Raw genomic sequence first — 60948 nt, 5'->3', positions numbered from 1 at the left:
TGTGAGAGAGGATTTGATGGATGGTGGAAGGTGGAAGGTGGCAGGGGAAGGACAAAGGTATGATGTTTAATGATTGGGAGGTGAATAGATTGTTCATTATAAATCGCCCTTAAATCTGTAAGATGATGCGAGATCGCATGCACCAAATAAAAATCTGGAAGCATGATATCAGATCGAAGATAGCAAGCAGAAGTAGACAGCCATCGCTGTCAAACAGCTATCCAGATTCCAACTTCTTCCATGGACACCAATAATGTTCTTCTGTTCTTCAACATGTAGTGGGAAAATGGTGAATTAATTCTCGTCAATCAATTTGGTTCCTGACAGAGATTGATGGGCCAGACGCGAGTGAATAATTCTTGAGAGAGAATGTTGACATCCACTGATGTTTCTTGAGAGAGATTGTTATCCTGGTTTATCTTTTGTGTGCAAGACACTGGCCCCGAAACCATTTCTCATGAAGAAAAAGGTCATTGAAGTTTCTTCCCTTCATATTCTCATTGAAGTTTTCTTATGCTGTGATGGATTCCTGCGTTTAACAGAAAAATGCAGTGTAATCTCCAGTAGCCATCAGCTTGTACATGAGTTAAGCAGATCAAGCAAGGAAGACTGGCTAACATCACTTTGATAACACAAGCTTGAGTCTTTTCCTTTCAAAGGTGATTAAACTCTCCAGTTTTAGTCGTTGCAAAAAAACAGACACATCATTTGTAGTTTGGCCATCAAATTTTATTTAGTGTATTTTTGGTACGACAAAAATGCTCTAAGTTGTCGAGCAAGAAATTTTGTGACAAGTCGACCAAAGCAACATTAAAGTGAAGAGAAACCAAAGCAACATTATCTATTCTATCCACACCAGATGAACAATCCAGAAATGAAATCTAATGTTTTTATTGAACTTGCCAATAAACATGAAATCAAGGGAAAACAAAAAACAGCATGTCCTTATTTATACTCTAATTTATGTAAAATATTTGTGGGTATCATCTCGTCGAACTCTGGAGGTAACAGCCTACCTAAATACCTAGTTACCTATGGAGAAATAATTCAGCAAGATAGTGAAAGCAAGAACAAGGGAAGAGACTATAAACTGGGTAGTTTTGCAAGGGAGTTGGATGTCAAGTTCTCATCTGACCAGTTGGGATCACCCCAATGCCACAACATGCTCTGCCAGTAACAAAAATCTTCGAAACACTTTTTCAGACGAGGGTCAGTTATTTTTCTTCTCCAATGGCCGTCGGAATAATTTGCCTTCTTCGCCTGCCTCCGATCCCACTCCAAGGCAGCTTTTTGCTTTGTTCTCAGAAGACAGAAGCTCTGCAAGTGTTTCGGCATCACATCGTGCACTTTCCACCATGTTGTGTGTGCCACATCACTTGCGAATTCCTGCATTATGTCCACATTCCAATTGCAATCATAGTCCCGGAAACACAGCCATGGCTTTAGACCCAAATAGTGGAGAACATAAAGAACTGGCGGATCAGCACCAAACAAATGAGTCTTCATCTCTTTAATCTCCTTCTCATCACCAATCCAATAATGCTTCAAGAAGTTCATGCGCCTTGGTATACGGTGCCACCATGTAAAGACTTCATTCAAGTAACCCTGATCCCCACCATTGTAGGACTCTATCTCATTGATATGATCCATTAACAACTGAAATGTGCAGTTTGAAGGCTCAATAACCATTACACCAGAGTTGAAAAATGTTACATTGTTCCCTGTTGCAGTGATTTCAGGCATAGTGAACAAGAAATCGATGTTTCTTAGGACAAGAAGGTCAGCATCGATAAATATGACCTTGTCATACTCTGTGAGCTGCCAGAGCCTGAATTTGCTGTAATTCCACTCATTGTAAGCATCATGCTCGGCCTTAGGATTTCGGATCCTGGTGATTGTTTTTATCTTCCATCCTGCAGCTTCAAGACCGCTTCTGTGGTGATCACTGACTGTTTCATCAACAAGTATAACTAGGTCTCTCTTTGATCCTGCTAAACGGATACTTTGGGCTGCAGCAATAGCACCACATACATAAACATTGGCAGAGTGGAGAATGGTGGCATATGCTTCTCGGTGAGGAGTATAGGAAAACGGCCGTTCTGTTATTGCAAAGAGTCAAAGGTGAATATATCTAAAAAAACCTAAGTTAGGATAGATGTTAAAGAATTTTATAAGTAGCAGATGCCAATGGTTCAGTTTACATGTAACAGATGCCTAATCTTCTATGCTGATCCTTCTTAGATATTCAATTTTTTATTGTTGCTGAGAATAGCTTCCAGCGTGAACAGTTAGAAAATGATTCTAGTTTTCTAGTTTGGAGAAAACAAATGCTAAGAAAACTGACAAAGAATTAGTTCTTATACTCGAGCAAAGAATATTGAAAGCGCATGAGCACATTCAAATGAGTTTCTTTTTCAAATTAGACAACTTGATTCAGTAAAAATGAGTCTTATTAATGAGCCTTTCAAGTTAAAGTCCTAAAATTTCAATTTCTTACCAAAGAGCAATCCAAAGAAAAGAAATAAAATACTGACCTTTTGCTTCAAGTGGGAGTGCGAGCTCACATGATCCAACAGGAAGCTGTAACTTCTCCTTTAACAGTTGCAGGTCTGGTTTGTATAACCACATATCTCCCTCTCGCATGACGAGGTTCTTGCATGTAAATAGGTTTGGGATTGGAAAACAGCTGGTCACAAAAAGCACATGCACAGGGTACTGATCTCCTGAAGAAACTGCAGCAACCTTAGCAGCTGTAAGCTGCAAATGCAACCGAGCAACATCTCTTGACCAGCTGGCTGAGCTACTGCAAGGAAGCTTGACGGCGATGAGGTCAAAACGGAAACCTTTAGAGAACTTCGGTTCAGGAAGTTTTGGACAAGAGGGGACCTCGGATTCTTCTTCCTCGTCAATCCATTCAGGATACAGTACATCCCAAGTAATATTACTATCTGCATAATCAAGTTGTATGACAGAAAATCCTGCGTTTGGTAAGAGCTGGTGCCAATGGTTGATCTCAGAAATGTTAAAATTCAGTAAGCCAATCTTCATATTTCCTTTACTGGAGTCCATCGCTTCCGCACATTTTGAAATTTGAGCCCAATCAACATTTGAATTCGACAAATATCGCGAATCAGGTTTGGATTTGTCCCAAATCCGTCCAACATCCATAAACCTGGATCAGCAGTGGCAGATTTGACAGGAATATGTTAGATTCCAGCAAATCATACTTAAAGCAAATGGACCATGTTCATCAGTTCTTAAAAATAAGCATCAGGCATGTCTAATGATTAAAATCCAGCAAGAAAAGGAAGAGTGGCAGAAGGCACTTACCTAGAACCAGCATGCAAGGAATGCTCATTATGATAAGCTGCTGGAGGGTGGAGAAGAGTTAAAAAGGTGCCACAGACAATGATTATCAAGACAAGTTTCAAAGAATATATCTTCCAGGCTGAACTCCTCTCTGTAAAAAGATTGTTGAATGGCCTGTCAGCTTGTTTGAAGTCACTGCTCTTGTGGGACCTTCTTTTGTTTCCGTAAACACTAAATCAGGATGGAAGACCACATGGATAAATCAGAACAATAAATCAGATACTAAATTAGGTAAGATTAAAAAAACTAATTGTTCAATATAGAATTAGAAGACATGAAATTAGAGAAGCTGGAGACACCAGCAAAGCATGTATGATACGATAAGAAGAAATGTTACTCAACTTTGTTAACAGAAGCTAAAATCTGGTACCGTCCATGTCAAATGTAGGTCTCCAATACCAATATCATGTCTGTTGATAAAGGGTGTAGTTTGTCATGATGACATAGCTTTCCTACTCTGCAAGTTCCCATCATTGTTCATAGTTTCAGCCACTAGGGAGACTTACTGATTACTCTTTTCTAACTGCAATGATAATATTGTCCCACTTTCAGAAGTTCATTGCAAGAGGTACGCTCAATCAAAGCCACAGACACAAGGTCAACATCAACTTTATGTAAGATGCTGCTTTCTAAAACTTAATTGCTTTTAAATCATCCAAAATATGGAGAGTACCTTTCCAAATGGAACTGCTGAGACTAAGAAAGAAGTTTCAGAAAGCACTAAATTTGCTGTTTAGTAAATGACTTGATGAGGAGGAGGCAATAGACCAAAGAGATCAACACTTGCAACGCTAAGGTGATAGTTTTCAGACTCGTAAGTACAATGCTGTGTTCTGTCATGCAAACATCTAAATATGATCAGTTTGAGGATGAGTAATATATTTTTACGACTTGATATTCTATAACATCTTATTAGTTCCACATCTTATCCACATATATGTTCCTCCCATCCAGGTCTTGAGCCAAATTATCCCAGAAATGATGATAACAAAATTAGATCTGATGTGAAAAAAATTTAGGAGGCAACAACATTAGGCTGAAAGATATAAGTCAGCACCTTTTCTATTTTTCTTTTGAGAAGATACTAAGTGTGCCCTCAGTTGTCTAGGACTATAAAATTAAACTCAGTTTTGCCTATCAGCAAACATTATGTAGATTCCTTATCATAAAGAGACTCATAGGATTTCAAAAGTGTGCTCTCAACTTGGATTGTGGAGGGCTAGCTTCAACCATTAACTAGGTTGGATGCAGTTACAGCCAGATTATTATAAGTTTGATGAAGATGAATCTTTTTAGTTGATTTGATGTTCTAGTAGGGACTTTCAACTTTTAGGCAGTTCATTCCTGCTATCTAAAGTCTCTCTTGAAATTATTCCAGAATTGGAAACAGAAAAAAATCAATCTATGTCAGAAAAGTATAGGAGGCAAGAAACAGTAAGCCAAAGATGCATTAATAGTTGCTATTTTAGTTGATCTATTTGGAACCCTCTTAGTTAATAAGACTATATAATTCACTCCAGATTGCCTAATCAGAAAAACATTAGCAAGATTCCCATCGATAACACGACTCGATCGGCCTCCAAAAGTCTGCTATTAACTTGAACTATAGGGTTGTCTTCAGCAGCTAAGAAAGGGAATCTAGATCCGGTAATAGGCAATGATGCTAGGAAACTAGAAAACATGTGAGGCTAGAGATCTGCAAGACCCACATCAAAAAGATAATGACTTAGCAACTAGAAAAGCAGCCTAAGAACAGGTTTCAAACACCATATGGTATTAATTTATGGAAGATATGATTGAGACATAGATAAGACTTCTTGCTTCAGAACCTTCGGCTCCAACCTTTGTTCTGATTAATTGGACAAATCCGAGAGCTCTGGATAGGAGCTGTGAAGTTTCTACCAAGGAACTATGACAAACAAAGATTCATAAATACCGTGCATTCATCGTCATGGTCACTTTTAGTTCTTGAATGGTATTTGAGCTCCAATTTCTATCCTATAACAGAAAAGCCGTCAGAATGGTATCCTGGACACTTTTTTTTTTTGAGACATCAATACATCTTTAGCTAATCATCACTAGAAAAATGGAAGAAGAGGGAAGAACAGATGAACAGCTGGACACGGAATTCATGTGAGATAATTGTAAGAAGTTTCAAGAACAGAGACACTCACGGACTCCCGACGGATCGATGCCTGGCCTCGACGTGGCCGCCACCGGCAGCGCCCACAACCCCTCGCATCTCTATCCGGCAACCGCAAGCAATGGCATCATCTGCTCTCGACCAACCCAAGAATCCAATCCTATCTGGGAGCACACACAAGAGCGAAATAAAAAAATCAAATCTTTACGGCCGCCATCGACGCTTCCACTCCCCCCGAAATCGAAAATCCAAATCTTGGCGAAAAAGAACCAATCCAACAAAGTGGAATTACCCACTGCCAAGAAAGGCGGCCGTCAAAAGACGATGCGTCCTTTAAAGCAAGATCACCCTACGAAAAGAGCAGGCGTGAGCAGAACAATGCTTGAAGAAATGGCCAAGAGCGAGGCAGAAAGGAAAGGATAACAACGAAGGAAGGAGGCCACCAACCAATTGACGGACAGAGATGGCAAACACGACAAAGCAACTGGGAGCGAAACCAGGAGGCTGTAAACACAGGAGGGCAGGGAAGAGAATCCAAGTAGTGGCACCTCAAGCCGGGCAGAGGCAAAGAACAACGGAGGGATGGATGGACTTGGCACAAAAGGAAGGATTTTTACCAGGGAAAAGAGGATTAAACACCGGAATAACGCATGGAAAATGATCAAAAGTTGATTCCCACTGTTATCCAGGTGGCAGGAAGGATGTAGCATCGAACACCTGAAGCCAAGGCCAAGAACAAGGGAGGGAGAGATTATCCAAAAGGAACGATTTTTATAATGGGAAAGAGGATTAATTACTGGAATAAAGCACGGAATGATGACCAATGTTGCTTCGCATTGCAAGACGGCGACCCAAAGCATTTAAAATGTCCCAAAAATTTCATCTTTTTTTTTTGCTTTCTTTTTCTTTTTCTTTTTCTTTAGCAAAAGAGGAGGAGACACTGGACATGGAGGACGAAGTAAGCAATTGAGATGATGTTGATGTGAGAAAAGCGTGACAGGTTGGTGTGTCGTCGAGAAGGATGGGTGTGTCTGTGTGTGTTGGGGAGTGGGTGAAGGGGGTGTGGGAAGTCTCAGACAAAGCTTGTGCTCGAGGAAGGGTTGTGATGGGATGTTGTGTTGGGTAAAATGCTAATGTCCTCTTTTAGGGGGGAGGGTGGGGGAATTTTACCCCTTTTTTATTTTTTTTTTATTTTCCGAATTATACTATTTTTTAAACAAAATTTAAAACAATCATTCCCTATTTTAGTATTTTTAAAAATATATCTTTTTTTTGCCTAAATTTATTTTTTTAATAAACTATTTATAGTATTTTGTGGATTAATTTTTATCCGTAAAAGACTGTATAGTATTTTTTTAAGTATTATAAAATATTTTATTTTAAAAACACTATATAGTATTTTTGATGTCATATTATTTTTGAAATAAAAACTATATAATATTTAAAAATACTATACAGTGTTTTATGAATAAAAATGATGTTATCATCCAAGGAAAAACTTAAAAAGAGGATATATTTTCGAACAATCATCCTTTTTAGTATACAATTATAAATAATAAAATATCATCCTTTGTTGGAAGAATTTTTTTTTTTTGTAAATCACAGAAAGACCTTTTTTGGTATTCTATCAAAATCACACTTTTTGAAGTGCCAATTCTCACCTTTTTTTTATTGGTTTTCCATCAATTCTCACTTTTTTTTTTAACTAGAATTAGCATTTAGGAAAAGAAATGTCTCTTTTCTCTACTACAAAACTAAAAAGAAAAAAAGGTGCTTTATGATCAACAGTGAAAAAAATCACCAAGTAAAACTTGAGTATTGATGTTAACAAAATTGATAGTTTAAACTTTTCAAGTTAATGATTATATAATATGAATTCTTCATCTTGATGTCAAAACATGCTGTGAGTTCAAAGTCATGTATCTATCTCTTTCTATTTCATCTAATTTCTAACTAGTATTTGTATAATATTTTTTTTTCCAAATTGACATGTATTTATTATATACTTAAATTGTCTATTTTGATTGCATCATGCATTTGGAATCAAGTTTGTATCATAATTGTGAGAGGAAACATTAAAGTTTGATACAAATAAAGTCCTTTCTAATAGTTTAATCTTTATTAGCTTCACATGTCATATGATCATATGGGCAGGTGTTTGTGGAAGGAGAAAGTATGATGGGTCTTATGTGTCTCTCTATCAATGGAGAGTGATCATATGGGTAGGTTTTGGAGGAAGGAGAGAGTATGATGGGTCTTATATGTCTCTCTGTCAATGGTGAGTGATCATATGGGTAGGTTTTGGAGGAAGGAGAGAGTATGATGGGTCTTATATGTCTCTCTGTCAATGGTGAGTGATCATATGGGTAGGTTTTGGAGGAAGGAGAAAGTATGATGGGTCTAATATGTCTCTCTGTCGATGGTGAGTGATCATATGGGTAGGTTTCGGAGGAAGGAGAGAGTATGATGGGTCTTATATGTCTCTCTGTCAATGGTGAGTGATCATATGGGTAGGTTTTGGAGGAAGGAGAAAGTATGATGGGTCTTATATGTCTCTCTGTCAATGGTTAGTGATCATATGGGTAGGTTTGGAGGAAGGAAAAAGTATGATGGGTCTTACATGTCTCTCTGTCAATGAAGAGGCAGATCTTCATGTACTGGTCCAGCAAATGACTCCATGGCTGCAGCATCTGCAGATGCAGACAGGCCAAAAAATTGCCCTAACTATAGTGGCAAATCCTCTTGTTTACTGAGGTCAGTGTACCACTGGCATGCATGGGTGTGATCCTCACATGACCTCACCTCTTTGGACCATTAGGTGGAGTTTGCTGGCACTGCCTCGCATGACAAGCCCTGCAAAGTTTCAGTCAAAGATCAGGTTGAAGTCCCACATCAAAGACCTGCTTGCTTGCAGTCCAACCTGTATTCACTGTTGTCACCCACTGTTACATCTCCAATCTTTTTTCCTTCATGGAGATGACCATTGATGAAGGTTCAGATGGAGCACAACAACCACATAAATGAAGCTGGAATCATGTCACTTACTAATGTCTGACCAATTTCTTGAATAAATGCAAATAAATGGGTGTTAAAGGTGTGGGATCATCATCATCATCATCATCTCATCTCCTCTGTGGTCCCTTTTGGTGTGGAATAAAGATAATAGGACAGAGAAGATGGATCTGAAAGAGTTAGGAGTAATATACCATGTGGACCATTAGCAATGGCTAAGAAACTTGTTTTGAGTTAGAAATTAAATTTAGTTAGGTAAATATGTTCTTTTTTAGCTTTGTTTTTAAGTCATGCCTCATTTTTCTTTTTTTTTATTTCTAAGGTACTGTTGATTGTTTATTGTGGTACTATTTGGATATGAGTGGTTGGGTTTTCAAAAGTGGGTATCATCTAGAATAGTGTGATTAAAATATATTATTATTATTATTATTATTATTATTATTATTTACTTATGTACTTTGGTCTCTTTGTCATAATAATCTGTTTAAGCTTATAAGTTCTTTAGTTTTTATTTGTTTAGGTAATATAACAGATCATAAAACTTTAATTATTAAAGTTGAGATCATAAATCTTTTATAGTCATTGAGATGTCTATTTGCATGATCTCAAATTCAAATATCTTCATAGAATGATAATAATAATGATAATTTACTCATACCTTTATAGATGTTATAAAATCATACCAGGTTTGAATTCTTGCTAACAAATGTAGCTTAAAATCACTATATATATGTAAGTTTTAACTAAATAAATATATAGTATGAATGTGTTGTAGATAGTTAAATGATTGAAAATATAGATCATATGTGTCATATCATAAAATAATTCTTATTGTAAAATTTCATGTAACTTGAAAAGTTGTAAAGATGCATTTAATGTACAGTGATGGATTTAACTCAACCAAGGGTAAAAAAAAAAGAGAGAGAGAGAGTAGTTTGAAGTGGATGCAATAAATGTCCCATCATGACAGGAATGAATTGGATCCCCCAAAGAGTTAAAGGCACATCATATTGACAGCCAAGTAAGATCTAAGATTGTCTACCACTTTTAACAATGGCATCAAAACTTAGGGTTCTTGGATTCACCATTATTTATCATATTAATGATGTTCCAATTTGAGGTAATAAAAAATTGAATGGGGGGTGACCAACAATCCTAAGAATTTAAACCCAATACATATTTAGTTGATATAAATCCAACTGCAAATATTTTTAATTAAACACTGAAATGAATAAAAAAAAAACATATTTCAAACTCATGACATGATAAATATTGGGAATCAGTGACCAGTAATCTTAAAGGTTTAAGACTTAGTATATATTAATTAGGTTCTAACAAGAGTTATGGGCTTCAAGATTTATAATATATTATCAGGAATAATTATGTGACTCTAACATACATGCATTAAAAAGAAAAGAAAATAAATTCCATCATCCATCACAAGTATTTTTCAAACTCAACCACTGAAACTTCTATTAAAGATATTTTAGGTCTGAAAATAATTCTGAGAATTGGTCTGAAAATAATTGTTCCACATTTCAGTGAAAGATATATTACACAAACATAGCTTCAATTTTACACTCCTTTTATCTTTAGAGAAGTTGATTAGTATATTTTTTAGGAATGCCATTGTGTGATTTTTTGAGATATATTCCACTTTTTTTTATTAAAACTTCTATACCTGTTTGATGTAAGATTGTTAACTTTCTTAATGCAAAACCTTGTTTTGATTTAAACCATTTACATAAATACATTAAAAAAAATAATACACAAAAATATGTTAGCTACACTTGTAGAACCTACTTTTGTCAATCAAAATGTAGCTACATAAAGAGTTGAAGCTGATGACAAGACATTGCAGACTCTCCACATGACTTCACCAACCTTTCACCCACCCACACAACCTAACCCAACTGAGTCACTGGGAGAAAAGCTTCTTCCCTAACTCAGATTAGTTTTATAGGTTCTGTAGAACTTGGATGGATCAACTGACCTCACAGAGCAGGTGGTACCAAAAACATCTACTTTGGCTTTAGGTTAGCTGCAACTTCACTTCTCTCTCAATGATTAGAGACCAATCATGCACTTGAGGTTGTGTTTAGTAGAGTGGAAAATGATGTTGGTTAGTGACACAAAGTAGCATGAGATGACACCATCTCTCTCCTAACCTTGAGTTAAAGACTAAGACACAGTAGCTAATGCATTGTTAGCTAGTTAAAAAACATGTTGTCCTTGTCTTCTTCCCATCTATGCTCAGTGCAGCTGCTTTGCCTGTGAACTATCAAGGCCAGCTAATAAAGCTAGAAAGCAGCTTCACGTTTGATTCTTTCATATGTTGCTTTTGAATTGGCAACCTCAAGCATAAGTTGCTTAAGAACACTGCACGAGAATCAAACGATCGCATTTGAGTGTGTCTGTCTGTCTATATGCTTGAAAACGAAGGGAATAAATTGTTTTCTCCAACCTCGGAACCTTTTCACTTTGTCACGGGTGAAGAATGGACAAGTTTTCTCTGTGTTGATTTCAGAGACTTCAACAAAGCTCGCTCAAAAACATTATATTAGTAATTGGCACCTTTGCGGATCTCAATAGATGTTCTCATCATAAACATTATATATGTGTGTGCATTATGTTCATTAATAATAACAGTTGATAATGATTAAACTGAAGTTATTGAATGATGCTAAAAAGAGTGATACATACGGAGATTTAAATATCGGAAATGATATATAAGCAATAACCTCGGCATGCTGTCCAAATCCCTCACAGACATTATGTCTAACATGACGAGTGCAGAACATTGAATTTGACATTGTGGATCAGCGAGCACATATTCATACAGTAATATTACAAGAAAGTTGAATATTCTGCGACATTCTTTTTTGGTAATAAACTTGCTGCAAAACCTTTGTAATGCATGAAAAGTCCAAAGAGGATGATATTATATTTCATTGTACATGTTCCAGGCTATAGATTGGATTTCATGATCTGAACTTGAGACTACCGGATCCAAGGAAGTGTGCCGGGATAAGGAACTGGACCGCAGTAGCCGAATAAGCTTTTCAATTCAGGGCAGCCATTAGGATAAGGGATAAACCGGTGAAATGGATCTCTCTTTAGTCTCTTCCTGTGAAGTGAACCTAAACATCCATAAGGGTCTTCTTGAAACTGGGCCCGGACAAAGGCCTCACCTTTCTCCGCTGCCTCCTTTGCGCCCGGAGCAGCAGGAGTACCGGTGTAGAAGAACCTCTCTTCCGGGAATCCTATTGCTAAACGGTGCAAATGAGCGAACCTTTCTTTCTTGAAGTCATAGCTTACAACCTGACACCAGCATTTAAAACAAATGGAGTTCATTAGTAATCCATGATGAACACAAAACAACACACCATGGTGTGAGCCGGACAAAAAAGCAAGGTAAACATTGGTAACTTGATCAAATAAGGTAGAATAGTACAATCGGACAAGGTTAAAAAGTTGCACCCGATTACAAAAGCTGTGCAATAAGACTCAAAAAGAGTTAGTAGGTGAGGGTCGGTGAATGCTCAAGACCATGGAAACAAGACTGGCGCAAGGAGACTAGTTTACAAGTTCAAGATTTCAGATAATGATATATCATATCAGCACCTAGATCCATGAACTTTGTTTGGTAAGACAAATGTTCACATTAGAAAGTACTAAACAAGCTTGACACTAATGGAAAATGAATAAAAACCATTTAGATCTCATAATTGGGCAGCTATGTAGCATATCTGGGATATCCATACAATACAATATGTCATCAATAGTCAATATGATAATAATATTTAATTCATTTGGTACATATTTATATGGACATATATATAACTACATCATCTTTTATAAAAAAAACTAAGAAGAAATTTCATTAAATGTCTTCTACAATGATCACACATGGACTCAAACTTGACACTATCACTTGTGCATCAATGCACTAACCATTGAAATGCTACTATAACTACATTTTCTAATAATAAGTAATACTAGGATCCTCACCTATTCCTCAGAAAGCCTATTCCTCAGAAAGAGATTCTAGCAGTAATGAAGTCATTCAAGAACACAAGTATCACAATGACTTATGGCAATGATAATTATTGTTTACGTTTATGAATCATAATTTGAAGTTTAACAACACAATATAAAAATATATATAAATATTTCCATATATCCATATCATCTAACTTAAAAATATTTCTTCATTCAAGAAATCAACTTCTCACAAAAAAAATCCACAATCCCAAAAGCATGAGATCATTTAGTGGCTACTTAACAGAGAAATATTTTGTTGAAGCATCTGAGATGTATCTAGAAAACTCAATATCCTAGAAAGAATCTGACATATATCCATAACATACATAGCGAGTACTTCGATGCATCCATGTTTCTTAGTTAGACTATTTACTCAATCAGGTACTTGCCATTTCAGAGTAATTTAGGCAAGAAAATATAACATTAAATGGCACCTGATGGAAACAAATGCTTTTACATAATCATTAATTTGCAAACCTTAAGCTTAGAATGAAGCACTCCAATGCATTAAGATAATCTTCTATATCATTTATACTTGTGACACATTGTTTTACGTCCATTTAAACCTTGATAATGAATCAACAAATTTCAGTGTCAAGCTTCTTTCCAAGCGAATCCTCTATTTGGCTTTCATTTCCTTTACTGTGTACCAGTTTAAAATATTGTAAATGCACGATAACTACAACTTCTTTTCTAAGAGCTAAGAAAGAGATCTAAATATTATAGAGCTACTCTAAGAATTGGGTGAAATTCAATTAAGTAAAACTAGTAAATGTGACCTAGAACTAACGAAAGAAACGACTAAAAGCTCAAGAGATGAACAGGAACTCATGTAATTGTTGAGCTGTAGACAAACCCTGAAGCAAGGATTGTTGTGTGAATTAGTTGAATCAAAATGTCCCATGCAAGAAAGGTATCAGCACATGTCATCACATCCCAAGTTAGAGGTGCTGCAGATATTTCATTTGCCCAATTGATGGCTTGTGCAAGTCGGCCTAGAAGCATGCCAACTGGTACTGCACATAATTGTGCCATGTCATAATAAGAGAAATGCATGCCCCTGTGACAACAAACATCCCTAGAGGACAACTATTATGTTCAGATTCTCCCTTTTAAAAGAATGTATAAAGATTAGTAGAAAGCAAAACGTGTTTAGTTAGCTGACACGCTTCCCAACCCAATCAAACCTGTGGAGAAGAAAAAGGAAACACAAAATATCCAAACTGTATGTGCATGACACACAAGCACACACAAAATGAACCTAATGATAATTGCAAAACAATAGAAGCTCACAGTAATATTTTGAGGATAACTGCCTGTAAGTTCGCGAAAACGACAAACACTAAAAAGAAGGTTCTCAAAGCTATCTCTTGCATGCTCCTCTGTGTGCGCTCTACTCCTGATATTATCTTGCTTTCCTGTTAAAACAAGAAATGATGCACCATCTCAGTAAAATAAAGTTCAAGATTTAACAATGCAGAATACAAGGGTGGATTCAGCAAGTGTCCAGACAGCATATGGTTTTTATGGCCTCTTTTATGGAGGTTATATACATGTTGAAATTATGTAATCAAACATCATAAGACCTCAGATATTAAAACGGGAAAACTTTGAGAACATTTGTGTTTATCTTTTTCCAACAGGATTCCAATGCCCAACTCTTGGAACTGAGTTTGAAGCTTCAATTTTATGGATGAAGCAGGAAAGTGAATGTAAAAAACACAAAAAACTATATAAAGCGTTGCTTCAGTTATGAAGAGAAAACAAAACAGACAATTTCCTTCACCATGAAAGGACAGTCTAATATGGAGCACAAGCTATATGATAGCTAAAAGAGGTATAAAACAAATACCAAAAAAATAAAATTATTTCCTGCTGAGTACAATAACTGGCAATATTCATCAACATACAGAAATATACAAAACTAAAACCACCACTAAGAATAGAATATAGAAAAGGAACAACATGAACAAAGCGGCAAATTGGAATGAATATGAAAAGGAACCACGATTCTCAGACATGAATTAAGCATTGGAAGTTTATCTAAATTTAACATCAAACTAGCTGGTTAATCAACAAACAAGTAAATTGAAGCTTTAATTACTTTAGTATGTTATCTCTTGTAATAATAAAGAAATATACATAGATGGCATGTAAAAGATGGGCTTTCGGAACAGTAAGAGACAAAATCCCAATACTATATCTTTGTGAGGACCTAGAGTATTATTACAACAGCATGTGGATTCACCCTTTTGCCTTAAATCTTAACCAGCAACTAATTTTCCCAAGCTAATCATACCGGCGTATACATCATGACAAAGATTACTAAATATATTCATTATACATTTTGGAATTGCATAACAATTTTCTGGACAAACTCAGTGAATAAGACTCATGCCAATAAGGGGTCAGAGGAAAATCAATGCGTACAACCTTACCTCGACAACTCTTATCTCAAGCTGCACACTAAAGATCCATTTTTCAACTTCGAAATCATGCATATGCATGAATGAGAGGATAAAATTGAACTACATTAACATTGTGAAAACAGTTTCAAGTCATTTAGCACACTGGTACTGGCAGATTTTTTGGCAGTTGAAATGTAAATGGTGTTAAGGTGACAGAACAAAGAAACACATAAATGAGTCTGCCCAAAATCGTTTTATACCCAATGAATATTACCCCAATTTATCAAGCACAGAAACTTGTCCATTTACAGATAGTAAGCAGAAGACACAACTGCACGACAACTGGTAGTATCAAAGACACAAGTGAGTAGTATACCAAACCATCCTTTGGATTCTGCAACAGCCCAATAGCTCTGTGCTTCACTGCGAGGGCCAGCATCCTTCCGAGTTTCCCCACCGCTGAACAAGAGCAGTGCTCCCTCATCCTTAGCTGCACTCTCCACTCCCTCCTGTATATGTGCCAAGAAAGTAGCTGCTTGCCCAGGGTTCTTCTGATACGGTTCCAGAAACCACGAATCCTCACTGTCAATCTTCCCACAGCTAGTGCTCGTATAGATTGAATGCCCAGCAACCATCACAAGATTACGGAGATTTGCCAATGGATAAGAACCCGAACTCAAGTCACCGTCCCTCCGGAAACCCATCATTCTAATTCGGCTTTCGTACATCGAAAGCACTATCAGAATGGCCACACCAAAGGCCAAGGAGGAAAGAAAGACTGCAACAGGATGAAGCTTGTAAAAATAATGAATGCGGTTGGCAATGGAATTCATCATCCTGATGGGACCAATTCGTGATGAGTTCTTAGGCTTTCGGAAGCTCTTGCGAAAGCTTCCGGATTCCAAATCGAAGTCACCCCTGGGGTAGCCATGATAGGATTTGGGGCTTCCTGACCCAAATGACTGGTTTTTCATGTTAGCATGAAACCCACCGATAGACCAAGCATCAAAAAACCTCTAAAGACAGCCAGAATCTAGACAATAGCCAATCCATCCAACATTCAATGATCATAAACGCAGATCTCCTACTAAAATTTCAGATTTAAGACAATTCCGAGAGAAATCAAGAGATTCACGATCTTTGACATAAAACCCGAGCAAATCAAATCGAAAGGGAAAAACACCAGAAAACTGAATTATCTTCTAGAGACATCGAAATGATAGAAGTGATTGTAAGAACAAACGCCGCCGAGATTGAGACGACTTCTATGACCGAAATCTCTGGAAATTCCACCCAAAGTGGGTGAATCAGCGCCCAAGTCGAAGAGGGATCAAAGAAAAACACCAAATTTCGATGGTTTAATGGTTGATCCGATGCAATTGAGACGGGAGAAGGTGAGGAAATCGGAATTGGGGTCACAGATTCCCCTCGCAACGAGCGAAGGGAGAATCCATTACCCAGTTTCTGTTGTCAGTAAACCACGAGCAAGATAGTCCGTATGCGTCACCGGGCCCCACTCATTAACGCATACCCTCGTGGTACCCGCATTAATACTGGGACACGTACGTCCGTTAGGTCTCATATGGAGGTGTGTATAGAAGTGGGTACCGATTGAGCAGGTATCAAAACACTTCTCTAACACATACCAAGCATTTTTTAGTATCAGAATTATTATTTTGTTCTACATCAAAAATAATAGTTATTTTTTATCTGATTTAAATACTAGTTAGAAAGCATCAAACATGTTTTTTTTTTCCTCTGTGCTTATTAAAGATTCTATATCACTTCTAAAGAAACTAATTATCTTATCAAAGAGAGCTTAATCCTATATATGTGTGTGTTTGAGACACTGCAGTGTGCTAAAAGATGAAGAAAGGAGGAATTAATTGATTGATGAACTACTCACATCAGCACACTCTTCTTTTAGTTTCATAGCTCATGCCATGCCTTGGAACACCTCAAGATCTTATCACTGACAATGAAGAACAAAAAAGAAGCTGAAGTTTTCTTTTCCACATAATTCTTTTCTTTTTAATCTTATTTTTCTCACTTTTTTCTTTCATCAAAATTTCCATCCATCATTTGTGGGGTCACTGACTACAAAGCCATGCCATCATTTTGTTGAGCATTTTTGCAGATTGTGATAGGAATTCTTCTGAAAGTTTATCAGATTTCACAGACCAAGTTTAAATGTTCATCAGAATCATGTTTCAAAAGATGGTGGCAGAGAACATGATTTGATGTGCTATGTCACCCTGTTGAGGAATGATTGAGATGAAAACAGGAGTCATACACAACTTGACAAAGTTCCATATCAGTAAACTAAAGTGTTTCCCAAGATCAAATGACATATATAGATGAAGAATTTGAAAGAACAGTGTCATGGAAGGCTTTCACCAAACTAAACCTGCCAAGAACTAATGATGAATCAGAAATATCAATGCTGATCCTCTGGTCATTGAAGTTCTATGATGCCTTTTCTACTGGAAGAAGATCATAATATTGAGTTTAAGAATAAGATGAACCAATTTCCAAAGTCAAACAACAGGTCACTAATCATTTGTGTTCTCCAAGGAAACACAGGTCAAACTACTAATGTTGTTTGAAGAAATTGATAGCAGAATTACATATGAACTGTATATGACTCTTTGTATAATGGTATGGATACAGGCAAAACAACCTAAATGCTGCAGCTGATGTACACAAGAAATAGACTGATAAAGAGCACCAAACTTACTTCTAGGCTGAATGATTTTTTTTGCACAAGTTCTCCAGCATTCCTAGTTTAAACCACTCCTTGTTAAGCTGACAGTAAAACAAAGAAATCCTACATGTTTGCAAAACAAAGAACATTCATTCATATGGAATCAAGACTTGCAAAGCAAGGAAAGAGTTGCAAGGTCCCAGGTGCAACAAATGCAGAACAGAAATGCCACATTCTCACCATTTGTTTGCTTCTGTGGCACCTGTAAATAATTCATGATTAAGAAGGACCCAAAAGTGATGCTAGTTGGTAGAACATGGCCACCTTGGGAACTTAACATTAATTTCCTATATAAAAGCTTTATTCTCTTCCCCTTTCTTTTCTGATTTGTAGATGTTGAGCACAAACATGGAATACAAAGATAGAGAAAGGATGCCACTGCAATCAGATGATGTCACCACTATTATCATAATTCTAGAGCATGTCACTTTCATGGTAGTATATGTTTCAAGATTGGCAAAAGGATTTAAAGGTACACCATTCATGATGAGATTTTTTTCTAGAAAAACTAGGTTTTTTTTTTCTTTTTCTTTTTTAATATCATTTCTTCTTAGTAGGTGATGTGGAATCATAGAGGAGTGGTCAAGGCCTCAATGAATGATTTGAACAGGTCTCTTTCTTTCTTTCATGTTTGAGTTGGCACCCATAAAACCTGGATCTCAGAATCAGTAAACACCCACTTTTTGTTGAACTAGTCTCCTTGGTAGGTATTACTCTATCCATGGAAGTCTCTTGGGTCCCATCATATCTACTATCTTAGATATTAACATCATACAAATCTTCATTTTTGGTTCCTAAACCTAATCATGACCATTGCACAATGTCCTTTTCTATGCCATCAAACCTCCAAAAGCTTTAAGAAAAGAAAACAGAGCACCTGTTTGTGTTCCATCAGAAGACTTTCTCTCTTTGGATTGAGTTGTTCAAGTGGAATCCAAAGCACTTTAGCATCCATACGTTGGCCATTTATGTCACTGAGAATGTGGAGATCACATCACAGGTGGATGCTGATCAGCTGATAGGCCCCTCATACTTTGATTACATGTCCCATGAAATCATATCTACATGATATCCTATTAGCATATTATTTGGTGAAAGCACTAGCGAGGAAAAAGGAGCATCCAGATGCATCACTGACCCCCATTTCTTTGTTTCATCTTGATGGTTGACATGTATCTTGTCCTGTATTTGCTGCATCACCTTTGCTGAAATAATGACATTAAGAATACTCAAACATTGCTTTTGGCTTCACTGGCTGATGGAGACTATTGGACCAGTTCTTTCTGTAGGTAAATTTTCTGCCCTCACACACTTTGAAGAACATTTCATTTATGGGTTAAAGATTGGACTTGAGGTTTTGCATGTGGAAGCACTGACAGGGAGACAGCAGATAAAGGAATTGAGGCACAAACATTTTATTTCCATGTTGCTATAACTATTTTGATAGTGTATATTGATCGAATACTCGAGAAAGAGATGATATAGCTCTGTTAAATTGTGCTTTTGCCTTCTTTTACATGTAGGAAGTGATCAAAAGAACAGTCTACACGTAAAGCAATGGGGGTAATGCTTGCAAGCAAGTCAAAAGAGGAGAGGCAACACAGAGCCAACCACTTCATATGATCATATAGTCCATGACCTGAAGATTGTGATATTAAGATAAACCAAATAAAGATGTATAAGACACTGATAATTTAGATCTCCAGATTTGAAGTGATAAGGTTAAAACATCAATATTACGATTTTTTGCTTGATATGTTATTATTCAATTCTAAGCTCCAGATTAGCAGTGAGTTCAACTTCAAATCTTCTATCAACAAGTCAGAATCCAAAAGAAGGGGACTAATTAAAGCTATAAGATTGATTGCATAAGCTGACTGAAAATTAGGAGCATTCCCATTCCCAGAGAGAGACAACAGCGCTAGAGCTTGAGGGACAAGTCAAGCTTAGGCAACTTCTCTCGCCTACTGGTCAGAAGATTACCACCAACCTCTTGAATCATTTCAGCAGCGGCGGCGGCGGCGGCGGCGGCGGGGTCGTTGAGCTGCACCGGCGGAGGTATTGTTGTGGCATGGATGACCTCCGTGGAGATGCGTCCTACCTCCGGTCGACGGCTAATTATCGGAGAAATCGACCAGCCATGTTGGCCGTAGAACATCGCAGCGGCCAGCGGCGGTGACGTCACTTTGTGCGGCTTGTGGACCATCGAGTGCGCCTGTATGCCGAGCGGCCTGCCGGCGTACGTCCCTCGGAGCGGCAACGAAGCCATGCTCGGTACGTATCCGCAGTTGGCTTCGCCAAAGCCTGCGCCGTGGCTCCCACGCTTTGCCAGGGTGCGCTCGCGCTTGTGCGCGTTCTGGTGCCCGCCGAGGGCCTGCGAGCTGTAGAACCTCCGCCTGCAGTAGTTGCAGGGGAATACCCGCGGCTCCAACTCGGTTGTTGCCTCCGCCGGTGGTGGCTCCGAGGGTACTGAGACCAGCGACTCGATGAGGTTGAGCTCAAGCGTAGGAGACAACGACGACGACGAAGAAGATGAACAAAATACCACCTTGGCCTTTTGTTCTTCATGTTGTGACGGTTGTAGAGCTGCTCCTCCATCGTCTTTCTTCTCTTCACTCTTCTTCCCCTCTCCTTCCATCATGCTTGAGCTCTCACAAGGGATGTGACCTGCATGAAGTGGTAGGATGAGACGCATGGCATGGAGTCTGATATCTCACAAGGATGAAAGCTTCATCGATATATATATATATATATATATATAGTTCCGATGCAAAGGATGGCGAGAGAGGGAGAGAGAGAGAGAGAGAGAGGGTAATTAAGAAACTGACAAAGCTTTAAGCTTTAAGTATCCTATCTGCTTCACTTCTTCTCATAGTCTGCAAATAAGTCATTCCTAAAACTTGCCTTTTCTGTATCTCCAGATGAGGAAGGAGACAATGTATCTGAGACGATGCATCTTTGGTGTTGTTTTTGAGATTTTATTGCTGTAAGTGCATCACAAGTGAGAAAAAGAAATGCATGGACCAAGTCAGTGGATTGCTCTTAGGCCATACAGATTAACTATGCCTATCTTGTACTGTTGCAACATCATCATCATCATCATCATATTTTATCCTATCGAGTATGTTCTCCACTACTGTTTGCTTTTCTAGAACATTATGTGCATTGACAGAAGTGTGTTAGTCCAAAACAGCAAGCTAGTTCTTTGTTCTTTCAAGGATAAGTTATGCAGCAGCACCCTAACTCTTAAGTTTGACCCATCAATCGATTTGCTTCCTCTTTGACGAGTACCAGTTCTCATCCAAACCAGCCAACCGATTAGGATTGGACAACTCCCAAGTACCATCTATTGACCACTACTTCCCAGTAGCCAAAGCTCAATAGGAAAGTTTAGTACCCTAAATTTGTGGTTCTATGAGATTTATTTTGTCTAGTTTTTTTCATCAACCACATCAGAAATTTGTTTGACAACAACAACTTATTGTGATAATAATATACTTGTAGTTTATTTGTCTTCTGTGGAGGGGCACCAAAATCCTCACTACATATCATGATATTGTGGTTTTTAAGAAACTACTGAAAAGAAGATGCTGGACAATTGATTTTTAATTCTGTAAAGACAAAATCGCATGACTTACTTTAATAGTAATGCATCTGTTCCCAAATCATTCTAAAAAACTTTCTCTGTGATATGCTCACTCACACAAATCAATATGGCTCAAAAGTGTAGATCCCATCACATCAATAGAACAGTTTCTACAGTGATCGTAGTCGTTAAATAATGGAAAAATCAGACATTAACTGATGGACAATGTGCCTTTCATGAGAGATTTGTGTGGCACAGTCTCAATAGGATCTCCCAAGATCTCACTCAGTAGGTGTGAGACGTGTCACCAATGTAATGGAGCATAATTAGGTTAAATACATGTATATTGCAGCAACTATCATTAACCTAGGGCAAGCTAGTATGACAAAGGGAGCCAATTGAGGAAGGCATTGCAACACCAACAAAGTGGCCGACAAATAGATGGGGGAAAGCTTTTATCTGAATCAAGATTTGTCCTGCACTTGCAAGTTTAATGGTAGCCTATGTATTTGAGACTTCCTTTTTCACTTTATGATAAGCATTTCTATTCAATTGTGATGACATGCTGAGGTCCACCAAAGCACTCTTTTCCTGGATGCCCCACCTAAAAAGAAAGACCCAACAGCAGAGATCTAAATCTGCTCTCAGTACTTTCTGTCAGGCTTTCAAATGCCAAGATCCTGCAAGATGGACTCTGTCAGGTGGATTGTCCATTCCACCTGGGCTGTCAGGTCTTTGTTGGGATCCTCATGTCATCATCTGGTGAAAGTAAAAGAGATTGACTTTGGAATGAGATCACGGACAGGACTTCTTTCAGATCCATCAAAGCACACTCTAGATCAATGGACCCAGTTGGATCACCACACAACTCTTTCTCTCTCTCTGATCATCATAGAGTAGAGAAAATTTAGTATGAAGACGACAAGTGAGATAACCAAACCTGTGAGTACAGATTTTGCTGAAGAACGAGAGTTGTCAAGTAAGATGTCTTCACTTGGCAGGTTCTATTCTCCTGCAAAGGTTACCAGCTGAGCTCTTAGGAACGGAAAAGAACATGCCAAGTGGAGGTGCTAAAAATCTTGCTAGTATGCAGCTGTTATATTTGATGGTAAAAGGAATATATACTTTACCTAGCATACAAAAAGAACATGCATGACAGCTACTCACTGAGCTTGAGAAAGTGGAAAATAGAGCAAGTATCACCAGTACGCAAAGTCGAATAGTTCATCCAAAACTGTTCCGTAAACCATGGATAAGATTTCAATGACGCTGATGACACGTACTAGAATGATGCAACACATGATTCTCATGTAGGATGTTAAAATTCCATCCATTTTAACGTATCATGAAACACACAAACACACACATGAATATTTACTATGGCACTTGCAAATATAAATGATGGCCAGGAGATAAACATATAACGTGAAAAAAACATTTGAGTACTTCAAAGTTAACAGGTGCTTAGATCTCTTTAGGGAAAAAAAAATACTTGAGCCTTCCTACAAGTCGATTTTTTTTATCACTTACTTTAAATTAGCTAATAATTGAACATTTTTTATCTTATCATGTTCCAGTGGGCATCACTTATTTTATGCACTGGGCTTAGCAGCCTTTTTTTTTCCTCTTTTTACGAGGAAAATGAGAATATTTGCGAACTAATTAATCGTATGCACAATTAGAAATGAAAAGGATGATAGAGAAAATAGAAAGAAATTGCAAAATGCAGTAGCCACTCTACACAACAGGGAAAGAAAACTAAAAGACCTTAGCAGATACTATTAGCATGCATAGTGTATTAAATAAGAGAACAAAGATTAATGTGTCAACAAATACACTTGATTGTTTTGTGGCAGCTTTGGATACTTCTATGGAAAGAAGAAATTGGTCATGTTCACCTCATAGACAAATATACAACCACTCAATAATAGAGAATTTCTAAATTTTCAAGTCATAGAAGACATTTATAGGTTTGTCAACAAGTGACTAAAATTAACAATCTATTCACAAAAAAAAAAAGATCACTAGAATTAACAGTCTGCTTTACATGACTATCTAATACTGCAACATAAAATATAAAAGAAGTTAAAGAGAAGCATTTTGTCAATTTAATAAGAGAAAATTTTCGGAAAAAAGGTACTGAAGATCATAATCCCAGATTATTATAAGAATGATCCATCTGTTTTCTAGAGTAATGTCCAGTGCAAACTAACCTGGTACCAAATTTTAATATCAACCAAAAGATTATATATTTGTAAATGGCAGCTCAAAATTTGATTGCTTAACGAGGGGCGTGACATAACTTCACAATTCCCAAGTTTTCTGGAGAGAGAATTTGCCTCCGACAAGTTTGTATGCTTTTGCTATTAAATTAATACATCCTTTTCTTTAAAACAAAAAGTGTCAAATAATGAGGGGAATCAGTGATTCACAATACTGGGATCAAGGTAATTTCACCCTCATTTCCTTGAGATTTTCCAATGTACAATAATATGCTCTCAAATTTAAAACTAAAATAACATCCTTTAAAAACCAATAAACAATTTCAGATTTACTCAACTAGCAAGAACATAAAGATTAAAAAAAAGAGAAAATTAGCCAACCTTAATCTTGATCGCAATCTTAAATCACAGTTAATCCTGATTTTGATCATTGAAGAGCCATAAACCAAATGTGCAACCATTCTTACTCTGATGTCCTAGTACATAAACAAAATATATCAAATTAAACTTTATTATTCTGGTATTTCAGTTCCCATCACAGTTCAACCTATCATTTCTGTCACTTCCATAAGATTAGAACATCAATAATTTCTCAGTTTCTTTCTGAAGCACATCATAAATAGATCAAGTAGAATTAAAATGCTGAGCAACAGCTGAACATCAGATCCATAAAGTTGAACACCTAGTAAACATCAGCTAACCAGTAACCAAATAAGACAACATGATACCTATCTCTTGAAACATATAATCATAATCCAAAACCTCGGCTGTTGATCTCAAGCATCCTCGGCCACAGATCTGCACATTCCTTCCCGATGGGTCCAGTGATAGCAGATCCTGCAGCAAATATGACAATTAACAGAATACTATTAAGTTCAAGCCCTCAAAACAACAAGAACTGAAATAGACCGTGAAAGGAAAATATGTTATGGTAATAGCATGTTTTGACTAAAAAAGTATCGATTGTTTCATGGCAATAAAGTTGTGGTACAGTAAGCAAGACATTTTGCCAAAATTTAAGATTTCACTTGGCTTATTATATCATTAAGGAATTAAGCTTTTTCATCTTTTGGAGTGAAAAGATTATCTGTGCTTCATCAAACATACCTTTCATTTCACCTTTGGGATTAACAATCACTCCAGCATTATCTGTATAATATGGAAGGTCAAAGCATTAGATGGCTGGAAGTATAAAAGGGAACAATGGGCATTTCTGACAAAAAAACAAAAGATACTCTGAAGTTCGTGCTTTGCACCTAGAATATTAAGAAAAGCAATATGTTTGCACTATGAGATTCAAAGTGATAAACCCATCACATAATGAAATGATCTTCTCTCAAAACTAGTAGATTATGATATTTGCAAATATAGCATCCAAGGTTCGCAATATCATACCGTACCGGTATTTTGATCTGGGCTCGGTACCAGTACGGTACGGTATACCGAGCGGTACACCAAGTGTACCGAGTACTGCAGTACTGCTATAGTGCTACAGTACTACAGTACTCTCGAACCGATATATACCGCCTGTACCAGGCGGTACGGTTCGGTACGACAGACCCTGAATTATCATCACAGTTGTAGAAAAAGGCTTCCAACACAAAACCAGCAAATGGTAAATGACTAGATACTAAAAGCATATGATATACATAAACAATGTTAGTGACTAGATGACAAAAATATTGCAGATAAATATAGATAAGCATTCAAGGAAATGGAAGGACAAACAAACACCATACTGAATAGTGGAACAGTTCAGACCAAGACCCCAAAAATATCAGGGGGGAGAGTGTGATGGGCAGAAAACCAAAAGCTAAAACCACAAAAAGACCAGATACCTACTTCTGAAGACCAGTGTGGTCATCCAACTAAATGTGAAGCACTCCAGAATCACCTTAAAGAGGTATCACTTCTGAGCTCCTCTGTGAAAATCTAAGGAGACCATAATTTGGACATGCATGATACCTAGCAATTTTAAAGCACCTAGACTTTTCAACAACACTATATTCCAGATTATCTGATACAATCTGAAATGGGTTCAGATCTTTTTGCAGAATGGAGCCTGAGCAAACCATTAGCACTTTCAGATTTAAACCATATTAAGTCTTGATACAGCTGAGTGTCGCTCTCCCAGAATGTAAACAGCTCTTTTTACTCTAGGAAAACCAAAACCGGTAAACATTTATTTTCCTCTAACAAAATGAATATATGGACAGTTAAAAGCGATGAAATTTCACACTCATCCTACAGTCACATATAAAGATAATAAAATTTTCATCTCAAATTCATAACAATTTTTGCAAGCTTGTAATAAATTGATCAGGTAAACCTACTATATAGGATATAGAATGATATTGATCAAGTAAATCAACTATGTAGAAGATTATCACCAACATTTATATCATGTCAATATTATCTCAAACATCTTCATCAATTAACCTGACAAGATAAAGGAATTTCTATATACTACAGTTCGAAGCTATCTATCTTGCCGGATGTAATCATAAAGAACACGTCATCGGCAAAGTTGTAACGAAAGCATTAAAAGGCTCACAACCAAATTAGAAAACAATATAAAGAACTTGCAAATGGAAGCCATTCAACAAACCTTCAAAATACATGTAGACGCCGTCCTTTCGGCGCCATGGCTTGCGTTGGCGGACGATGACGGCGGGCATGACCTTCTTCCGCAGGTCGGGCTTGCCCTTTTTTACGGTGGCCATGACCATGTCCCCGACGCAAGCGGAGGGAAGGCGGTTAAGATGGCCCTTGATGCCCTTCACGGAGATGATGCAAAGGTTCTTCGCCCCCGTGTTATCGGCGCAGTTAACCGTAGCCGCCACCGGCAGACCCAGCGACATCCGGAACTTGTTCCCCGCCGAAGCAAATCCCGATCAAACAACACCACATAAAACCCTAAACCTTGGATCTCGACTGGTTCTCGAATAGAAGCCGGATCGCAGAAGCAACAAAAGAATCAATAGCAATCCAAACGGAGATGGGAGTCACACCTCGCTTCGACATCTTGGAAGGGCTCGAGTTGCGACGCGATGTGACGACAGAGAAGAGCAGGCGTCGCCGCTATCTCGGGGTTATATAGGTGCGCGAACGGAATCAACCTAGGGTTGATGGCCATCGTATTACAAGATTGCCACTGAGGATGGTCACAGGCGAACGGAATCGACGGAGGGTTTTCTGGCGCTCGAATCACGAGATTGCCACTGAGAACGGGAAAAGGCTTATTGGGCTACCTTATTAGGTTTGGACCGAACCGGTCCTGAACCGAAACCAAAATGAATCGATAGTTTAGCAATTTCAAATCAAATCGGAACCAAATCCAATGGTTCGGTTTGGGTTTCTGCAACGAAATGAGAACCCAAATTGACTTTAAAAAATTAAAACAAATGGGTTTTATGAGACAGTAATTAATACAGTAAATACTTCAAATGAATCGAAAATATGAACCGAAATCGAAACCGAAGTCTTACTACGGGAACACCATCGTCGTCGATGATCGGCTGGCCCGATGGCCGGGCCTCACGTCGAAGCTCGTCGGACGCGCTCGGGGCTCCCACGTCGTGGCCTCCCATGGTGACAGCGAGCCTGGTGTTCGCCGAGGGGAAGTACAACGGCGGCGCGCTTGCCGTCTCCTCCATCTACCCGAAGCTCCCTGATGCGGCGGAGCTGCCGGTGGTGGGAGGGAGCGAGCCGTTCTGCATGGCCCGCAGCTACGTCCTCTCCAAGACTTATAAGGGCACTATGACACTGTTGTTCTCGAGCTGGATGAGTATGCATGCACTAAATCTACTACGCTACGTTCCCATAGTTACGTGTTCTCATCCATAATTACACAACAAAAAAGATTAGGATCACAAATCGAGGAAGAATCCAATGGTCATCCGCAGATTTTCTACCTGTAAATCCAATTCTTGGCTTAAGATAACTTTGTCAGAATTATTTGTCCATTAAAAAAAATCACAATGATCAAGAAAAACAAATTTCTTACGCAGGATATACATTGCACAATATGATAGTTGCTAAAACAGATATGCTTTTCTGCCATTTAAGTAACATCACATGATTCCTGGTTGCAGATGAGGTTGCATGACTATCAAGAAAACTGAAACTGATTTAAATATACAGAACAAGAGAAAAAAAGGGATTCAGAGATAATTACAAGAAAAAGTTGGAGAATGTACACGAAGATTGATCGAGATGGATTTCATGTTTTAGGTAGACTTCAATCTGTCGAGCCGAAGCTTTTTCTGTATTTTCAAGAATGAAAAGGCATTACAATCAGCTTATTAATAAACTCACTGGTGGTTACCGAAAAGAATTATCCAATAGAAAAAGAAGCATACTAACCAAGTTGGCATGGATATCAGTTAGAAGAGGCTGAACTAATGAGACCAGGTTCTGGATATCGGGCTTCAACATGGTCTGATCTTGCCCCTTACCCATTAGCAAGCTGATGAATAGTTTCTTCTCTGGGATGAGCTTCAAAGCTACCTGTTGATCAGATAATTTTTCATTTCCTTTTCTGCTCAACTTTGATCAAAGAAGAACAAACACACAATCCCAAATTCCAGACAACCTACTCCGAGAGCAGTTTTAAACACAACATTTTGGAACTTCATTGACAAAATCTGCATTCTGGAGTTAAGAGGGCTTTGTACTTATGAATTGACGCTAAGTTGCACCTAAGTATATTGGGCTTAATGAAAACAAACTGATCTGCCGAAAAGAACACACTAATATGTTGTTTGCTCCCTTTAAGCTTCATGAGTTCGCTTGACACAGCGCCAAAATATTTCTCAAACAGAATTTTTCTATAGAATTGTCTTTGCAAATAAAAACTTAAATATACTGATAAGAATTTTCTTTTAGCATGCTTCTGCAGAGTCTGTTTCGTGTTACAAAGGAAAACAAATGAATAACTATTAAACATCACTCATGAACCTTATCTGAAAACAATGAGGTGGTATGGACCCCTCTCTCATCCCTTTTTGCTTTGCTGTTCTTTTTGTGGGTCAGGTGCTTGAGTTTGGTGGTGGCAAATGAGGGAAAAAATTACTAGGAGAAGTTAGAAGAGGAGGATGGGAAGAGAAGAAAGATGTGATGGCGTATTTTAATCTGGCCAAACAACGACATTAACCATATGGGCAAATCTATGATGAAAGGACCAACTTGGTTAATATATAATCAGTATATGGATAAAATTGACAAAAAGATATATAGTATTAAATATCAAGGTGTAATGCTGAGGCCAACAGTGCAATTACTCCCTCTATTATATACCACAAAGACAAGGATCACAGTAGAGTATTTAAAAGTGCATTCTAGCAACAAGAGAAAACTTTAGACATCAAATGGATACATTCACTACCTTGTAAGCAGCAGATGAGATCCAACCATGCCATGGTTTTAGTGTAGTCTTATATGCTTCTTCAACAACTTGTTGAAGACTCAATTCAGAATCCTTATTTAGTATCTCTAGTAGTGCAACACTAAAATCCATGGACCTGATATAAAAAACATCTGAAGTATGAGAGGCACCAGCAATATAACAACAATACACTAGTTGACAGGATGGCACATGGATTTGCTAGAGAACATAATGGCTTAACAAAGGCAAAAGAATTATGATAATATATTTATTAAAAGTTTTTCATATAGAAAACCAGAAAGCTGTTACCAACAGAAATAAAAAAATTGAACAATTTGCATGAAGGTGTCATTATCTTTCAGAAATGCCACAATTGTGCTGTTGGAGAAATTGCAGGTACATGTCTCATGTCCTCTAAAAAGTAAATTGCCTTTGGATTCTATAATATGAAACTATAAATGGATATCAACACCTGTGGTTTTAAAAGGACTAGTGGGATTTGAAACCATCAATCAAAAGGTAGAGAAGGTTTTGTAAAAAAAAAAAACCTGTTATATGGAAAATATATTTGTCGCCTTCTTTTTCCCATTTTGTCATCTTTTTTTACCACAATGACACTATTAGCACCACCTCCTTGGCTTGTATGCTGCCTCCTCATCATAGACGATCATCATTACAAATCGTCCTATGAGTTTCTCACACTAGCATCATTCTCATCATCACCTTTACTACTGCTCTTGACATTGACTTGCCTCTCACGATGATGTCATTTCTAATACCACCTCATATGTCATGGCTACCACACACTTCTCATCAATATCACCAAATCACTTTGTCATCTCCACTAGCACCGTCATTTTGACAATCACCTCTAGCTAGTGGCATCATACCCTTTACAAATATATCAAACCTATCATCATTGCCATCACAATCATTGCAATGCATATCAAGCTTTTACCTATACGTGCTGTGTTAAGAAGCGTATTACTTGCATTCTATATATAGTATATGAAACCAATATATATTATGTATCATCGTACAAACATATCACATTATAAAAGAATTAACATACTCATCACAGAGTGTATCATGTTTAAGTTGTAAATACCACAATGAAAAACATGATATTTACATTATATATCATAGCATATGAAACCAAAATATATGTTATTTATCATGATATTGATGTAATAATGATTAAGAACATGTATCCACAGTATCAATTATAGGCACATAAATTTTCAAGTGAATAATTTATTGTGGTGATTTAATCAGATATGCAATATCTAGAGCCATATGTACAATGTTTGAAATTCAGAATACATTTATAGAAATAGAAGTAGAAAATGAACACCATAAGTTTTACAACTAGTATAATGTTTATGAATATAATATCTATATAGTGTCATATTGCATCGAGACATTGAGCTATAGTTAGTAGATTCATACTAATAAATCCAAGGAGAAATATGAATTTTGGAGGACAGAAGAGCACACTCTTTTAATTTCTCCAGAAAAAGTGTTCATGGAATTTCTGAGAGATCATAGTGCACTCGTGAAAAATGCGAAAAAACATCAAATGATATACAGAAATGAGTGTTGAAATTCCATGGACAGGCATAAGCAGGAAAGAAGAAAGCATTGGAAAGGTCGTCAACCTTGTACCTAGTAAGCCATAATGTAGCTCTTGTACAGCTATCAGACTTCCTTGCAGTTCCCTCGCTCACCTCTTTCTTGATTATATCTACCAAACTTGAGTAACCCGATGCGTCCAAAACGTATACATCTTCCAATCTCTATAGAAGTAGCAATTCTTGGCACATTAACATGGTCATGTAGGCAATTGCTGCATCCTAGCAAATTAGTGTCATGCTGACACATATACTAAATGCCACTTATGTGGTGCAATATGAACATTTTTCTTTTGTTTCTAATAATATTCGATATCTGTGGTTTGATTATGTTAGTGAAATGGCTTTCTTTGGAATTTAACTATTCAAGAAAAAAAAATTAGTATAGGTTGTGTGCTTCATGACTTTAAAGCATATTTTACTTGATGTTATAAAAGTAACTTGCAGTACTTAGAATACCAAGGCCTAACAATGACAAAAATTGTGAAATGATGATTGAGCTTGTAAACCATGTACAACATGAGGTATTGCCGTATATAATAAGCACATCAGACTTTATGGATCAGAGTTGATAATTAACGCTCATCACTAATCCTAGAAGGACATGTTAGAAAATAATGAAATTATCCAGTTTGCTGTATGTGGTACTGACAAAGAACACATGGCATGAGGATGTTGAAGTTTCAAGGAACTCAGTTCCCAGATTCCTTGCAGCAGATCCTGTTTGGTTGGGATGAGGTTGCTGTCACCCTCTGGTGGTCATTGTATTATTTTGGTGACTCTAGGTTGGTACTGTGTGGAAGACACAAGCATCAAATGGTCCCAGAGAAAGAAGGATATTGATGTTTCAAATTGGACAAAGGTGTCGAACAGGAGCAGATGAGACTACACATCAGCGATAAATTACATCGGCCTTGGACCGCTAATAAAAGATCCGACCACCATATGACATTTTTGTTCTCAATTTGTTTGTCGTATGACTTAGATCTTATTCTCATCTCAAAGCCAAAAACGTTCTTCCATTTAGCAGGTAAATAAGGCTGACAAGCACCCTTCTAACGGATTAAAACCTGCACATTTCCTAGTTTTCACATCCTTCAGAATGAAAACAAGGAAAGACTTATATCTCTGAGGTGAAAAAGAAAAGGTGTCTGCTAGCCAGTGAATTGGAAGAGTTAATTGATTATGTTCGCATTAGCAATAAATTGGACCCGTATATGCCTTACTTCTCAATCCAAACCACAAGCTTATGAACGAGGTGTTAACCACATTGTGTCGAACACATGTCCTGCGCACTAAGGAGAGGGAAAAGGCACAATCTTACAACAATTTGGAAAACACTAGAGACTCGAAAGGTTGCAGAGTAGGGAGAAAAGTAAAACAATGGTATGGATTTACCTCGATATTCCGCCGGATGTCGTGCCTCAGGACGGCCACGGTCGGTCCAATCTTATCTGCACGCACACCAGTAATCCATCGATTCACACAACCGTTCGAATTCACTCTTTACATGTTCTCAGTTCCATAAAAGCATATTGCAGGAGCTATAGATTCGGTATATCCAATTAGGTGATGGTAGATGTTTCAGAAATCACGGCCTTTCAAATCTATCCATGGATATCCGTAGGTCATTTACTCGATGAACCGAAACCACTAAATTGGGAAGGAAGAGACGATGATTAGATGGCAAAGAAGCTAAATCTTCCTGGCTGTGTAGTTCTACATGAGAATCCCTAGAGAAGAGGAGAGACGAGAGAGAGAGAGGGAGAGAGAAAGAAGATGCGTACCAAGGAATTGCAAGAGCAGGTTGGAGACGGCGAGAAAGGCCAAGGTAGAAGCTTTCCCCTGATGCTCGACCAGGGAGAGCTCCTCGACGGCCGACCTTATCGCAGAGCGATCCTTATCCTTAGTCTTCTTCTTCGACTTCTCTTCCACCTCCTCCTCCTCTTCTTCTTCTTCTTCTTTGCTCATCCCTCCTTTGTCCTCCCCCGGCCTCATTCACCTTGGTTCAGGCCGCCAGTCCTTCGCAGTCCGCCATTGGAGAAGGGGAGTCGTGGTCAACGAGAGCAGATGCTGACCTGTTCTTGGAGTAGCCGTAGCCAACGTCATGTGGCATTAAATAAATACTAACAACAACAATACTACTGACGACGACGACGACGACGACGACAATAATAATAATAATAATAATAATAATTATTATTATTATTATTATTATCTTAACATTCATATGTGCATAAGGCTATCGTTAATTTAGAAATAATTAATATATATATTATTTTATTTTTTAAATACTTAAAGAAATTATTTCTGTAACTCAAATTCTGATCTTTTAGATGAAAAATAGACTACTAACATTTATCATATTACATCAAACTGTAAATCTAATAAAATAAATAAATATTTGTTGAACATATACCATAGCCCTATAATATGATCATCACAAGTATAAAATTATACACCGATAAATTTCTCATATCACATATATATTAATTTAAGCATCAAAAAGATTTCATCGACTATGTCTAGAGAATAAAATTACTCGAGAAAAATTTAATTTTGCTTGATTTTTATTTTGCTATATCCATACCAAAAAATCCTACTCTTTTTATAGTGATATTCTATCAGGAGTTGTGAGAATTTTTTTATCTGTAAATTAATGAATAATGAGTCACTCAGTAGCTTAGTTGACAATCAATTAATAAGCAACATAGAAATTATTGGCCCACTGGTTTACCAACCACAATGAGATAATGAGAGTGCACAGCAAAGGGCCAGCAAGGAAACAATGGCATTACTAATCATTTAGATATTCCAGAAATGTGGTGTTGTTCATCATTGCCCTAAAGAAATTATAAGTTGTACAGTTATCATATGCTCGTCATGAGAGACATGATAAGTACATCCAATAGGAGAAGTTGACCAAACTAACACGATAGTTTATTTCGATGTGGGTTGCAACCCCTTATCACTTTTGGGAATGATTTTAGGTAGGACAATGACCAACATTGTTTAACTAGGGTTAGGTTTAGATTGATATGTGGTGGTGTTGAGTTGCAATGTGATAATTATAAATTGTAAGAGAAGAATTGAATCGATTTATATGACTTGAAAATTGAGTTTATTACTATTGTTTTTAAGTTTTAAGTATATTGGGTCAGTAGTTTAAGCATGTATAAATTTAAGGAATTCTTATGTCAATTTAAGGAATTTGGGTTCGATTATGATTTCATATTTTTAAATCCTAAATCTAATCGATACTATTAGTGGCTTGACGAGTAATAAGAGAAGACCTAATAAGAATTTAGTGAAAACTATAATAAAAATCTATAATACTCCTAAATTTAATAAGAAAATATAAAGATATCCAGGGATGGCATCGAAAAAATAAAAAATAAAAAATCTTAAATTTTTATAAATTATGTTTCTCAATGTGCAAATATTGGTGTACAGAATTCATAAAATTGAAAATTACGTATATGAAAGATTGTGTTTCGTATATCCCTAAATCCCTATAAATTTGTAAGAGATAGTAAAAGAGATCAAACGTTATAGTAAAAGAGATCAAACGTTCTTATCTTTAATGATAATTCACACAATAAAGTTGCGACAATGCTCCTCGAATCTCCAAGCCTACTATATAAGGAGAAAAAGGGGAGAGGAGAATAGGATGTGGCAATCAAGAGACCTCTAGCCTATGAGCATTCGATTCCTTCTTATTTATAGAGGTTTTCTATCAACTTAATCCTAATGGATCCTACAGTATTGGATCTCCATCTAACTACCAAAATCTTTTAAATTAATGAATTTATATATAATAGTCTTTCATTGATCGGATCTTATCAATATGATCTAATAATTCAAAGACTTATTGGATATCTAATAAGATATGAGCTTTGATAGATTTCTTATATATGAATCTCTATTCGTCATAACACCTACCATATATGTATGATCCTTTAGATCCAATATCGAGCTGGCCGTAAGTCATACTTGACAGAACTCCTTTTGACTCAGTAAATTATTATCTCAATAATAATTCACTCGACTCATTAACTATAGACGTATTAGGTCATTACATCGCAGTCCGTAGACAATATAGGGGAATCCAATCTATTGTACCAATCTATTCTCAATTACCATATATCTATATTCCTTATCTATCTAATACCTCAAAGATCATATACGGGGTATGGTATGTCAAGCCCATATAGGTTCCGTTTTAATCAGATTTTTCCGAAAAACTATTTCTCTCTCAATCTAAATGACCTTAGTCAATGATTTGTCTGAACAAAAACACATGAAATATTCCTCTCATGACATCAAGAGCGGATGATCCTCTATCGATACTCAATAGCCCTCGTAATACTGGCTACCACTCTCGATGGTCGATTGTGTTAGATCTGAAACATTTATACTTATAAGTCTGATATCAAATAGTAGAGTACGTATACAAGACATATTTAGTGTCTCAAGTCTAATGATCGTATACTCCACTATGACTGAGGAATCATTGTATGACAATTAGGTATCATCAACCATCTAACATTTTGTGAGCGGATCGATCAGTGAACTCATTCTCCAATAAGCACTTATATTGTATTTCTAGCGTCCCACATAAACAACTATGAGACCAGTCACATCCGTCATATGTACGGGAATACAGTACATCAGTCTGTCCAGTTATCTCAATGTCACTCTCGAGCAACCTATGACCGGAATCATTTAAGATATCTATTTAAAGATGAATCGATCTCATTATCGTGATGATCAAATCATCACGTTCCAATTCCTATTATACAAATCTATAAATATCATAACATATTTAATATAAAATAATAAAATATTAAATAATATAAATAAATAAAAAAAATGTATATCATGTCTCATGATTGGGTAGTAGACTATCAACTTAACAGTGATAAAAGATTAACGACTCTAAATAATCAAAATATTATTATTATTATAAACCATAAAAATGAAATATATGATTCTACCCCACTGGTGCTTGTACCAACCTAGTAAGTCAAAGAAGACTCGTAGTTACACCAAGCAGTATCTTCTTTGTCATGGCTCTTGGAATGTGTTTATTCTATTATTCTATTATGTTTCTCGAGATAGCTCAATGTAGTTTAGGTTCAACAAAGAGATAAAAAGGAAGACATCATAATATTTTATTAAAAATTATAACTTTAAATATTAATAATTTAATAAAGAATATAATATTTTAGGAAGCTCAACGATAACAACAAAAGATCCATATAATTAATTCTGAATAATTAAGATATTAGAAATTTATTATTATTATTATTATTATTATTATTATTATTATTATTATTATTATTATGCTTTTAAACCCTGAAACCAAAGAACGACTAGTGAGTGCAAAGAAGACTCGCTGCCATGTCACATGACATGGCTTGGTGAATGCATGTGGGGGCGCGCGTGCCATTCCCCAATCGCAATGGGCTGTGCCTACGTTGGCACCTCTCATCCCTATTATTGAGCCAACCCAACGCGGCCGTACGCGCTCCACAGCTGTCAACGCTGGTGCTGTTGTGGTTCCTCACATGCAACGCATCATTCGCCACTGGCCTTCCCCGCACGTGCGTCGCACCTGACCTTCGACGGACCCCGGCCGTTTCCGCTTACCCCCCCCGGTCCCTCGACCGTCCGATCCCCGAATCCGACGGCGCTCGCCACCGCAGTGTGGCTGCGGTAACCTCACAGCGGTGAGGACACCTCGTCCTCCGCGATACCAGAAGGCGCGATATTGTAGGCGATTCGTTGAACTTCTCGTGTCTTTGTCTCGGCTTCTTCGCTTCCCCTTTTTCTCTAAGCTCGCCTTTCTCTCTCTCTCTCTCTCTCTCTCTCTGTCCCTCCTTCTCTGAGCTCTCTCCTTTATCTCTGTTTCAAATCCTAAAAGGTCCATCTTTTAGGGTTTGATCCCGGTGAGCCGAATCGGGGAGGAGCCGAGGATTCGTGTTGATTTGGTACGATCATTCCCGTCCCTTTCTTTCGGCTCTGACCGATTTGATTCGGGTGGTTCTGGTTCTGAGATTTCCCTTTTGTTTTCTTGCGGTCCTTCGGATCTTGGGAATAAATGTCAATAAAAATTAGATTTTTATTTGACTCGGGTGTTATTTGCTCGATTTTTCGTTTTATTGGACGTTTTTAAGCTTGAGTTTTCGGTTTCCACGCTTTTTTTTACTTGCATGATTTCGAGATGTAGAGAATCATATGCTATTTCGTCTTAAAGTACTCGGTTTTTCTTGATCTCTATAGGGACCAATCTCAAAACGCGATCTTTTGGGCGTTTCGTTGTATGGAATGACCGAGTTTTTGGATCGGCATTTACTTTCTCGTGGACCTTTCTTCTGGGATCTAAATGTGGCGTTGAGATGCATATGACGACACTCTCTTCTTGTGAAAATCGAAAGCAATTTTATTTTTTTGTCGATATTTTACGTTCATTCTCATTCGTGCAGCAGTTTGATCTCTCAGCACTTGGCTTTTAATTCTTTATTTCTGTTGCACTTTGTTATGCTTTGTTCAATCTCACCAGTTTGGGTCTGTAATAAGTTGATGGCGAATATGAGAGCTGCTGCTAACATGAGGAGCTCAGCGCCCGGTGGGAAACAGTCGTTTCTTCCTCCAAGATGCCCTCTTCCAACCGTATCCCCATCCTACGGTGACTATGGATCTATAGGACCCAGAGGCATCCCAAGACCAAAAGATGGTCAGAGACACCAGCGTACTTCCTCTGAGAGCTTTCTCATCGAGGAGCAACCTCTGTGGCTCGATGACTTACTTAATGAACCAGAGACGCCGGTGAGGAGAGGAGCTCATCGTCGTTCAACAAGCGACTCTTTTGCATACTTGGATGGAGTCAGTTTGTCCAACGTTGGTAGTGTAGGTCAGGAGCAACAGAGCTTTCCAGCACTATCTCCTTGGATGTCGCAGGAACTCAATCACCATAAAGATGTAGGACATTTTTCTTATTATCCAGAGGCAAATTCATCTGGAAGGCCTCAACTCAAAGTATGGGAATTGGCCGCCGATGTTGTCACCTACCCTGGCAGCACTCTCTTGGCAAACAACAAGACGATTCATCCCCAGCCAACCTGTGTTCAGACAGAATCTGATGGATTAAACCCAGATGTTGTTGAAAAGAATGAGCACCTAGATGGTGCCCAGGATAAAAAGGGTCCCTTTGAAATTAAGGAAGACTCTCATTCTAAGCAGACAGAGATGGATTCAAAGCGAGTTAAACAGTAAGTTTTAATCTAATTTCTTAATATCTTTGTGTGTGATTAATTCTCTGTGCTGTCTTGAGAAATTTTCTCTATCATTAGGATCAATGACCAGTATAGGCATCAACCCCTTGGTAAAAACATATGTTCGTCATTCTGGTTGATTGTTGAGGCATGATATAGTTTGCTGTACTTCCTAAGCCTCACCACGGACTACTTATTTGCAGCCTTTTGCAGTTTTTTTCTAGGGATAAAAAATCTCAGGCAAACCGGCAGTTTATTATTATCAATTTGACTCACTAATTTACTATATGGATTGATGACATAGGGCTGATATTTTTTTGTCCAATATCATTCTCAATTTTTCTTACTAAATTACCATCTCAATAGCATAAGCATATACAGATGATGATTAATTGCAGCATGATTGTGTGGTGCCACAAGTGATACATATCAATGGCACAAGCATGTACAGATAGCTACTAACACTGTAGAATTTCCTGTTCAGCGCTGCATATGCTTAAACTGGATATCAAATCTATCTTTGTTTTGAGTTATGCACCGCTTAGGATTTTGATAGCTATAATGGTTACAGGGCCCTTTTGGAATTATCAAATTTAGCTCTTTGCAATATTACTATCTTCAAATAAAAGATTTCCTTTTTTGGAATTGCTTCAGGATAGAGTTCCATGACATCACAAATGTTGCAAGTGCTGATCTATTGACTCACCTTTCTTTTCACTGTGGCATGCCCCTCTTCACTACAACTTTCTTAATATATATTGCAGCTGGGAATCTAACCACTTCACAAGTTTTCTTATGGGTCTTATAATATTTGGCAATTGCCTAAACAAAACGAATTAGGTCTCCTTGATATTTATAAGAGTCATCCTGCTCTAAATTCTATTCTTTCATTTTAGTGATTAATATATATACAGAACTTATAGCCCATTGACTTAATTAAACTGTAGTGATTCTCCATGGGAATTATAATTAAATTTTAATTGTTATATTCTTCTTTAATTTGAGATTCAAGAGATTGTGTATACAGTAAACTTGTTGTTTTGACTCTTTCCAGTTCAGATTTCCTATTTTGTTGAGTTTTAAGCTAAGGTCAAATAGCTTAGGCAAGACTATTCCAAAGCTTGAATACCATCCGACAACTAGGTGTCTAGGCAATAGTTGAGGCGACAACTCAACAGAAATTCATGTCATCATTTTGACATGGCTAATGCATGTCTGTTTTGGTTGTTTTAATTTAGCATTTCAACCATCTTTATACTTGCCGTATTGAATGATAATACAAGCAAAATGCTTGTCATTATGAAGCAATGTATAAGTATATTGCACCATTGGATATATTTAACATTTTCATTCATGAAAAGATATAGTGATAAACAGGGATCAATATGACTACACATGCCTTCATACGATGATCTAGATAAGTGTAACCCACATTCGTGCTAGTCCAGGTACACAAGATGATTAGCCAATTGTCACATGGGACTATATCATCAACATGCTACCTTCCTGGTGACCTGTTCTTGAATGCAACAGAATCTATTGAATGATTACATTAATGAATGTGTACTACTTGCTATTGGAATTTCATTTTCATTTACGTGAATCGATTCGATTGGTGAATTTTCCTTTTCTATTGAAAGATTTTGTATAAAACAAATGTAGCATCAAGCTCTGTTTGTTAACAATGCAGTGATTGTCATTTAACTCCAGTTCAGATATTTGTATGTGGCTTAAAGGGAGCATATATATTAATAGTTCTGAAATACTTCAACATGTGAGCGTAACTCAAGCTGTAAATATCTAACCTCTGTCCTCCAGTAAGGGTGGCAATTCGTTTCTTTAACCCACAAACTCATTTATCCGACTAGGTTAAAGATGAAAGGTTTTCACCAACTATCGGCTAAATCTTCACTTTTTCCAATTTACAGTATAATTTTGAAGCAATACATTATGAATTTCTTAAGTTGGTCAGTGGATTTCTTTTCTACAAACGCTAGTTTAGGAAATCCATTTATTGATTTGGTTGTAAGATTCCTGTCATACCTGTATCATTGTAATACAATACATGCTGGTGTAATTCAAAACCAGAGTACTAGAAGGACCTTCATGTTATTAGAGCATCTACACTCGCATGAGTTCAAAATGGTTGCCCCGCTATATTCATTATCCTAATACTTAAGGCAGGTGAACCTTTTGAAAGTTCCTCTCAGCTCAGCCATTTCCTCCCTGATTTACCTTGTCTGTATTGATATAGCCGCTCAACTTCCTATGAAACTCAACTCCACCTTTTTTCCACCATGGCAAGCACAATTCATTTTACTTCCTTTAAGTCGTAACCCGAAGGTCGATGTAAATGTTACATGCAATGCCCTGTAAAATCAGCTTCCATTGAGGTTACCACTGCCAACTGAACATTGTGTATGAAAGGAACAACTTTGGTTGCATGCTATCATTGCATCTGTTTCAGAATCAAATATGATACTAATTACCTCTACCGAATCCTTGTTAGAGGTATGGAGGAGTTTATCGTTCTCCTGAAAACTATTTGCCATCCTGAGTGATGACTCACTAGGAGAAGCTGACTCTCACCTATCATGGCAACGAAACCTTGGCCGAGTATGTAGGCCTCGTCAAGGCTATTGCTGATCAGTTTAATTTCTCTAGATCTTCCATTGATGATGTTGATTATGTTATTTATTTTCGATGGGCTTGGATGGGAGTTTAAAGAAATCTGGTAACCAACTTAAGAAATTATTAATTGTAGTGAGTCAGAATCATTCTGCTAGCTATCAGCCTTCATGATTGGTGAAGATCTTCCATCTTTATAGTTAAAGGTTCTTCTAGTGTACTCTGCTTTGAGTGGTACAACCATGTATTTGATCATTATAATGCGTATGTGTATACATTTCAAGTTTCAAGTGCGAGAGTAAGAATGTAATGGAAGCAAGGAATGATTTTCATAAACTAAAGGAGTAATAATATAGTGTGACTGGAGCCACAATGGGGCTTACTTGTTGCCTTCTATGTACCATATGAATATTGTATGATAATATAATTACACATGACCCTTGTTGATTTTACAATAAACATAAAATAGTTATTTGTAATGAATTATTCTATATTGTTTTTTCATTTCTAATTTGTATAATCTTATCTTTTATATTTCAATTTGCATTTCTGAAAAAGGAGACATGTTATAAAAACAATAGTTAAAAGAATATTGTAATTACAAAATATGCTTGTTTTCTTGAATATATTATATATTGTTAGTGTTTTATAGCTTTATTATGATTTGCATATATTTTAAAATTGTCTTCTTGGCTGATCAGCTGATTCTGATCCTAGCAATCTCGATGGCTTCATCCCTAGTCAATGTCAATGGTTTCGTCCTTAACTGATCTTGATATACCAGTATCGCAAGCTATGAAACTGTCAGTGGTATATATGTTTTGTATAGAGCTCTATGCATCCACACAATCATGAGTTTAAATATATGTGCTTTTTGCTTACCAGAAAATGTGTGCTTATGTATAATCACCATGTTTAGATTTATGCATATGCATGTATATTTTTAGTTATGTGGGGAAACTTCTTAATTGGTGTGTGTCATTCAGTCGATATAAATGAGAATGACTTGCTCGATAATGTTACTATGAGGAATAATCTACTATATCTAGGTTTATTTAAATGTGACATTTTGTTTTTGGTTTGTCCTATTGAGTCGAATAAGTAGCCGATTTGGGCTTTTCTTGCTTATGTGCATTAGAGGGTCTGAGGTGGCCATCTTTGAGGTTCAGACCTCCATGACAGTGAGAAGAACCACTATGGATGTGTTTGGGGAGGTCTTCTAAGGTTTTATCAAAGTTTGGGATGGCGAATTGGTAAAGTTTAAGAACTTAAAGAGTGATGAATGTGGAATGAAAGTGGGATTTGTTTTACCTACAGTCAAAGGCCCCCTTTTATGTTGCAGTTTTGTAACAGATGAGCTTTCTTAGGGGTAGGGAACATGGTCGTGTGGTTCTGAAGGGGCATCCTTGTTAGTTTGTCTACCGTAACAATGGCGATTATGAGCAAGACAAGTGGAATAAAAGGAGCACTTGCCAGTCTGGTAGCAGTAGTGGGGATAATTATGAATAGTATGTTGGAGGGAGTGGAGTAAACTCTGTTGCTCATTTGTAGGGCCCATGTATACATCCGCATTAGAATGCATTGTTAGATGCATTACAACATGACAGATAGTCTGGACTAATTGGCTTATCAGTACAATATATTTTGCATTAGCATGTAACATGGAAGTGATCCATATGACTTCTTCCATCTACACTGGATTTTTTAAACGTTAGAGGCATTATTGGAATTTGCCCTCCAGACATATACTTGGGTGGACATAAACAGCACAACTTTTCACCTTTCATATGAGCTGATCTTTCTGTTTCCTTTTCTTTTAGAGGACAGCCATCTTCATTATTCACAATAATGCTGGTAAATACTGAATCTTGTGGTATCCTCAAGCCTGTGAAACTAATTAAAGGTGTACTTTGGTTGCCTGTGCCAATGTCATATTCTTCCTGAAATAAGATTGTCGACCTAGGCCTGCAATGCTCCATGGTTATGCATGCCCAATTGACATCTGGCCTATGAAGATGAAAGGCATACGTTTTTTCATGCATCATATATACACACAGATCAAAAAAAGGGATAAAGGGATCAAACATTCAAACTAGCAATTTATAACTAATTAGAGAAACTAGATTTGTTTATCATGAGTTCATGTGGTACTTAATCACTCGGGGATGCAACTTTCTGTCCTTTTATGTAATTTGCACTAGCACATTTCTGGCTGATAAGAAGATCATGTTAGTTGTGTATATCTTGTAAGCTCTTTCTTAAACAATTTATTGTATCACAGGCAATATGCTCAGCGCTCCCGTGTCCGGAAACTGCAATATATTGCTGAGCTCGAGAAACACGTCCAGGCCTTACAGGCAAGTATAGAAAGATCGAGCTTAAATAATTCTTAGAAGCTTTAAGTGAAAAGAAATTAAAGGATATCTTTGTTGTTTTTTTGCTCTCAAAATTCAACAGGCAGAGGGACTAGAAGTTTTTGCTGAGCTGGAATTTCTGGATCAGCAAAATCTTATTCTAAATTTGGAGAATAAAGCCTTGAAGCAACGACTGGACAGTCTGGCTCAGGAGAAACTTATAAAACGCCGTAAGCTTGTACCTCTGTGAAAGTTTCATACTTTTGTTGACACAATATGTTCATAAGGGGTTTGTAAGGCACTAAACCAGATCTTGTTGACCTAGGCTTGAAAAGCAACCAGGTTAGATAATAACAACTGCTCTCCTCTTCAAATATGAAATTGTTATGCAGAAAGTGGAGTTTGGTTCCTGCATATAAGCTACTTTAACAAGGTTCAAGAAATGAAGATTTGCAGCATAAACAAAGTTAAAAAGCACATTCTCCTGCACATATCTTGGAAATTGGCTTCTGACACTTGTTGACATGCTTTGTGCATTTAAAATCGTTGCTATGTAGTGACAAACAACCTCAATTTATACTTATAAAAGATTAGATGGCACTATTAAGTTTTGTAAGGTTGCTCTCTCACAAACTAGATGAGCAAGATCTGAGTCATGAAAATAACCTCTTTATTTGTAGTGATAAAGATAATGTACAATCAACCCCATAGAATCTGCTATGGTGGGAACCTCTTGCATTAGGTTGCCCTTTAAAATATTTGATAGAAATTCAAATTTACATTTGTTTTGTTGATGAATATGCTTCTGGTTGTAGGAGGCATTAATTCTAGTGAATTTTGTAACTTGCTTCACTTTCTTGTTGTGACTGCAGCACAAACCATTTATAAATAATGCTGTTGTTTGACCATTTAGCTTTTTAGTTAGGGTGTCTCACGCAGATTGTTTTTTGAATTCCCTTACAGCTGGTTTATGTGATCCATATTTGCTTGAAGAAATTTGGTAAAATTCCATGTTTATTTTGGGTTGATGCAGTTCAACAGGAGACGCTAGAACGAGAAATAGCTCGTCTTCGAACACTGTATCAGCAACAACAGCAGCAGCAGCGATTCCAAGAACAGCCTCACCCTATCCATGCTCGTCGTAGCAGCAGAGACCTAGATTTACAATTTGCCAATCTATCTTTGAAGCCCAAGGACAAAACTTCTGTGTGTGAATCTGTCACTGGTCCTCTACGCTTTTAGATTTAACTCTTCTGACCTGCTGTGAGTTCCAGACATCGTATTTGACTTCTTCATCCACCTACATTTGTCGATTGGGGAAGTAGGCCAGAGACTTGGACCTCACAGACAAGGCAAATAACTCCGGAACAATAACTGTCTGATATCTGCTTCCTTTTCCTCGTTTTGATATGTGCACCTGGCGGTCATCTTCAGCTCATACGACCAGTCGGTGGTGATAGTAGCTCTTGAACTGTCATGTTGGTTCCTACATTTCTGTATTCTCATGACTACCACTTTGTTTCATCCCTTTTGTGTCATTGTCATCTTCATTCCAAGGCACCGATCCTTCCCTTTCGCATCCTTGTATCTGCATTGTCATCAAGACATCTGCTACCAATCTTGTTCATGTTTGTGCATCTGTTTGACACCGAAGAACTGATCATCAATTCAACCTCTGTGTAAGTCTTTGAGTTTAGTACTGTCACTAATGGAGATTTCAAGATTTGTTGCCAACACCTTGAATATTATGTATCTGATCATATTTTGATGCCAACCATAACCTTGATTAGTTTGCTTACTTCAATCAACTTAAACCTGAAACTTTCCACAGGCACAACTGGTGGTATGTTCTTTGCTTTGATGGAATGAACTCAGGCAGATCCCTTGCTAGATAATTAGCTGCAGTAGTAGCTAGAAATGTGTATGGTAAAATATGCCCTGTGGTTGTTCACTAAGCTCAAATTGCAGCTATCAATAATGTTATGATTTTTGTGGGATGTATTCATAATACTCTCATCTGTGTAAATCCAAACTAATGCACTTGAGGTTTATACTCAAACCTTGTGATCAAATCTCATGTTCCCAACTTATCCTTTGCATAAAACCAAAAAAAAGAGAAAAATTGTGTCTTCCTTAGAATTAAAGAGTTATGCAGACAACAGGTGCAATGCTCAGTATTCATAAACCACAAACATGTAATCACTCAAACATCCACAAGTTACAGTTTTGGATGTCAATTGCAATGGCAAAGCACTTAATAAGGAAGCATTTTAGGATGACCCAACATCTTTTTATCCATTTGGAATCTTGCAATCTTGTAGAAAAAGTGGGTGTTTTAGAACCACAACTTTTTCTTCAGAGCTCTCATATTAATTGACATCAGCAGCACATCCCCATCAAAGTCATCCATGGGAGACAGGATTCCATATCATATTTCTCTCACATTTATTTTGTCGGTGGGCCATAATCTAACTTATCTGTTTAGCAAATCATTGTACAAAAATATAAAATATTTTGGTACTATTATAAACAAAATATTGTATAAAAATAAAATAAAAACAGTGATTGATAAGAGAGGAGATTTTAAAGGGATAAAAAAATAACAAATAAAATAATATTTTCATCTCTTTCATCTTTAAATAAATATATTTGAAAATTTTAATATTTTTATAATAAATAAAAATTAAGGGCATATTTAGTGAACCGAACTAGCCGAAGAATTTAATTCATGATTTTTTTTTTAATTCGATCGATCGATCAATCGATCCAACTCGAGATTTATAACTATCGACTGTCGAGATTCATACGATCAAAATTGATATTAATAGAATCAAACACTTCCAGTGTTAAAATTAAAAGAAAAAACCCTTCATTACAGCAAACAAAATGAGCTTAGAACACAAAGGTCTTCTGATCATAACCTAATTAAAACAGTAATCTTATTTGAAGAATGTTAAACATCTCCTGAACTTAAGCTAATCCTCCTCATCTACTCTCAATAATTTAGCATGAACTACTCTATATGCTGAATGAGATGAATCATTCACAAGTTAAATAGGTTTGTTATCATTAGAAATCATGATCATATATGTTTTATATCTGGATGCATGCTTACATGTAAGGCCTTAATCATTCCACAGAGGAAGGCATTCAAAGAATCCAAGTGGAATCATCATACTCAGATACTTTAATACATTTGATAAACCAAGGAAGAATTCCATCTTGGTAAATATTAAATGTAATTAGACACATCAATCATATTTACAGAAGAATATGGTATATTTTTAATTATTATTTTTTAGTGTCACTTGCATGACTTTTACACTATTTGGAATTTAGATGATAGAATCTCTTAATATGCTCTCACTTCTCAATAGAAATTATCATGATTTATAGTAGAAATCAGAGTCAATTATAATAAATTTATATTTCTTATCACATATTTACAGTGATTTTCTGTAATTTCATTAATATGTATTATGTTAAGTAAGCATTAAGTTAATTTAAGTCAATTTCTGCCATTTATGGGTTATTGTTTTTGACCAAACTGACCCTCAGGTCTCAGCCCACCTTATGTCTTTTGCGGAGGAGTGTTTTGGTAATTTGAGCGAGGCGTCCGCCATCTGCCAACCGGCGTGCATTAACTCGTATCGTCTCCTTCGGATGCCACGTCAACCGTCCGAACCCCGGGCAAACGAACCGGACGGAAGTAGCGATTTTACCTTCCTGCCCCTGCAAACCGCCGTTTGCTCCCGTCACGCACATTTAAGAGTCTTTTTATTGTATTCTCAGAAAACAGTACCAAATTATTATTTACCATTGGATGATTGGTGTCAGTAATACACAGCAATGCATTTATGGTAATTAAATATTAATCCATATTCTTAATTGCTCACCAAAGAATTGGGGTGGTAGGTGTGCTGCCGAGGGCTTTTTCGTCCATGCGCCCGAGAACGGGCGTCGGTTGAGCCTTGAAAGCCAGCCGTTGCCTAACGGCGCCGTTAAGAAAAAGCCGCTGAGATCAAGTAACGGACCGAAACTATTTTCCACCCGAGGTACCGACGCATCTGTCTGATGCTCCCATGTGGGGTCCAGCTTCCCGTGATAGACTGAAGGGTATGCAAACGAGTGAAGGAAATAAGTATTTCGTAGCGACCGCTTTATAAAGTGATCCGAGATCGAAGAAAGAGGCGAACTCGACCTTTTTTGGTTGATCGTGATCGGTTCCTTGCGATTCTTGTTGTTGTTCGACCGGGGAGCCTTTGTTTGGTCGATCACCAGGCGGACGATCTGTGGAGCGACCCTGGTCGGTCAATGGATTCTCGGGGGACGGTGGAGTCGCCGGAGGCCGCGAGGCCCGTGGCGGTGGCGCTCGACTTCACCGACGCGGAGGTGGCGTCATCCCGCGCGAGGATCCCCAGGAGGATACGGCGGAGGCTCCTGGAGGGCAAGAGCAGCGGCCCCTCCAGCGTGGAGGAGATCGAGGCCAAACTCAGAGATGCCGACCTCAGGAGACAGGTAGTCTCTTGGAGGAAGTTGGAGCCTCTGGTCCTCTTTTGGCGATTCTGATCACGTTTTTGCGTCGAATTTTAGCTTCTTGTAGACAGTTTGAAGTTTTCATTTTCTCTCCGAGGTGGGAGGTCTTTGTCTCTTGAAATTTGGTTTTGTGTCGAGGTTTAACTCGGACAAGATGATCTCAGAAGGTAGGTATCTGCATCTTGACGTCATCATTACAGAAAAGATTGAATCTCTTCTTGAGTGTTTTCTTGGGTTTCACTTTTTTCGCCTTTTCTTTTCTGGTGAGTTCGGTTGCAGGTTTTTGGTGTGGGGGGGTTCCTTTAGGGGTCTTTTCCTTGTGGGGGTTTTGATTGTAGGTACGTTGTTCATTAGTTTTTCTCCTAGCTTGTTTAAGTTGAGCCTTTTCTTTTCTTTTCTTTTATTTGATAGCTTCTCGGTTTCTTGATTCAGTTCGTTTCTTGGTGTATAATTTTGATTCTTTTTCAATGTTGGCTGTGTTTTCATTTTCGTATTTGGCAAATTTTTACTGTTATGTGTTCTCAAAATTTTGCGATTCTTATGGAGCTCCTTCATTTGTGTTTTGTATCTTCGTTTAAATCGGACCCTACTTCTCATGTTTTTACTGATAGCTTTGTGCGTGTTTTCTCCAAATGTGTTATGCGTTTCCATTCGGCATTAATATTCGCTTCATCTGCTTTTGTGGGTTTGAATAACTCCAAATGCTTCTTCACGATCACTGTTTTTCTTCCTACAAAAAAGGGTTCTCTTCTGTTGTTATATTGTTTATAAAAATTGTTGTGTCAAGATTAATTTCGTTTAACCTTCTTTTGTGTGGCTTGTTGCCGCTTTGTCCGAGGACTTCACCTTTGTTCCGCGTGATGGTCTCTATCATCACATACACAATTTTGCTTATAGTTAATACTTTGGGAACTGTGTTGCTGGTGTAACTCCTTCCAAAATTTGAATTTATGGTACTTTGAGTCACTTATATATAACCTTTTTTTGTTCCATTTTCACAAAATTGTAAGCATCTTTTATACCCTTCTTTCTATTTTACTCATTGGATTTCCTTTTGATGAATTATTGACTTTCTTTCCCTTTCGTCCGTGTTCACAGATTTGCCTGATAACCTCTTTTGCTTCCCACTTTTTTTTTGGTTCTATATCTTCATGTATTTGTTTATGATGTATGGTTAGTCTCTTCTTTTAGTTTATGCTTCCAGAGAAACAAACGGTCACTTTGGTATTTTCAGTCATTCTCTAATTATAAGCCATTCAATGGCACAACTTATTACTGTTAGACCAAATTGCCATTTTTATTAAGATAGATTCTAAATAGTGGTTTTATTGTTGGTTTCTGTTGGATGCCATCTTTCTAGCTTTTGCTGTTGAATCCATATGCGTTTACCTTTTCATATGGAGGGTCTCTTCTCTTTTAGGCTTGATATTTGATTTCACCTCTTTGCTTTCACATCACCGAATAATTTTCCTTTTTAGGAAGATGTAGATTTCGATTGGGGGTTCTTATTTCTCATGGTTGTTAATTTTGAAATAAAACCTTTTGGTGCAGCAATTTCATGAATGGTTATCGAGCAAGGCAAGACCAAAACCAAGAAGCCCCTCATGGTCATCAGGAGAGGATGATCCTGGTCAAAGGCTTGAAGCAAAACTTTTTGCAGCCGAACAAAAGAGGTAATTTTCCCAGTAGTCTCAACTTTGTTTATTATTATGGGTTTCTCCATCATGTGTAATATTTCTTCACCGTGCAGTTTTTCTGTAACAGTTCACTCGGCTTTTAGCTTTGAGGAATGTCTAATGTTCTATTTCCAGTATTTGAAACCATTCTCTTTTTAGTTTCAGTTATTATTATTATTATTATTATTACTATTACTATTATTATTATTATTATTATTATTATTTGTTCCATATGGCTTAAAGTTGTTTTTGACTATATTGGCATGCTCCCACTGACAATATGATAACCTAGCTTATTCATTTTGGTATGTCTTGAAAGGCCATTTTATGCATGCAACACTGTGGTAAGCTTCAGTTAGTCTGATCGCTTGGCTATTTCAGTTGGATATATTGCATAATTTTGTTATCAAAAGTGTTCTCCCCTTGAATGAATAGGTTGAGCCTTTTGACAAAGTCACAGATGCGGTTGGCTAGGTTGGGTGAGTTACGACAAGCTGCTAAAAGTGGGGTAAGAATGCGTTTTGAGAGGGAACGTGAAGAACTGGGCACAAGAGTTGAATCTCGTGTACAACAGGCCGAGGCAAACCGCATGCGCCTTATTAAGGCTCATCTTCAGAGAAGGGCTGCCATTCAGGAGAGAACTACAAGATCTTTGTTGCAACGGATTATCCGAGAAAACAAGTATAAAGAATGTGCGCTTTCTGCAATCTTCCAGAAGCGTGCTGCTGCTGAGAAAAAAAGGATGGGTTTGTTAGAAGCAGAAAAGAAAAGAGCACATACTAGAGTAGTGCAGGCACGGAGGATAGCCAAAACTGTGTACCATCGAAGAGAAACTGAAAGGAGAAGAATGAAAGAGCAGTTAGAAAGTCGGCTTCAAAAGGTATGTGCTTGCTGTTCTAGGTTCTGTTTGATAAATATTATGGTCTTATATTCTACCTTAAATACATGTTGCTTTGGTGAAATACTTACTATCTATTGGCAGAGATTATACCAAGACACCATTTTAGATCATATAGTAGGATCTCCTGACAGGCAGTTATGTAGTGTCTGCCAGTGTTAAATGGTTTGGTTGCTTGAGACTTTGACAAACTGCTCTGATGTTCAGGCAAAGCGACAAAGGGCAGAGTATCTGAAACAAAGAGGTAGCCTACGTAGTACTGCACAACTCAATTTAATCAGACATGGAGATTTTCTTTCAAGAAAATTAGCAAGGTGATTTTTGTGCATTAGTTGATAACGTCCTAATTCTTTTTAACTTTAAATTTCTCATAGTTAATTGGATGTTTAGGTGCTGGAGGCAGTTTGTGAGATTGAGGAGGACTACTTTTGCTTTGGCTAAAGCTTTTCAGGTTTTGGAATTAAATGAGGAGTCTATTAAAAGTATGCCATTCGAACAGGTTGCTCTCCTGATTGAATCAACCACATCACTTAAGACAACGAAAGCCTTGCTGGAACGGCTGGAGAGCCGTTTTTCACTTCTACTATCATCTGGACCATCAGGTGTGGAGAATATTGATCATCTGCTTAAGCATCTGGCTTCTCCAAATAGAAAAGTTCCAACTAACAGAACACCAGGAGAGAGAGGTGGAACAAAAAGAGGGGCCGTCAGAGAATCTAGGAGTGTTGAAACAACAATGTCTAGGTACCCAGTTAGAGTAGTTCTCTGTGCTTACATGATATTAGGCCATCCAAATGCTGTTTTCAGTGGTCAAGGGGAGCGTGAGACTGCCTTGAGAGAGTCCGCTATAAGCTTTCTTCAGGAGTTTGAGTTGTTAATCAAGGTGATATTAGGTGGTCCTAAAAGTGCTCGCTTATCAAGTCAATCATTTTCAGATGTGTCTTTGGATCTTCATAAAGAGTCATCTAATAGTTTGCCTCGGGAGCAAAGTTTCAGATGCCAGCTGAGAACATTTGACTCAGCATGGCGTTCTTACCTGTACAGGTTTGTGGTATGGAAAGTGAAAGATGCTAGATCTCTGGAGGAAGATCTTGTGAGAGCTGCTTGCCAGTTAGAATTGTCAATGTTGCAGACATGCAAGATGACTGCAGAAGGACAGCCATTAGATCTTAGTCATGATATGAGGGCTATACAAAAGCAGGTGTGTTTGATCTAAATACTGCTACATGGTTTTGGACACAGTAATTTACTTGGAACTTGCATGAGACACAGCATTCAGTGTTTCTGAATACCAAAACAGGTTTTTTTGTCTGAGTTTTTTTAGACTTACTACTTTGCTAAACAGATAGGCTTGCATGTCACATATATGACCAATGTTTCCAAATCATGTGAATACAAAGTGCTTCTATATCTGAATAAATTGCTACTTTTCCCTTGAATGCTCTCTACCTATATGTGGAGTTAACATATTTATGTATGAGCAACTGGTGACCTTGTCAGAGCTATCTAGTGTTCGACTGTCTTGGTCATGGTACAAGTTCTGAATGTAGTAGTTGTAGCTGAGGTTTCAGGAAAGGACCTTCAGAAGGTTATCCAGAAACGACTCTTGAAAATTTTATCATCTTAGGCGACATGTAGAAGACACCCAAATTTGAGGAAAGGATTTTCAAAAGGTTATATAGAAATGACTGTTGAATATTTTGTCATCTTAGGCCACATGTAGAAGTTACCTAAATTTGAGGGGTCGTTTTGGCAAAACAATCAACAGCACATCTCCTATTGGGATGGGGAACTTGGTCTCGAGGCTAAACAAATCTTTTGAATGGTTTTGCATACAGTTATTGGATTGATGACTATCTAGAAACATATTATTTCTCTTAGAGCAGACAGCAGCCTGGTTATGATAATAGTTTTTTTTTTTTTTTTGTCTTTGTTCATTGGCTGTTCAATGTGGTATTTAAATTAATATGAGCTGGTTGTGACTTGTGATGGTGTCCTAAGTTAATATTTCATTTTTACCATTACTATCTGAATTACAATTTGGATGGCAAAATTACAGATTTTTTTAAGACTCTTTATCTACTCCTTTCTGAGGATCCTCATGGTGACAAGGTTGACTAGTGTGGAGCTTTTATCATTATTATTTCCTTGCAGTCATCATCATGTATGAGAGGCAGGGGGACAAATGACAATGACAGAGGGTGAGAGAGACCGGATGGAGGAGACTAAAGCAAGTATGGTGTCAATAAATGGATTCAAGCAGATGAGGGGGCAAAGAAAAGGATTAGGATGTAAAGGAAGTATTGAATAGGACAGGGAAATAGGTCGGATGTGTTGCTTTTGAGAGAGCTGGAGCGTATTAGAGTAAGGATTGTGTTCTTATAGGAATTGACTGCAAATCCAAGGGCATATTTTAACTTTTTAGTTCATGTGGTAACGGTTGAGTCAACATTGTGAAATCTTACTAGACCATGACATTATATTTTCAGCAATGACAGATATTCTCTGTCATTACAGGTGAGAGAGACCGGATGGAGGAGAGTAAAGCAAGTATGGTGTCAATAAATGGATTCAAGCAGATGAGGGGGCAAAGAAAAGGATTAGGATGTAAAGGAAGTATTGAATAGGACAGGGAAATAGGTCGGATGTGTTGCTTTTGAGAGAGCTGGTGGGTATTTAGAGTAAGGATTGTGTTCTTATAGGAATTGACTGCAAATCGAAGGGCATATTTTAACTTTTTAGTTCATGTGGTAACGGTTGAGTCAACATTGTGAAATCTTACTAGACCATCACGTTATATTTTCAGCAATGATAAGATATTCTGTCATTACAGGTGTTTCCTCATTAATTTTTTGTTTTTCCAGACACCTTGAACTTATAAGATCTTTTGAATACTTGGTTCGTCGGATATTTACCAGAAATTATTTATTTATCTTTGCATTTATTATCCAACGTATGGTTTTGGCAATTTTAGGTTATTGAAGACCAGAAACTTCTAAGGGAGAAAGTACGACACCTGAGTGGCAATGCTGGTATTGAAAGAATGGAAAGTGCTTTATCAGATACAAGGTTCAAATTCTTTGAAGCAAAAGAGAATGGAAGCCCTTTAGCAACCCCTCTTGCTCATATTTCATCAACTTCAGCATCTAAGTCTCTGGGAAAACAATTGGTTTCCGTGTCTCATGAGCACAATGTTGAGATTAAAGGGAGATCAAATCGTGTGGTTCGTTCTCTGTTTGGAATTTCATCTTCCACGCAGCCCCGAGTTGGTACAGAAGTTCAAAATGTAGATGTTCAATCCAGTTGCACAGTGGGAACACAGTCGTCACCCACGGAGAATGAACTCCTTGTGAATGAAATAATGCATTGGGGCCATGGATCTTTTTCTAGTAATCCTGACACTATCAAATCTGAAGAGATTGGTATCAAGGTAATTGTAATCTTCCTCCAAAATTTGACATTTAAAAGATTTGAGTTTTATCTACGAGCCATCTCATAACACATGAAAGTGACTAGTTTGTGTTTTATGTAAGCCATCTCATAACATACGACAATATTTGTAAAAATATTTTTGATATACTTATATAGAGATTTAACTTCTGAACTATTAAGTTCTTTGAGAATGATCAGTGGTGCACTGTGGGCTTTGTTTCACATAATGTGGCACTCATTTGGTTTTTCTTTTTTCTCTTATTTCTTTCCAATATATTGGTTCATGTCATTAAATCTATTGCAGATAGTTGTTCTACTGTCCTCTGAGGTTGATCTCCGATGTATTATATTTTGTTGGGCCATTAATTGATTCTGTTTCATGGTTTTTCATTCTTACAGATTAAAGAGACAATGGAGAAAGCATTTTGGGATGGAATATTGGATTCTTTGAAGACAGGCAGACCTGACTATGGTAGAATACTAGGCCTTGTGAAGGAGGTACGAGATGAGTTATGTGATTTGGCTCCACAGAGTTGGAAGCAAGATATTCTCAATAGTATTGACCTTGACATTCTATCTCAGGTATATCCTCAATCAATTAGATGTTAAACTAAATGTGTTGGTACTTGTTTTCATTTATACCCTCTTTTAACATGTCACACTTATTGGTCCACTACGATATTTGATCCTTGTTTTGATGTCCAACTTCAAGCTCACAATTTTCTTATTTGGTCAAAGGTCCTTGACTCAGGCTCTCAGGATATAGATTATTTTGGAAATATTCTAGAGAATGTGCTGGTCATGCTGCAGAAACTCTCTTCTCCTGCAAATGAAGATGACATGAGAAAAGCCCACCAGAAGATGTTGAATAGTTTGACAGATATTGCTCGATCCAGTGACAAACAGAGTAACTCTTTTGTTGTTGCCTCGATCAAGGGTCTGCGTTTTGTTTTGGAACAAATACAGGTTAGATTCTTGGATCATTCAGCGAAGTACTTTAGTGGTTACCAACTACTATATTCTCAATGAAAAAAAATATTTTTATATTTTATCAATTTAATTGATTGTATCATCCTTGAACTTTTCTAGATGCATTAGTCTCTTCAGATTTGTCAATTTCTTTAAACATAATATTTACATGACATTTGAATCTCCTACTGTCAATGCTAATGAATATTTATTTTGAATGGAGTCAAAAAACCTTCTTATCTTCGTTAGAGAGGATTCTGAGAATATGGACTGGTATCCTGTTCTGAATAATTTCAACACACACACACACACGTATAGATATAATTTCAACATAATATATACCTAATGCTCTTTGGGGTTTTTATATTTTGTTAGACAGGAAACCTTATCTTTGATGTCTGATGAACTTCTAGACTTTATGCAACAAAGACATGAACCGATGCTTTATGATAGTGCTCACTGGAAAGCCTGGTTTTTGGAATTTGTGCACTTATAAATGTTGTCATAAGTTTCAAAAAATTGAATTAAGTGTTCTTTTGACAGACACTAAAAAAGGAAGTCAGTGTAGCCCGTATAAAGTTGATGGAACCACTCATCAAGGGATCTGCAGGGTTGGAGTATTTGCAGAAGGCATTCACTGACAGCTATGGATCTCCTCTTGAAGCTGCTAATTCTCTTCCAGCAACTCTTCGTTGGTTATCCCCATTAAGCAATAGTTTGGAAGAGGAATGGAATGAACATATTGATCTCTGTTCTATTTTCTTGGCAAATCATGTGAGCTCTTTTTTCTCTATAAAATTGGCCTTTGCTCATATCGTGTTACCATAAATGTTCTACTAAAGTGTAGCTGGACATACTTAATCCAGGGTCTTCCTGTCACTGCTGTTCGAACAGGTGGTGGCCTTTCAGCATCATCAAAACAGCATGATGGTCTTTTTAATGCTTCAGGTAGATTTTTTTAATAAATGAGACTTACAATATTTCTGACAAAGTAGTTGTGGGTCTAGTTCAGTAGTGATGTACATCTGCACTATGTTTGGTCACAATTTTAAACAGCACAATCGGCATTGATCTTTCTTCTTAGCAGGTGTTGATGAACTACCAGAGTGCAATGGAGAAATGGTGGACAAGTTGGTAAGGATTGGTTTGCTAAAACTTGCAAGCGCGATAGAGGGATTGACATCTGAGACCATCCCCGAAACTCTTAAACTTAATGTTTTGAGATTAAGAACTGTTCAGAGTCAATTCCAGCAGATAATTGTCATCGCAACAAGGTGCGGTTTTGCTGCTTATTCCTTGAAGTTTTGCTTTGTATTAGTAAATAAAATGGTCTGAAGTTAGAAATTTTCCTTCTGTTATTTATCGCACTGATCATCGTATGCAGCATTTTGGTCCTTCAACAAGTTCTCCTCAGTGAGAAATCTATTGCGTCTTCGGAGTTGGAAGCTGTAATATTAAAAACTGTTAAAGGGCTCTCAGAGCTCTTGAAAAGTTCACCTGATGTGGGTGTCAAAGATATTATTGAGGTGGTGGTGAGATCATCAAGCTCATACTCAAATACCTCTTCGGAAACAAAGCTCCAGAGCAGAAAGGAGATGATGGCAGGAATGCTTACAAAAAGTTTGCAAAACGATAATGCTGTCTTCGCAAAGGTTTCACGGTCGATCTATTTGGCAGCACGAGGAGTCGTACTTGGTGGGAGTGGGGCCCGAGGGAGGAAACTGGCAGATGCAGCGCTCAAGCGAGTCGGGGCCACGATGCTCTCTGACCAAGTGGTTAATGTGGGCAACGTGCTTATTATGATGGCGATCGTCACTGGCCGTGTTCATGACCCATGGTATAGGGTCCTGGTATGAAGATTTAGTGGACTAGTCAGTGTCTTGTATCTAAGGAAATAGAATAAAGACTTCTAATCTGGATTTGTGGGAAAGACCTGCAAATTATGATGTTCATAATTCATCGAGTTTCAAAATTGTTGCCAATGGTTCCTTACCCATCTTCTTTGGGCTTTCGGTGACTCGAACATCGCAAAATGTGGTGAGGAAGAATCTCCATATTTTGATGGACATAACCGTGGAAAGATGTGGTGTATATCAATGTGAATTTGTCACTTATTTCACTTCTTCCTCTTTACAGGTTTGTGTATGCCAATAGTGATTCTCTCTCTCTAGTCATCCTGTCATTACACTATATTGAAGGTCTCTTGCAACACTAGGAGACTGGCTATCTCCAGGAAAGACAGCAAAAAGATTTGGAGGCAGGTTTGTGTATGCCGATGGTGATTCTCTCTCTTAGTCATCATGTATCATTACACTATTTTTAGCAATTATATGAACCTGAAGATCTAGTTGAGAAGTGAATTTGAAGTCCTTCCACATTCTGAGGCTATCTATTATACACATTTGGAGGTTTCCATGGTGTTGTGGGTGCAACCCATCACATAGACTCAGGACATGTACTTGGAAGATACAATGTGGAGGCAAAAGAAGAGGTTTTGGATGCTCGAACACATTGAGGGCAGAGAGAGCAGCAGTTGTCTCTTTTATCTTTCTCCTCTTTGTTCTGGTGTGAGTCCTCCTTTGCCGCAGCTGGGGCAGCTCTTGAGACCAAATCCTTGGCAGTCAAAGCACCTGAGACATTTGAAGTCAGGTGAAGCAGTAGGCCATGATTAAATGGTGATCCAAAAATGAATCGAGTCATTTACTTACTTCCATCTCTCGAAGATGTTCCCATTCTTCTTGTTCTTTCCTGTTCCCTGCAGTCAATATGGCACTGGGTGAGTTCAGATTTTTTTTTTTTCCCTCTACAGATCCTTCACATCTTGTTTCAGCCTCTCTCTACCTTAAACCATGCTGAAGAAAGAAAACTTGAAAGCATTTAATTTTGGTCTGGAAACACAAAAGCTGCATGGATGATTGCATCATGATAGATAAACAGCATGGCTGGTGAGGCAGATTATACTTTTCCTACTATGAAACATGATGTGTGTTCTCTTTCCTACACTTTAAACAGGTTAGTGATTGCAATCTGACCTTACACCCAGGGCATTCAATTGCACCTTTTCCACCGCATTTTTGACATCCTTTCGATACCTAAAAGAAATCAGTTTATCCAATTGATATTACATAAAAAAATATATTTATTTGATTTTAGTTTGTAGAAAATAATCCTATGTTCTGCATCATAGGCCACAAATTCTAAAAAAAAAAAGAAGTTCTAAACCATGAGCATGAGTTCTATTTTCTTGTTCGCACAGATTCTTCATGCACAAGGTTGAACTTGTTTACAGATTTTTACTTCATTCAGTTCTAATCAGAATGATTTTTTTTTTCTTTGAAATGAAGATAAATTAAATACATACTTTTTGCTCTTTAAGAAAAAGGAAGCAAACATACAGGTTTGACAGACACAGCCCCAGATTTTGATGAAGAGACTCCACTCCTCTTTGCCCTTGTTTGCCATGGGTGAGGACATGGTTGTGGATGACTTCTCAGGGAGGGTACTGTGGCTATCTCCATGACTTATTATGTCTGCCTCCAACTTTTTTTTGCTGTCTTTCCTATTTCTACAATTGATTAGGGAGTATGATATTTATTGTTATCAACAGCAGGAGCCACAAGTTTTGGCCAGTGGTCTCCCCCTTCTTATCTTCCTTCAGATACTTTTATCCACACAGCTTGGATGTGGTGCACATTCTTTCCACTACTTCCAACAGTTCAAGGAAGAGACTGTGATGTAAGCTTGTTGCTTTTACTAGACCATTCTAACATTCAATTGAGCATACACTTTAATTATGTTTACATTACTCAATTGCACACCTTGAATTACTCTGCCTATACTATTAATGTAGTGTTTCTGAAGCCAACATGGTAAGAATCAATTCAGTTCATCAATGTTATATCATTGTTCTTGTCAGGGATGACATTAAGATATTCTTTAAACAATTCAACAAAGCTAACTACAATAACAATAAATAAATAAATATAATGCACTTGTAACAAGTCAAAAACCTAGTAGAAAGTCTAAAGACCTAACATAAGAAGATAAACAAGTGTGGTTGGTGTTGGCCAAGAAGGATTCTTTATTTTTCTTTCCCTCTCTTGTTCACTCCCATTCAAACTCAATAATTCTCTTCCAAAAACTACTAATCATCTGACATACTTCTAAAATGCATGGATTAAAGTACCTTAAGAGCACACAAACCAAACCATAGCATGATCATGATCATGATCATGATCAGATCTTAAAGGAACTCATTGGTAGAATGAGATGGCTGTACTTCAAGTGTACCACCATCTTCTTCTTCACTGTAGGTTCTAGAGAACTGTACTACACTTCTCCCACCTGCTGCTGCTGCTTAATTTCATGTTTAGGTGTGATGGAAGTTGTCCTTTGACATTCCATGTATTCACAAACTCTAACTTTGATTTGTACACACCATGCATCAATTTTTCTTTCCTTGCTGTGCCAGGACTCTTCACAGATTGGAAAGGAAGAGGAAATGTCTGAAACCCTTGACATGGATGATGGAAGGCATTATATAATTGTGGATGGATGCCACAATAATTAGTATAATGGAAGGAAGAGAGTTTCTTTAGAATATATACAATTAATCAAAACAATAATTTTAAAAACTCATAAGAGCAGGCAGGTCATAATACATCCTTTATGCTTATTAGTATAAGCTAACAGAAGTTAATATTATAATTTTGTATTTTGTTTTTGTTTTATTTACAATGACATTTTTTGATTTTTTGACATTAGGATGATAAATAATCATGGTTTAGGAGGTAACACCTCACTCTCATGTGGTGCAATCCAAATCAAGAGCTTATTTAATAGTTTTGGTAATTAGGTGAAGTATTTTACTCCTTGAAGAAGAAGAAGAAGAAGAAGAAGAAGAAGAAGAATATGACACAGAAGACATGTATATTAATTATTATTGTATTCATTCACCAAATGATTGCAAAAAAGAATACATCATTGGAAACTCAACCTACTAAAAGATTGCAATTTGTCCTACATAAATTTGCAGCCCAACTTCACATCATCAACTTCACATCATTAATTACTTAGTGTCAATCTTTTATATAGTCTTCATCATTTCCAATGCAGGAAAGAATAAGAAGAAAAAGTTGGTACAACTCAACTAACCCAATGTCACATCCACACCATCTCCCACAAAAAAAAAAAAAATCAAAATAATTAGAGATCCAAATTGAGAAAAAAATTAATAATAATAATTATTATTATTATTCAACCAACTGTTCATATCCCTCAATTAATGAATAGTTGCATTACAAGAGAAAAGAAAATTATATTGAACCAATGGAGAACCCCACCCGGTTCAATTGATCAAATGGACCGGACCGTGGTGGACCGCGACAGAGACGCGCTCGGCGGCTCGCAAGCGTTCAGCGCGCGTTCGAGCCCGTCGACGACCTCCGTCATGGTCGGCCGCTCCCGCCCCTCCGGGCTCACGCAGTCGATTGCCAGGTAGCCGACGTAGGTGACCGCCTCGATCTCGCTCGGCTTCGGCGGTGGCACCCTCGGGTCGAGTACCCGGTGGACGTCGTCGGCCGCGATGTGCGGCATGGCGAACTCCACCACGTTCCTCGGCGTGCCGCTGTCCTCGTTCTGGTGGATCACTCTGCAGCCCGTCAGCAGCTCCAGCAGCACGACTCCGAAGCTGTAGACGTCGCTCTTGGCGGTGAGGTGCTGCAGCCGGTAGTACTCGGGGTCCATGTAGCCGACCGTGCCAGCGGCCCGGTCCGGAGGGTGGCAGTCCGGTCTGAGCTCGTCTTCGACCGGGCTCATCAGGGAGAGGCCGAAGTCGGAGACCGTCGCCGTCCAGGTTTCATCGAGCAGGATGTTGGAGGACTTGATGTCACGGTGGATGATGGGCGGGACGGCGTAGGTGTGGAGGTACTCGAGGCCGCGTGCGGCGTCGAGGGCGATGCGGAGGCGCGCCCCCCACGACGCGAGGGTCGCACCCGGTAGCCGGTGGAGGTGGTCGTGGAGCGAGCCGTTGGCCATGAACTCGTACACGAGCACGCGCTCCGGCCCCTGGTTGCAGTAGCCCAGCAGGCGCACCAGGTTCTTGTGGTTCACGCGGGAGAGGAGCGCGAGCTCGGAGAGGAACGCCGACTCCTTGTCAGGGCGCTTGTTCTCGGCGGGGCCCGGGGCCGTGGTCGACGACGACGCCGACGTCTCGGCCCGCTTGATGGCCACGACGCGGCCGTCGTCCAGGGTGGCGCGGTAGATCGACCCGAAGCTGCCGGAGCCGACCTTCTGGGACTCCGCGAAGTTGTCGGTCACGGCGAGGAGGACCGACAACGGGAACTCCTCCACCATGGCGCTATGTCCTCTGCAAAACAACGAGCTAAATCGGCATTCGATAGGCGCGTGTAAGCCTCCCGAGCCGTGCGGCCTCGCGAGCACGGACGGGAGGCCCGGAGCTAGCGGCCGCCTCGCCGCGCCGGAGTCATGTATGCGGCCGTTGCATCGAGCGAAGTAGAGCAAACAGAGGATCAATGTCACGAGCCCGATGGCGAACCCGACGGAGCCGATAACCACGAAAACCGTCTTCCTTCTACGAGGAGTCGCAGCTGCG

General features: G+C 37.9%; 9 protein-coding genes across 23 annotated transcripts in view; 2 read left to right on the top strand and 7 right to left on the bottom strand.

Moving 5' to 3' along the window:
• Positions 1 to 871: 871 nt before the first annotated feature.
• On the bottom strand, positions 872 to 6416 carry LOC135581180 (UDP-glucuronate:xylan alpha-glucuronosyltransferase 1-like). 6 transcript variants are annotated; one of them, XM_065080685.1, is made up of 6 exons: positions 5960 to 6416; positions 5805 to 5861; positions 5544 to 5676; positions 3331 to 3540; positions 2535 to 3172; positions 872 to 2099 (listed from the first exon to the last, which is right to left on the bottom strand). In XM_065080685.1, the coding sequence occupies exons 3-6, from the start codon at positions 5609 to 5611 to the stop codon at positions 1084 to 1086; spliced, it is 1932 nt and encodes a 643-aa protein (XP_064936757.1). In that variant the 5' UTR covers positions 5612 to 5676; positions 5805 to 5861; positions 5960 to 6416; the 3' UTR covers positions 872 to 1083. The 6 variants fall into 6 exon arrangements, with proteins under 6 accessions (XP_064936757.1, XP_064936759.1, XP_064936760.1 ...); XM_065080687.1 differs by having other exon boundaries at positions 5809 to 5861; XM_065080688.1 differs by lacking the exon at positions 5805 to 5861 and having other exon boundaries at positions 6130 to 6416.
• Positions 6417 to 11315: 4899 nt separating this feature from the next.
• Positions 11316 to 16449, bottom strand: LOC135588520 (uncharacterized protein C57A10.07-like). Its single transcript, XM_065080684.1, has 3 exons — positions 15353 to 16449; positions 13862 to 13986; positions 11316 to 11845 (listed from the first exon to the last, which is right to left on the bottom strand). The coding sequence occupies exons 1-3, from the start codon at positions 15948 to 15950 to the stop codon at positions 11525 to 11527; spliced, it is 1044 nt and encodes a 347-aa protein (XP_064936756.1). The 5' UTR covers positions 15951 to 16449; the 3' UTR covers positions 11316 to 11524.
• Positions 16450 to 19583: 3134 nt separating this feature from the next.
• On the bottom strand, positions 19584 to 27157 carry LOC135588519 (large ribosomal subunit protein uL14x/uL14z/uL14y-like). Of its 2 annotated transcripts, none has more exons than XM_065080682.1 (5): positions 27037 to 27157; positions 26157 to 26906; positions 24656 to 24697; positions 24277 to 24385; positions 19584 to 24024 (listed from the first exon to the last, which is right to left on the bottom strand). In XM_065080682.1, exons 2-4 carry the CDS (start codon positions 26407 to 26409, stop codon positions 24297 to 24299), a joined length of 384 nt encoding a protein of 127 aa, XP_064936754.1. In that variant the 5' UTR covers positions 26410 to 26906; positions 27037 to 27157; the 3' UTR covers positions 19584 to 24024; positions 24277 to 24296. The 2 variants fall into 2 exon arrangements, with proteins under 2 accessions (XP_064936754.1, XP_064936755.1); XM_065080683.1 differs by having other exon boundaries at positions 19584 to 22560.
• On the bottom strand, positions 19662 to 20435 carry LOC135680428 (zinc finger protein 1-like). The gene has a single exon (XM_065194308.1). It carries the CDS (start codon positions 20433 to 20435, stop codon positions 19662 to 19664), a length of 774 nt encoding a protein of 257 aa, XP_065050380.1.
• A 172-nt stretch (positions 27158 to 27329) lies between the features above and the next one.
• On the bottom strand, positions 27330 to 32662 carry LOC103995948 (glycolipid transfer protein 3). 3 transcript variants are annotated; one of them, XR_010476311.1, is made up of 7 exons: positions 32353 to 32661; positions 31964 to 32019; positions 30600 to 30730; positions 28935 to 29070; positions 27914 to 28057; positions 27726 to 27813; positions 27330 to 27462 (listed from the first exon to the last, which is right to left on the bottom strand). XR_010476311.1 is itself a non-coding variant. In XM_009416706.3 (6 exons), the coding sequence occupies exons 1-6, from the start codon at positions 32561 to 32563 to the stop codon at positions 27778 to 27780; spliced, it is 714 nt and encodes a 237-aa protein (XP_009414981.2). In that variant the 5' UTR covers positions 32564 to 32661; the 3' UTR covers positions 27539 to 27777. The 3 variants fall into 3 exon arrangements, 2 of the variants coding, with proteins under 2 accessions (XP_009414981.2, XP_009414984.2); XM_009416706.3 differs by lacking the exon at positions 27330 to 27462 and having other exon boundaries at positions 27539 to 27813; XM_009416709.3 differs by lacking the exons at positions 27330 to 27462; positions 28935 to 29070 and having other exon boundaries at positions 27539 to 27813; positions 30593 to 30730; positions 32353 to 32662.
• A 3709-nt stretch (positions 32663 to 36371) lies between these two features.
• LOC135588517 (uncharacterized protein At4g06598-like) lies at positions 36372 to 44896 on the top strand. 5 transcript variants are annotated; one of them, XM_065080681.1, is made up of 5 exons: positions 36372 to 36558; positions 37148 to 37839; positions 42752 to 42831; positions 42932 to 43054; positions 43858 to 44558. In XM_065080681.1, exons 2-5 carry the CDS (start codon positions 37151 to 37153, stop codon positions 44064 to 44066), a joined length of 1101 nt encoding a protein of 366 aa, XP_064936753.1. In that variant the 5' UTR covers positions 36372 to 36558; positions 37148 to 37150; the 3' UTR covers positions 44067 to 44558. The 5 variants fall into 5 exon arrangements, 4 of the variants coding, with proteins under 4 accessions (XP_064936753.1, XP_064936752.1, XP_064936751.1 ...); XM_065080680.1 differs by having other exon boundaries at positions 37131 to 37839; XM_065080679.1 differs by having other exon boundaries at positions 36851 to 37839.
• A 2119-nt stretch (positions 44897 to 47015) lies between these two features.
• LOC135588514 (uncharacterized) lies at positions 47016 to 56454 on the top strand. Of its 3 annotated transcripts, none has more exons than XM_065080676.1 (12): positions 47016 to 47342; positions 48912 to 49033; positions 49511 to 49916; positions 50142 to 50248; positions 50325 to 51135; positions 52909 to 53364; positions 53766 to 53948; positions 54105 to 54332; positions 54879 to 55109; positions 55202 to 55283; positions 55420 to 55609; positions 55720 to 56454. In XM_065080676.1, the coding sequence occupies exons 1-12, from the start codon at positions 47139 to 47141 to the stop codon at positions 56189 to 56191; spliced, it is 3492 nt and encodes a 1163-aa protein (XP_064936748.1). In that variant the 5' UTR covers positions 47016 to 47138; the 3' UTR covers positions 56192 to 56454. The 3 variants fall into 3 exon arrangements, with proteins under 3 accessions (XP_064936748.1, XP_064936746.1, XP_064936747.1); XM_065080674.1 differs by having other exon boundaries at positions 47017 to 47342; positions 49472 to 49916; XM_065080675.1 differs by having other exon boundaries at positions 47018 to 47342; positions 49472 to 49916; positions 55423 to 55609.
• A 229-nt stretch (positions 56455 to 56683) lies between these two features.
• On the bottom strand, positions 56684 to 57910 carry LOC135588516 (protein PHOTOSYSTEM I ASSEMBLY 2, chloroplastic-like). The gene is made up of 4 exons (XM_065080677.1): positions 57731 to 57910; positions 57368 to 57427; positions 57044 to 57090; positions 56684 to 56965 (listed from the first exon to the last, which is right to left on the bottom strand). Exons 1-4 carry the CDS (start codon positions 57851 to 57853, stop codon positions 56878 to 56880), a joined length of 318 nt encoding a protein of 105 aa, XP_064936749.1. The 5' UTR covers positions 57854 to 57910; the 3' UTR covers positions 56684 to 56877.
• Positions 57911 to 59567: 1657 nt separating this feature from the next.
• Positions 59568 to 60948, bottom strand: part of LOC135588513 (serine/threonine-protein kinase-like protein CCR4) — a 3002-nt gene continuing 1621 nt past the window's right edge. Inside the window, exon 1 of the mRNA XM_065080673.1 lies at positions 59568 to 60948. This exon is cut by the window's right edge and continues 1621 nt beyond it. Within this exon, the coding sequence (XP_064936745.1) occupies positions 59691 to 60948 (1258 nt within the window). The 3' untranslated portion in view covers positions 59568 to 59690.

This window comes from Musa acuminata, chromosome BXJ1-8, assembly GCF_036884655.1.
Source record: "Musa acuminata AAA Group cultivar baxijiao chromosome BXJ1-8, Cavendish_Baxijiao_AAA, whole genome shotgun sequence".
Classification (NCBI taxonomy): Eukaryota; Viridiplantae; Streptophyta; class Magnoliopsida; order Zingiberales; family Musaceae; genus Musa; species Musa acuminata.
Note: the sequence above shows the minus strand (reverse complement) of the source record. Positions and strands in the feature narration are given on the sequence as shown.

Excerpts from the sequence above, each read along its gene's own strand:
- LOC135581180 (XM_065080685.1), bottom strand. The coding sequence starts at position 5,611 with ATGCGAGGGGTTGTGGGCGCTGCCGGTGGCGGCCACGTCGAGGCCAGG. Across the intron at positions 3,173-3,330 it reads TCCTTGCATGCTGGTTCTAG|GTTTATGGATGTTGGACGGA; the intron begins GTAAGTGCCTTC and ends CTGCTGATCCAG. Across the intron at positions 2,100-2,534 it reads ACTCCCACTTGAAGCAAAAG|AACGGCCGTTTTCCTATACT; the intron begins GTCAGTATTTTA and ends TTGCAATAACAG.
- LOC135588519 (XM_065080682.1), bottom strand. The coding sequence starts at position 26,409 with ATGTCGCTGGGTCTGCCGGTGGCGGCTACGGTTAACTGCGCCGATAAC. Across the intron at positions 24,698-26,156 it reads CGTCTACATGTATTTTGAAG|ATAATGCTGGAGTGATTGTT; the intron begins GTTTGTTGAATG and ends CATATTATACAG. Across the intron at positions 24,386-24,655 it reads TCCCAAAGGTGAAATGAAAG|GATCTGCTATCACTGGACCC; the intron begins GTATGTTTGATG and ends TATTTGCTGCAG.
- LOC135588516 (XM_065080677.1), bottom strand. The coding sequence starts at position 57,853 with ATGGAGATAGCCACAGTACCCTCCCTGAGAAGTCATCCACAACCATGT. Across the intron at positions 57,091-57,367 it reads TTGAATGCCCTGGGTGTAAG|GGAACAGGAAAGAACAAGAA; the intron begins GTCAGATTGCAA and ends TATTGACTGCAG. Across the intron at positions 56,966-57,043 it reads AACATCTTCGAGAGATGGAA|GTGCTTTGACTGCCAAGGAT; the intron begins GTAAGTAAATGA and ends CAAATGTCTCAG.
- LOC135588520 (XM_065080684.1), bottom strand. The coding sequence starts at position 15,950 with ATGAAAAACCAGTCATTTGGGTCAGGAAGCCCCAAATCCTATCATGGC. Across the intron at positions 13,987-15,352 it reads AGAATCCAAAGGATGGTTTG|GAAAGCAAGATAATATCAGG; the intron begins GTATACTACTCA and ends TTGTTTTAACAG. Across the intron at positions 11,846-13,861 it reads GTTATCCTCAAAATATTACT|GTTGTAAGCTATGACTTCAA; the intron begins GTGAGCTTCTAT and ends TGCTGGTGTCAG.
- LOC135588514 (XM_065080674.1), top strand. The coding sequence starts at position 47,139 with ATGGATTCTCGGGGGACGGTGGAGTCGCCGGAGGCCGCGAGGCCCGTG. Across the intron at positions 50,249-50,324 it reads CTTTCAAGAAAATTAGCAAG|GTGCTGGAGGCAGTTTGTGA; the intron begins GTGATTTTTGTG and ends TTGGATGTTTAG. Across the intron at positions 55,610-55,719 it reads ATAATTGTCATCGCAACAAG|CATTTTGGTCCTTCAACAAG; the intron begins GTGCGGTTTTGC and ends CATCGTATGCAG.
- LOC103995948 (XM_009416706.3), bottom strand. The coding sequence starts at position 32,563 with ATGAGGCCGGGGGAGGACAAAGGAGGGATGAGCAAAGAAGAAGAAGAA. Across the intron at positions 32,020-32,352 it reads CCTGCTCTTGCAATTCCTTG|ATAAGATTGGACCGACCGTG; the intron begins GTACGCATCTTC and ends GTGTGCGTGCAG. Across the intron at positions 30,731-31,963 it reads ACATCCGGCGGAATATCGAG|AGATTGGAAGATGTATACGT; the intron begins GTAAATCCATAC and ends CTACTTCTATAG.
- LOC135680428 (XM_065194308.1), bottom strand. The coding sequence starts at position 20,435 with ATGCGTCTCATCCTACCACTTCATGCAGGTCACATCCCTTGTGAGAGC.
- LOC135588517 (XM_065080679.1), top strand. The coding sequence starts at position 37,109 with ATGCTTTGTTCAATCTCACCAGTTTGGGTCTGTAATAAGTTGATGGCG. Across the intron at positions 37,840-42,751 it reads GATTCAAAGCGAGTTAAACA|GCAATATGCTCAGCGCTCCC; the intron begins GTAAGTTTTAAT and ends ATTGTATCACAG. Across the intron at positions 42,832-42,931 it reads CGTCCAGGCCTTACAGGCAA|AGGGACTAGAAGTTTTTGCT; the intron begins GTATAGAAAGAT and ends TTCAACAGGCAG.